The 69,990-nt window shown below is 54.7% G+C and overlaps 1 protein-coding gene and 1 long non-coding RNA gene across 2 annotated transcripts; one reads left to right on the top strand and one right to left on the bottom strand.

Moving 5' to 3' along the window:
• The first annotated feature begins 6,920 nt into the window (after window positions 1–6,920).
• Window positions 6,921–15,794, top strand: LOC135330665 (uncharacterized). Its single transcript, XR_010392631.1, has 3 exons — window positions 6,921–6,976; window positions 8,032–8,227; window positions 14,963–15,794. It is a non-coding gene; the product is annotated as an uncharacterized LOC135330665 (long non-coding RNA).
• Window positions 15,795–63,917: 48,123 nt separating this feature from the next.
• Window positions 63,918–68,440, bottom strand: LOC135330661 (maestro heat-like repeat-containing protein family member 7). Its single transcript, XM_064524887.1, has 12 exons — window positions 68,045–68,440; window positions 67,775–67,929; window positions 67,473–67,620; window positions 67,203–67,381; window positions 66,985–67,122; window positions 66,757–66,871; window positions 66,105–66,245; window positions 65,842–66,018; window positions 65,563–65,754; window positions 65,370–65,471; window positions 64,781–64,988; window positions 63,918–64,099 (listed from the first exon to the last, which is right to left on the bottom strand). The coding sequence occupies exons 1-12, from the start codon at window positions 68,438–68,440 to the stop codon at window positions 63,918–63,920; spliced, it is 2,133 nt and encodes a 710-aa protein (XP_064380957.1).
• Between the last annotated feature and the right edge of the window lie 1,550 nt (window positions 68,441–69,990).

Here is a 69,990-nt window from a genome sequence, read left to right as displayed (position 1 = left end):
TGCATGCATATTAGATCCGCTTTTGTGCTTATAAACAACTTTGGTTTCTTATGACTTTCTGCAGAGCTTTGAATTTTTTCTTTTTCTTTTTTTCTTTTGTTTTGCTTTGCTTCATATTTTTGTAGAGCGATGGATTTTACTATGCCTCCATCAACAAGCCCTGGCTGGCAAAGTTGTTATGTCCCAATGGAGACTCTTAGGCAAGACGGAGGAGTTCAGATCCGCAGCCTGCCAGAAGAACGCCACCCGGGAGGCGTTACTATATAGCTTGGAGCTATAGGCGCTGATGCGTACGGCTCGTTCTGTCAGACACGAAGAGGTTTTCTTTGGCTGCAGAAATTTTAGCTTGCCTTTACACCCTATAGCGGTACTATTTTTGTATTTATAAATTGTGTTACTCCTAGGCATTCAGAACATCGGGGAACGACTATATGCTGCCGTGAAGAACTGCAGGCTACCACCGCCCTCAGACCTTTGTCATTATCACATGTCGAGAGCATCCAGGAGAATCCAAATGCCGGTGGAAAGGTTCTCTGCCTGGTCCTGATGAGGAGCCTTTGGCCGCAGGAAGGTTGGCTGTGTCCTTACCGGACTTGTGAGTAATAAGCCGCAATTCATGGAATGGCAAAGGAGGGGGGCAATAGCGACTGGTAGCCCAGTCCCTATGGCATTGCTGTTGCTAGTAGGGCCACAAGGTCTGTGTGAAGCCTCACCTGCCTGTTTGGAGCTCTGTTTTGGTCTGTTTACCTAGAATAACCAGTGAGGCCTAAAATAGGAATTTGGCTATGATGGGTAAGCTGTGACCCCACCTGTCTTTGCCTTGCTTTGCTGCTTAATGTCATAACAGTGACTTGGGACCCCAGAATAAAAACTGCTACAGTGCTTAAGGGAGGATCTGCATTTGCCCAGGTTAGGGAACCATCATTAAAGCTTTGGGGGGGAAAAAACTCTAAAATGAGAATCTCCCAGTGACCTTGGTGGTTTGATTCACTTGCAGGATGCTGTTCTGAGGGCCAGCAACTCGAAGGGATGCAGCTCAGCCCATTTTGTTGATTTTGGTGGTACTGTTTTGAGGAAGCATGTGAGTACAGAAGGGGTCTGGGAAGGTTTTCAAACAAGACAGGAAAGAGCAAGCAAGATTTGAGAGCGTGGAAAAACTAGGTGCCACAGGTACTGAAATTGTTAAGGGCTGAGGGCATTTGGGGTTAAGCATCTGAAAGGGGCTAATGCACAAGGAATACTAAAATACCGTGACTGAACACAGGGTTCCCAGCCTGGGCCTGTGCATGCACCCTCATTCCTGCAGATGTAGACACTCTGGAGCTGTAGGGAAAGAGGCAAGCAAGCCCACAAGCGGACTTTGGGCACAGCGGTGTGCAGAGAGCTCTGCGTGCTCGGCAGGCAAGTGGGGCTGGAGCGTGGTGAGGGCTGTTCCAGGCTGTCTGGACCCATCCATTTCTGCTCCCTGTCCCTCTGTCCAGTGCTCCATCCTTCTTTTTCTTTCCCCATGGCTCTGTTTGTTTAACTATTCATTCCTCTGCCCAGCTCCCCATCCTTCTTGTACTCTTTCCATCCCTCTGTGAATATGTACATCCTTCTAACTGGCTCCCTATCACTCTATCCAGCTCTTCATCGTCCTCTTCCTCTCCCTATCCTGCTACCTGCCTGCTGTCCTTCTGTCCAGCTCCCCATCCGTTTGCCACTCTCATCTGCCTCTCTGTACTTCTCTTTGCCTTCCAGCCCTCTGTCCGCCTCTCCAGCCTTCTCTCTCTATTGCTGTCCCTCTGTTCAGCTCCTCATCCATCTATTTGCCTCCCTATCCCTCTTTTCCCCTGTTCTGTCCCATCTCTCTGTCTGACTTCCCCTCCCTCTTTTTCTCTCTGCACCTTTCTGGCCAGCTCTTCATCATTCTCATTCTCTTCCCATCGCTCCGACCGGCTCTCTGTCCCTCTCTTCCAGTCTCCATTCCTCTGTCCGGTTCTCCCCCCTTCTCTTTTGCTCCCTGTCCCTCTGGCCACCTCCCTTTCCCTCCTTGCTTCTCTTTATTCTTCTGCCCACCTCCCCTTCCCTCTTTTTCTCTCTTCTGCTCCCCGTCCTCTCTGCAGCCCTCCATCCATCTGTCTGCCCCCCATCCCTCTCTTTCTATTCCTTTGTCCAGCGCCCTAACCCTGGGGCCAGGTCTCTATCCTCCTCATTCTTTCTCCATCCATCTGCCAAGCTCTCTGCCCCTCTTTTCTTCTGTTCTGCTCCCTGTCCCTGTGTCCAGCTGAAGGTCTGTCTTTTCTGTGTGTTTTGGCTGGTGCAGCAGGTGCCAAGAGGCAGTTGGCACTTAGCAGAGATGATGATCAGCAGCACCCAGCAGGTGCCGTCAATCGGCCTGGTTCGGGTCACATCAGACACCTCTGCAGTGACTCTGCCTGCAGAGGCACAGGGCTGTGGGTGTGCAGTGGGGGAGTACTAATGGGCTAGAGATGCTGTGGGGTCTGTAGCAGACAGCGAAGAGGCTCCCGGGGAAGGTGTCGCAGAGGCAGAGAGCAGCAGAGGCTCCGAGTACTCGGGCGTTAGGACAGGTGCTCATGGTAGGGAGGTCTGGAGCTGCTACTGTTGTCTGTCCTACTCAGCGCAGTCTGCAGTTACTGCATCTTGTCCACCTGTGTGCAGGGCTGCCGTGTGGTGCAGCTTGAGTCGTGATCGCGACGCTGGCATCGAGTCCACTTTTCTGTCAGGTCTGCCTTTATGCAAACCGGTGTTTTCCCTACATCTACAGCTCAACCCATATTTAGTGCTTCCCGAGGGGCTATGCTGTGCTGTCAACACCTCCACCCCCTGCCTGCTGTCACTTCCTGACGAAGAATGCTTTGAGTTTATCTTAGCAAGTGCAATTGTTTACATAGCTTCTGGCTCGTTTCTTTCCTTGGAACTCCTTGCTCTTTGCTGTTCTGGTCCCCTCCAAACAATTTCTGCTTCTAGTATTATTAATGTATTCTAGTATTATTAATGTTGGGCCGTAAACCTTCCAGAGCTTCCTTCTTTGAAGTCCAGGGGTTCCAGTATTATTTGTGTTTTGAGAGTAAAGGTCTTTCACAACTGATGTCTTAAGTATGCAACTGTTACCTGGGATTTTTGCTTTTGCAACTTATGGTTTCTTTCAAGAGCCAGATAAAAAAAAGTTACTTCGCTATAGCAGAGAAATGGGGTTACATGTGTACAAGCAACAGTGCCGTAGTACACAGCAAAACCATAATCTACAGTACTGGTAGCACGAGTCAGTTTCCCATCAGCTCCGTCTCTCCAGAGTTTGGAGTTTTTGGAGGCCTTAGTTTTTATCCTGCCTTGGCTGGACAGTGCTTTCTGAGAGTGTCTGTCGGAGGCAGAGTTTCCCTGAGGAGGACCATCTACTGAAGGCTGGAGGTGGCTGGGTGCCTGAGTGAGCCTGACTGTCTGTGAGAGCTGCTGTGACAACTCTGTGATGAAATGGAGCCAGAGAAGGTGACTGAAGCAGCATAGAGGGTCAGTCATAATTATGGGAACAATCACAGGCCTTGGACTAAGGAGTAGTTCTAGGAGGGCTGTGCAGTTGCCTGGCCTCTTAGTAACTGTTCTGGCCTCTTTGCAGGTGCTGAAGCCTAGTCAGACAGTCGAAGGAGCGTTGTCACAGCTGGGAGCTCTGCAGAGATCTGTGGCTGGCCATGGAGGATGAGCTCTGACTTGCAGCGTGGACACAGCTAAGTCCTGGGCTGCATCATATGCGAGCAGCGCTGGGAGGTGCAAGGTGGTTGTCCCCTAGGTAGTTACTGGTGTCACTGGCTGTGGATGTTTGCCCATGGAGCTGAGGACCAAAAATATCAATCATCTGACACAGACATGAATTAGTGCTTGCAGTGTTTCAGGTAGGTTCAGTGGAAGTGCAGCTTAGTGCACTCCTGTGGAGTGATTCTTGCACATGCTCACATTTGAATGGTGGCTAAAACCAAGCCTATCAACAGCAACTGTAATGTGATTCTGGTGCGTGTCTTCCTGTTCTGCTGTGCTTCTAAATGAAGTGGAAACTTTTTAAGCTGTGGGCAAGACTCCGTGGCTTCTCTTTACCTGTTTTCATGCTCGTGAGTGCTTTGGTGTTTCTTGCTCAAAGCTGAGGTTTTGGAATTTTTCACTTAAGGTTTATTGGTTAGTTTGTTGTTGAGGGTCTCTCACCCAGGAGTTATGGTTTATTACTTTCTTTTGTGGGGCTCAGTCTTTATCAGTCAGCGTTTACAGTTTGCTCATTTAGCGATCAGGGCGCAGAATTTAAAATCCAACCTCATCTCTAAATTTTAAAGCCTTGGCAACCATTGGCGTTCCAAGACTTGCAGTTTGTCACTTAGCGTTCAGGGCTTATGACTTACTGATAAAGGAAAAGGGCTAAGTCTGTAGATAATAAACTGTAAGCCCTGAAGCCTAAGCAGCAGGCTGCGAACCCTTCTTTGGGCTTTGTAACCTTCCCCTGTACCCAGCATTCAGCTCTGTACACTGACCTGAGTTCTGCATTTGATACGGTGCAGGCCCATCACACGGAGACTGGCAATGTGACAGGTGAGCTGAGAGGCTCTAGTCTGGGCTAGGGCAGAACTGTAGACTGGTGAGATCAGGCATTTTTCTCTCAACTCTCAGAGCTGAATCCTATCCCTGAAGGAAAAAGCAGAGGGGGTAGGCCGTCAGCTACTCAGACACCTGCCACGTCAAGGGCAGCAGCAGGAGCTGACCCTTTCCCAATGGATGGATGGACACTGGTGGGGTGATGACTCTTCAGGTATCACAGGGTAAGGGGAAGCATGCTAGCACTGAGCTCCATGGCAGACTTGCTTCCAGGTGTTGTTTCTGCACAGTAAAAGAATAAACAGTTGCTTTATTCTTTGCACTCATCTCTGTGGTTCCTGCTGTCAGTTTGCCTGAAGATGATGCCCAGGGGAGGAGGTTACCCATTGTGTCCAGGGCTGGGAGCTGGTCCCCGAGTCCGTTGTACTGTGGAGTCCCTGTGGTTCCCAGGGAACCCAGTGCTGTTCACAGAGCTGCAGGGAATTTCCCTTGCGTTGCCTGGACCCTCGGGCTCTTGGGGGTGTTTCCCATCATTGTGGGGGCAGCCAGAGCCCCTCCAGGGCTGTATGAGGTCCCCAGACTGCTCCCAGACTTGCTTTCAGCACTCCCCAGTGTCCCTTGTGTGTCTGGAGCCAGGGCCTATGTGCCTGGAGCTGGGAGATAGAGTTTCCATGGGGATGGGAGGAGCCTGCAGGCACCATCCTGTCAGCTGCATTGAACCCTGTGACATGCCTTATGGCTCCTTTGGTGTGCACCAAGGCCCTTCATTTGTATTTTGGTTTGCCCCAGAGCCCTGCATTTGCCCTCTGATACCCTCAGGACCCCTCAATTCACATTTTGGGTTGCTCCCAAGCCCTCTGTGTGCCTTTTGGTGTGCCCTTCAGTGTGCCCTGGGGCCCTGTTTTTGTTTTGCAGCACACCACAAAATTCTCTGTTTAGCTTTCTCTCCTGTCCCAGAGTTTTCTGGGTGCCTCCTGGTGTGCCCCAGCACCCTTCTTTTGCCTTTTGGTGCCCCCAGAGTCACTCTGTTTGCTCTATCATTGCCTTTTTTCACTTTTGTTGCACCCAGAGCTCTCGATTTGTTCTCTTGTCCCCTGAATACTCCACTTTCCCCTCTCTACACCCCAGAGCTCTTCCCTCAGCTTTCAGCAAGCTGCTCTCAGGAGTGGGGGGGTACTTCTGCTGTCCTGGCAGTCCCAGCTGTCCCGGCAGTCCCAGCTGTCCCTGATGGGCCTGATGGCTGTTCACCCTCCCCAGCACCTGATGGGCTGCAGCTGTGGGCCCTGGGGCTGGGATGAATGCCAGGTGGAGCTGGGTGGCAGGAGAGGCCCCAGGTGGGGCCCTGTGGCTGGGACAAACCCCAGCTAGGGCTGAGGGGGTGGGATGAGCCCCAGGTGGGGCTGATGGCAGTGGTGGGCACGTGCTGGGGCCACATGTGGGGGAAGCTCGTGCTGGGGCCAGTCCTGGACAGTGGAGCTGCTGCTGAGCACCACCCGCTAGGACTGGCAGCATGGCTGCTCCGCAGAGGAGGTGAGCGGGGCTGGGGGATGCATGCTTGGGGCTGCGAGTCCCACATGCACTGGGGGTCCTGGCGGATGGGAGTGTCCCGGGCAACGCAGCACAACTGAGGCACGCCAGGGCTGGGAGAAACTGTACCAGGGCAGGGACGGTGGTGTGCCAGGGGCCGAGGACATGGTGGGGAAGAGCAGTGCACCGGGGCCATGAAGGTGGGGGGAGGAAGGGGGTGCCCCGGGGGCTGTCGGGGGGGGGAGTGTGCCCCGCGGCTGTGGGGGTGCGGGGGGGGGCGTGCCCCGCGGCTGTGGGGGGGGGAGGGTGTAAAAGGGATGCGCCAGGACTGGGGAGGGGGTGAAGGAAGGCGGTCCGCCGGGGCTGTGGTGCGGTTTATTGCGCGGTCGGAGTAGCGCGGGGGGGTGGGTGGTGTCCTGTGTCAGCTCGGGACCGTGTTGGGGAGGGGGAGGAGGGATCCCGGGGAAGCCCCAGGGAGGATCGCTGGGGGGCAGGGGCAGTGTCGGAGCTGACCCAGGGCCGGTCGCGGCAGCGTCGGGGGAGCCCCGGGCCGGTGCTGGGAATCACGAGGCCGGGCTCTGCCGCGGTTTCCGGGGAAGGGGAACGGGGACGGGCACGGGGGTGAGACGAAACGGAATCTCCACAGGGTCAAACCTCACCGAGAGCTGGGGGGGGGGGGGGGGGGGGCGCGGCATGCCGGGAGCAGTAGTCTTCCGTCACTGGGCTTCCGGGAGGCCATATTGTTTTGCGCGACATGCCGGGAGCAGTAGTCTTCCGTCACTGGACTTCCGGGTGGCCATTTTCGTTTGCAAGGCAGCCCGGGAGGTATAGTCTTCTGGCAACAGCTTTCCTGGCGGCCACTTTAATGTGCACGGTATGCCAGGAGATGCAGTCTTCTCAGACTGGGCTTCTGGGACCATGCTGCGCCTGTCGAGGTGGCGGGAGGGGCAGTTCTCTGTCAGCGGGGTTCCCACGAGCCAGCTGCATTTTGCTCTGTGGCAGGCCAGGAGCTGTAGTTCCAGGTGCCTAGGCCTTCTCGGCCCTGCAGCAGTGGCCTGCTGTGTCTGTTTCTTACTGGATGTGTGCTGCTCATGCAAGAGTCCCTGTAAGTCATGGGGAACAGTGGAATTTCCCTGGTTTTCCCTGGTACAGGACAGGAAGCATTTTCCATCTCTGATGTGACCAGGCAGGCTTGTCCCCACAGGCTGGGGCTCTCCCTCTTGGAAATGGGGAGGGCAGGGAGAGTAGGAGGGGTGCTGCAGGCTCCTGGGAGTCATAGCTTTCCTCAGGACTGGGGCCAGTTAGGCAGCAGCTGAGGCGTGGCGGTGCTGGGAGGGCACAGTGCAGAGCTGTCCTGTTATGCAGCACAAGGGAAAGTCCTCAAGGAAACGTGAACTGCACTGTTTCTGTCCAAGGACCCTAAAACAGCATCAGGGATACCATGCCACTGCTCCCAAGGGCACTGCGTTCAGCTATCTTTAACTGTGTGGAAAGAGCCTGCGGGAGACCTGGCCACAGGTACAGAGAATCCCCAGTTGCCTCTAAGCACCTGGAACTACATGCATTTTCTTTACAAAGATGTCATCTCTTTGATGCCTTGCTGCTGCTTCCATCTTGCTCGGTGCCCAAGCCTACTACATTCAGATCTACCTTTCTTGCTGCCTTCCACTCTGTCTGAGCTGCTCGCCAGATCAAAAGGCGTGTGCACCTACAGGAGGGCAAATCGGTGACAGGACAGGAAAGTACATGTGGATGAGAAACAGCTGCTTTAGAGGTCTAAGATGCAGGGGCAACTGAGAGGAGTGAAAGGAGCAGGGGAAAATGGTGATGAGGAAGGTGTGCTGTTAGAGGCAGTACAGTGCAGAAGAGAGGGGAAAAACTGCTCCTATGATGAAATAAAAACTGACCTTAAGAGAGAGTTGCTTTTAGCTCTTCAGGTTACGAATATGCATGACTTCCTGAGAACTGTTCTGAGCATGCAGTGTTGCAGATCATGACTGCCTGGGCAGCACTCCCCAGCTTGTCTGCGAAGACTACACAACACCTGGCAGCTGCCTGTGGAATGAAAGCAAAGGCCAACTTCTCAGAGGGAAGAGGCAGGCTCCAAGCAGGAAGATTATGGCAGGTGAACTAATACCCCAGGACCTTCAGTTTTCCCCCTTGTCCCTCCAGGACTCACCCACTTGCTCCCTAGTTCTCTCGGGACCAATCCATTTGCCTTTAGGTGTGCTCCAAGGCACTCTGTTTGTTCTCTTGTCCCTTCAAATTCTTTGCTGCTTTTTACTTCCCGTGAGATCACTCTGCCGTTTGGTGTCTGTGGACCCTCTGGTAGCATCAAGACTCCTATGTTTGTTCTCTTGTCCTGTTAAGTCCCCTCTCTTTTCCCTCTAGTCCCCTCAAAACCTCTCTGTTCACTACTGGTGCATCCCAGAGCCTTTGCTTTTCCCTCTAGTCCTCTCAGGATGCCTGTTTCCCCTCTGAGCCCCTTAGGGTCCATCTCACTGCCCTTTAGCCCCATCAGAACCCCTCTGATTGCCACACACTCCCCTCAGGACACCTGGGTTTGCCTTGGGGGGAACCCCAGAACCTGGTGCATTCATGGCACCCTTTCAGTGTGCCCTACAGCCCTTCTTTTCCATTGGTTGCACTGCAGAGTCCTCTCTATGCCCTATCCCTATCACCATTCTGTGTGCTCTCTATCCCATCAGGTCCCCTTTCCTTCCAGTCCCCTCAAGACTCCTCTCTCTTCCTTCATTGTACCTCACGTACCTCCATGTGTCCTCTAGTCTGCTCAAAATCAATCCGTGTTGAATGGAGTTGCCAAACTGCTGGTCTTCATTGTGCTCCAGCACCCCCTAAATGCTCTCAAATTCCACCTCGGCTCCTACTTGGGAGTTCTGTTTCTCTCATATCCCTTTGTCCCCTTTGTTTGCTTCTTAGTGCATACCCTATCCTTCCATTTCCTTTCAGTGTGCCTCACGCCCTCTCAGTTACCCTCTACTCCCTTCAGAACCCCTGTGTTTGTTTTTCTAAGCTCCCCAGAACCCTGTGTTCTGTTGTGCTCCAGGGCTCTGTTTGCACCCTAGTCCCATCAGCACCCATCCTTTTCCATTTTGGTGTGCCCCAGTGCCCATTGTATGCTGTCTCTCTTCCCCTCAGGACTCCCACATTTGCCCTCTAATCCCCACAGAATGCTTCCTGTGGCCCATGGGCTCCCTAACGACACCACCCTCCCTCCCCCCGTGAGCCTTTGGTGTGCACCACAGACATCCTTCTGACATGCTATCCTAGAACCCAATGTGTGCCCTCTAATCTTTTCAAGACTCTTCCATTTCACAATTTAGTCAACTTAAAACTGCCCCCAAAGTCTTCATTGTGCCCTAGAGGCCTCTGTTTGATGTCTAGTCCCCTTAGGACTGCTCCAGGCCCCTCAGAACCCCTCCATTGGACTTCATTGTGCACCAGAGGCTCAGTTGGGCATGTAGAGTCCTTAGGACCCCTCTAGCATCCTCAGGACTCCTCCTGAGGCCTTTGTAGTGCCCCCAGAGCCCTTATTTGGTCCACCAGCTCTCGTAGGACTTTTCTGATTCCTTCAATATCCCTCTTTTGGCCTTCATTGTGCAGGAGCCCTCTGTTGTCCTTCTAGCTCTCCAAGTACCCCTGTAGTCCCACCAGGACCCCTCCTTTTGCCTTCATTGTTCCATATAGCATTTTTTTCTTCCTTCTAGTCCCTTTACAACCCCCCCCCCCCCCCCCGAATACTCTAGGTGCCTCTTTTGGCCAAAATTGTGCCCCGGAGCCCTCTTTTGGCCCTCTAGAACCAGGACCCCTCTAGTCACCTCTGAATCCCTCTCGAGGCCTTTGTTGTGCCCCAGAGCTGTCTTCTGGCTCTCCTGACGACCCCTTTGGATCCCTCAGATTCCACCTAAGAACCTTTCTGGAGGCTGTCCTTGTTCCCCAGAGTCTTTTTTGGCCTTGTAGACCTGTTAGCACCCCTCTAGCGCACTCTCAAACACTCTCTGGGCCAAAATTGGGCCCCAGAGCTCTTTGGGCTCTCCAGACCCTAGAGAATAGAATCTCTCTTGTCCTCTCAGACCACCTCCTGAGCTCATCCTTGCTCCCCAGTTGATATTTTTTTTCAGCCATGTAGACCACTTAGGACTCCTCTAGTGCACTTTGGACTACTCTTTCAGTCTCCCTTCTGTCCCAGAGCTGTCTTCTGGCCCTCCAGCCCCTTTCGCACCCCTCTAGTCCCTTCAGAACCCCTCCGGAGGCTTTTGTGATGCCCCGGAGCCCTCCTTTGGCCCTCCAGCCCCCTCAGCAGCCCTCTCATCTGCTCTGGACCCCTCTTTTGGCCACAGTTGGGCCCCAGAGCTGTCTTCTGGCCTTCCAGCCCCCTTAGGGAACATCAGGTCTCCTCAGAACTCTTCCAGATTTCTTCCTGGTTTGCCAGCATCTTTTTTTGGCCATCTAGTCCCCTTAGGACTCCTCCGGTCTGCTCAGAAAACCCCTCCTGGGGTGCTTGTTGTGCCCCAGAGCTGTCTTCTGGCTCCCCAGCTCCCTTAGGAATCCTCTAGTCTCCTCAGAACCTCTCCAGATTTCTTCCTTGTTCCCCAGAGTCATTTTTTGGCCATGTAGACCCCTTAGCAGCCCTCTAAGTGTGCTCTGGACTACTCTTTCAGCCTTTTTTGTGCCCCAGAGCTGTGTTTTGGATATCTAGAGCCCTTTAGGACCCTGGTAGACTCCTCAGAATCCCTCTGTAGCCCTTCTTCATGCCCTGGAGCCTTCTTCTGGCCCTTTAGCAGCCCTCTGTTCTGCTTTGGCCTCATTTTTTGACCTTTTATTTCCCCCCCGCAGACCACTCCTGGCCCTCTAGAACCCTTAGCACCCTCTAGTCCCCTTAGCACCTTTCTAGAGGCCTTTGCTGTGCTCCAAAGCTGTCTTTTGGGTGTCAAGTTCCCTTAGGACACCTCTAGTGTGCTCAGAACCCTGCTGGAGGCCTTTGTGTCCTGGAGCCCTCTTTTGGCCATCCACATCCCATAGGAGCCCTCCTGTCCCCTCAGAGCACCTCCTGAGGTCGGTCATGTTACCCAGTTTTGATTTTTTTTTTTTCTTTTCTTTTTTCTTTTTTTTCTCCATTTAGTCCCCTTAGGAGCCCTCTGCTCTGCTCAGAACCCCTCCTGGGGTGGGGTGCTTGTTGTGCCCCAGAGCTGTCCTCTGGTTCCACAGCCCCCTTTGGAACCCTCTAGTCTCCTCAGAAGCCCTCCAGATTTCTTCCTTGTTCCCTAGAGTCATTCCTTGGCCATGCAGGCCCCTCAGCACCCCTCTAGTGCACTCTGGACCACTCCTTGGGTTTTTCTTGTTCCCTAGAGCCGTCTTTTGGCTCTCTAGCTCCTTTAGAACTTCTGCAGTGTTCTCAGAACTCTTCCTGAGCCCTCTCTTATGCCCTAGAGTGCTCTTTCATCGTTCAGCTGCCTGAGTACCCCTGTTTTCCTCTGAACCGCTTTGGAGGCTTTGCTTGTTCTCTTCTGGCTTCTTTTAGTTGCTCTCTAGTCTCCATAAGAGATGTCTGATCTGCTCTGGATTCCTCTTTGGAGCTTTTACCTCCAAAAGTGAGCAATAAAGGCTTAGATAACATTTGTTTGCCTTTTCCCATTACTCCTTGCATCACTATTTTATCTGATGACTTGCATCCTTTAGGCTCAAAATTTAAAAGGGAAAAGGTGGCTCCAGTATCCACTAGAAAAGGAATTTCTAAACCTTCTATATTTGCCATTACCTGCCCCTCAAATCCAAATTTATATCCCATAAATTTACCCCAATTTCCACAGTATTTTCTGAGTCTCCTGTCTCCTGTCATTGTGGACTGACTGGGAATTGCCTGGTCTCATTCTTAGTGTTTGATTGCCTCATGCTGGCCCCTCTATTCCCAAGTGCACAGGGCCTCACTGAGCATTCCTGCTTCCAGTGTCCTTGTTCCCCGCAATAATGACAAACATCATTAACTCTTGATTGTACAGCACGTTCACTTTGATTCCATCTATCTCCCCTGCTGCGCCCCCTCCCCTTGCCAGCCTGGCATACACTCTTTAAAATACTTTCGTGTATCAGGGGCTGCTTGATCTATAACAACACTAACTGTGAGAGCATCATTGAAGTTTTGGGGGGTCATTCCTCCATATTTTAGCAGGGCTTATTGCAAAAGTCCCCAAAAGTCGTGGGGGTGTTCATCTAATCACTGTCTGCATTCTTGCACTCTAGTCCAATTTACTCCTAACTCTCTGCATGCTCTGATTACTTCCGCTAAATTTCAAAGTCCTGTTTTGTGGAGGATTTTCTAGAGGAAAACGGACACGTAATGCAAAAGACTTTGAAACAGCACAGTAGAGATGGGGCCGCCCGTGAGTGCGGACTGCCCACAACCTCCCCCCCGCGACCCGGCCTTCTGGGAAGGATCCATTGCCCCAGGGCTGCTCAGCGGGGCGTGACTACACTGGCCGGGGACGCCCCCCGCCTGCCTCCTTCCCTCTCTCCTTTCCTTCCCGCCTTCCTTCCCCCTCCCACCCAGCCCTTCCTATCTCTGCCTGGGCTGCCTTCACCGGTCATGTTGCCGGAGCATTGGGATCTTTTAGTAATTGATTTAAAGGATTGTTTTTTCACAATTCCCTTGCATCCCGAGGATGCAGAAAAATTTGCTTTTACTGTTCCCTCTATTAATAAGTCAGAAGCTGCAAGAAGGTATCATTGGGTTGTATTACCGCAAGGCATGAAAAATTCTCCAACAATGTGTCAGATGTTTGTTGCATGGGCCTTGGAGCCAGTAAGGCAAATGTTTGACAAACTGTTAATTTACCATTACATGGATGATATATCAATTGCAGGGGACAGTATGAGCAAGGACGAGGTTTTGCAAAGAGTCACTAGCATGTTAGAGCTAAGGGGACTGAAAGTAGCGCCAGAGAAGGTTCAACAACATCCCCCATGGCATTATCTCGGATGGATAATTTCAGATAGTACAGTTAGGCCACAAAAAACAACGCTGACAACAGAAATCAAAACACTGAATGATGTACAGAAACTTGTAGGAGATATTCAATGGATCAGAAACATATGTGGAATCACCAATGATAATTTAGGGCCATTAATAAAACTATTGGAAACATCAACCCAAGCAAATGACTCACGTCAGCTGGGTGCTGAGCAAAAACTGAGTCTTGAAAAAATTTCACAAAAAATTGTTCAATGCCATGCAAATCGATTAGTGGTTGAATGTCCAATTATGCTTATGCTTATAAATTCAGGAAAACAACGTATGCATCGCTTTGTGTTGATTATGCAATGGATTGATCAACGCCCCAATCCATTGAGCATATTGGAGTGGGTGTTTCTGCCTTTTAGACCAAAGAAAACAGTATTAACAAAAGCAGAGGCTTTTAGTCAACTCATTATGAAGGGTAGAATTCGAATTGTTGAATTATCTGGTCAGGAACCGAGTACTATATTTGTACCATTGGCACAAGAGTATTTGGAATGGTTGTTGCATATTTCACCAGAAATGCAAATTGCAATTGCAGGATTTACAGGGGTAATTACTAACAAATACCTAGCACATAGAATAATCACTGTGTTGCATGATCAGACCCTTGAAAAGGGAAGTTATCACTCTGAAACGCTAGTAAAGGGCCCCACGATATTTACAGATGCTGGTAAAAAATCCAAAAAAGCGGCCGTAACCTGGCAAGAACCAGGGGTGTGGAAAGAACATGTTATGAACGGATGCCAGGAAGACTCTTTGCAAACGCTTGAACTGATTGCTGTTGTATGGGTCTTAACGAACTGGATAAATGTTCCTGTCAGTATAGTATCTGATTCTTTATATGTGGTGGGAATTGTCAAAAGAATAGAGAATTCGATGTTAAGGGAAGTAGCAAACAAGAGGCTGTATGAACTCCTGTCAATACTTTTAAGAATTGTAAATAATAGACAACAGTTACATTTTATCACTCACATTCGTAGTCATCAAGTTGTAGGTGGTCTCGCACAGGGCAACAATCGTGCGGATCAACTTGTTGCTCCAGCATGGACAGGACCACCAGTCAACACTTTTGAGCAAGCTCGGTTATCACATGACTTCCTCCATCAGAATGCAAAAATGTTGGCACGACAGTTTCACTTGATGCAGACTGATGCTCAAGGAATTGTAAAATCATGTCCTGCTTGTCAAAAAATAGGTTTTGGACTCAGGTTGGGACTAAATCCTCGTGGGTTGGGCACCATTACAAGTATGGCAAATGGATGTCACGCATTTTGCTGAATTTGGAAAACAAAAGTATGTCCATGTCACGGTGGATACCTTTTCGATGGTAATATGGGCAACTGCTCAAACTGGAGAAACTGCACAGCATGTGATGAAACATTTATACGCTTGCTTTGCTGTTTTAGGGGTACCACTGTCTATCAAGACAGGTAACAGTCTTGCTTATGTCTCTCGTTCGTTTCAACAACTTTGCCTACGATGGGGTATTAAGCATATTACAGGAATCCCACATTCTCCCACTGGACAAGCTATCGTGGAGCGCGTGCATCAGACTCTAAAAAAACCAGCTATTAAAACAAAAAACGGGGAAGAATGGTTTAGGGCCGAGCGAACGGCTAGCAAAGACACTATATGCACTGAATTTTCTGTGCTTAGCAGGAGGACAAGAAGAGCCTCCAATGATTGTACATAGCAGTGTATTAAAATCAGGGGTAGAGAAAAAGGAGAAAATTCTTGTTCAATATAAAGATTTAAAAATGGGACAATGGAAGGGACCTGTCGAGGTACAAATGACTGGTAGAGGATATATGTGCTTACTTACAGATGAAGGACTTCGTTGGATCCCAGCAAAATGGGTGAAACCATGGATAGAGTCAAACAAAGTGGGCCAGGACTCATTGTAATCGCTCGAGCTGTAATTACTGCACGCGTGTAACTAAAATTTAATTATTTAATTTGCTTTGATTTGGCTCTGAATTTTTCTGTGGGAACCTAGGGTCAGGCCCTGTTATGGTGGCCAACACTGTCGGGGCCTCTCATCTCCAAATGATCATTTGGCGCCATCGGGTGAGTTCACCTGGGATCTTTTGGCAATAAGAGGCACCGCAAAGATGAGTCTTAAATTCCTGCCTAAATTCTAAATTCTGGTCTGGTAACAGTGCACTGTAAGGGGTACGCAGGCTGGCCACCGTAAGGCGTACCAGGGGATGGATGTGAGTCCCATCCCCAGGGTTTGAGTGGGTTTTAAGTCCCTAATGATGTTAATGCCTGTAGTGCTATTCGTCATATTGATATGTGTTTTGTGGCGTTGTCTGATAACACTGGTGTCTCGATCAATCAAGAGTGTCTGGATTGCTCAAAGAAAAGAAGGGGGATTTGTGGAGGATTTTCTAGAGGAAAACGGACATGTGAGCAATCCAGCCCTAATGCTAATAGCAAGAGTGTGAAAGTAGGTTTTGCGGCCTACTGGTAAGGTTACTAGAGGGCATGCAATGTGGTGAGAAACTGTCCTTGGAACGAGAAAAACAACTCCCAGGAAAAACAACTCCCAGATGTTCAGTGAGAAACTTACGGGCTTAGGTAATTTCTTTGCCTCCTTGGAGACAATAAATGCTATCCAATCATATACTGTTTAGATGTGCGTGCTAAATGAACATGTACCAATCACTGTATAGTTGATTCATGGGATCACTTTTAAGGCATATAAAAGACGCTATTCAGGCTTAATAAAGTGTCAGCATTTAATCATATTGATTGGCGTGCTGTCCGTTTATCTCCCGCACTGTTTGACACACAGCTCTATCTCCTGCATTATTACAATCCCAGTTTGGGTCATTTGCTAGCCAGAGGTTTCTATTTCCCTGGCTTACTGCGCTACTTCCGCATCTTTGTTAATTATCTTATCCCCTTCATTTGGTTGAAATAATTCCCTCAGAAGAATCTGGGTATCACTCCAGTTTGGGTTGTGCCCGGTGCATATATTAGAAAATAACTGGACACATTGCTCTGCATCTTTTCTTAATCTCTGCATTTTACGCCCCCCACCCCCATAAGGCGAGATCACCAGGGTCCCAGGGTTGATTAGTAAGTACCCGCAGCACAGGAGGAGGGGGACTGGCCCCTCCCTTTCCCCCGGCTGAAAAGCAGCAGGGTTAGTCAGCACATTGGGGATCATAGGACAGAGTCTGGCAGCCGGTAGAGTAGAGGGAGAAGGAGGAGGAGAAGTAATGACAGATAGATCATCAGGCATATAAGGTGGAGCAGAAACTTTTGGAGCACAGTCCAGGGTACTAGTATCTGCTAACATGACTGTTACCTTCGGCAGGTTTCTTTCATTCCCTCCCTCCTGGCTCAAATGCTCCCACGTCCATGCCCCGTTATCCCAAACATACCAGTAATCCATTTGAGTTGGAAACCTGTCTTCTAGATGATTTCACAAGAAAGTTAGTTCTTGCTGATCAAAAGTCCCTCGCGGTGGCCACCGTTCTGCTGGGTTTCCCTCCTTTGTCAGGAATGGGCAAGCCTCCTGATGCAGTTGGATCAACCTTTTTTCCTTAGATTTTTTGGTACCATCAATCTTACTCCAATTTTCCAAAATTTCAGCTAAGGGCATCCCCTTTTCTATGCCGAAATTATTTCCTGTATTGAGTTTCTGAAAAGTGCATCTTACGCAAATAGGGCAGCGCACTTCCTTACCAGTAACACCAGCCCCTGTGGCTGGTGGGATCACACACTCTCTTTCTCTCACTCTCTGGGAACAGCACTCCCACCGCCCGAGTCTTTAACTGCTAGGACTGCTGTCCCTTCGCAGCGGGCGGCTTCCTCAGCCGACGGGCGCCCCGGTCGGTTCCCAGGCTATATGCACTCTCACACACACACAGTACTGTTCACGCTCACACCCGTCACAGTGACTCTAGACTTCTGTCTTACAGTCTTGCGGTGTGCCTTATGCTGATCAGGCTGTGCACCCCTTCTCCAGCCGGACCGAGCTGGGACTTAAAACCCACTCAAACCCTGGGGATGGGACTCGCACCCATCCCCTGGTATGCCTTAGGGTGGCCAGCCCGTGTACCCCCCTGCCTGGTATGCCTTACGGTGATCAGCCTGCATATCCCTTACAGTGCACTGTTACCAGACCAGAATTTAGAATTTAGGCGGGAATTCAAGACTCACCTTTTCGGTGCCTCTCGTTGCCAAAGATCCCAGGTGAACTCACCCGATGGTGCCAGATGATCGTTTGCAGATGAGAGGCCCCGACAGTGGTCACCTAGGGTCCCATCTGGGGTGCCAAACTGTTAGGGAAATTAGGCTTGTCAGCCACTGTAACAGGGCCCAACCCTAGGTTCCCGCAGAAAAGTTCAGAACCAAATCAAAGCAAATTAAATAATTAAATTTTCATGACGTGCGTGCAGTAATTACAGCTCGAGCTGGGTGCCTCCAAAGAGGGACCCCAAACAAAGAAATCCTGGGCAATTATAGCTTTTTCAACTTAAGTTTCCCACCCCTCACGTGGTAGTTCAGATCAATAGTAATTTTTAGGTCTGGGGTCTCCTGCTCCTTATTGGGTCTCATCGTTGTTCCTAGGCAGGCTGTTTTTCTCCCTTATCTTTACTGTTGCGGTTTCTGCTGACGGTTGTACCTTCGTTTCTTGTTGGGTCTTACTGTTGTCTCTCAAGGTCCTGAGGAGGTGATTCCAAATCATAACAATTAACACTGCCCCAGCAGTGAGGGGAGGCTTTGTTCCCCAAGGTCCTGACGCTCTGCACTGGTCTTATTTCAGAGCCTTGACACCCTCCCTTTCGGAGTGAGAGACGCAGGAATGCAGACTGCTTGTAACTTCCTTATCTTCCTAGCTTGAACCTGCTCTGAGGCCCTTTTCTTACTGGACTAGGTAAAAGTTCATTATTTTATCTAAGCGCAGCCTAAGGCTTCAGCAAATTTAGCTCCTCATGCTAAGCAAGTTTTATATAAGTTGTGCTAAGCGGCTACCTCTAGACAGTTTCAGTTCACCATTCCTTAACAAAGGCTACAGCCCAAGTAGTAGTAAAAGTCTTATTGAAAGATATCATACCACGCTTTGGGGTACCAGAGGAAATAGATTCTGGTAAAAGAGCTCATTTTACTGCTGAAATGCTGAAAGCAATATATGAAACATCAGGAATTCAAAGGAGACTACGCACACCTTATCATCCTCAATCTTCAGAGCAAGTAGAAAGAATGAATCGTACACTAAAAATGAAGTTAGCTAAAATCTGTAGGGAGACTCAATTAAAGTGGACAGAAGCACTGCCATTAGCATTATGGGAATTAAGACAATGCCCAGGCCCAAGCCATGGGTCGACCTTTTTGAAATTTTGTTCAGCAGACCAGATAGGATCCCAGGGACTTTTGTCCCAGCATATACAGGCCTTTTGGCAGGAGGTGAAGCTGTTGCCCAATACATTATGTATCTACAGAATGTTTTAAAAAATAAGAGCTATAAAGCTGTAATTAGCCAACCTCTGCCTTTAGGAGATGACCTTCATCTGTATCGACCGGAAGATTGTTATGATAAAAATTCATAAAACCAAAAATATGCTGCAGCCAAAATGGGAGGGCCCTGTACAATGCACTTATTCTGCTCATAAGATTGCAGGTAAATAAACCTGGATTCAGGTTTGTACTGCCCCCAGCACTGCAACGTCCTCAGAGGACACTCCAGCTCCTTGAGCATCTGTTGCAGAAGAGAGAATACCTGTGTAAGAGCAGGGAAACTGCCTCAAAGGAAACTGTGTTTATCCATTACACTCTGTAATTATTTTGTACTATGTATTTAAATGTGATTTCTGGGTCACTTCTGTCTTTTATAACTATTACAAATCGAACTCTGGTCTGGGAAAATAATTGCATTGTACAATTTATGACTAAGGTCTCACAAGTGGGGAATGTGTCAGAATGTTGGTGCTGCCTACAGCACCCTCAATGCCTGGACACTGATTTTGGCTGGCTAGCAGAACCTGTTTCTGGTTTGGCCTGGTATCAGTCGAATTTGACATGTTTACACCCTAGGGTGCCAGATTTTCAGCAGCAACCCTTTAAGGCACATTCACGTGATAAAGCTCCATGGTGTGTCAATATGCCTCAGGGAAACCTTATGATTTGGGTAGGAAAAACAGCTAACTGTAACTACATGCTACAGTATAATTATACACAAGCCAGGTTTCAATTGGACTGTTCAAGGGCCATTCTGATGTTTGACATTCTGATGTCAAAACTGCATGGACTTGTAAGAATAACTCGAAAATTTTAAATAATGCTGAGCTAAAGAAACTGCCCGCTTGGAACCTTACTTGGAGCATAAATGGTACCCATGGTCAAAGCTATTATATTTCTTCTTCACATGGCACCTATATCTTGGGGAGTAATGGTTGACTTAGCCCTGATGATCGCAATTGGACCATGTGCATTTGGATCTAGAGTAGCTAGTGTACAGGCACAACCCCTTTTCAAATGATCTATCTAGGCAAATGGGAACTATCAAAATGTAAAAATACCACTGAGAGTGATGTTATTTCCTGCCCTACTGAGCACAGAAACAAGACCATCCTAGTAGGGAAACCTACTATTCTGAAATCCAGGTTGTTCTGTTTATGTGGAACTAATGCCTACAGGCGTTCACCACCATGATGGGCCAGCACCTGTACCATTGGACGCCTCACCCCTTATGCCTATCAAATAAAGAAATTAACACTAGGCTTTTTGCACAGTCACTATTCAATCACTAACCCCCTAGTGAAAAGACCTAAAAGATTCCATCAATTCGTGTGTGCACTGTTTCCAGGTCTGAGTGTGGCTGAGTTAGAAAAAGCTGTTGTCAATATCTCTGCCACCCTTGAAATCATTCAAAATGCTACTGCAGATGCCTTAAAAAAATCAATAAATAGAAGCAAACTCTCTCTCTCAATTAGCTATTCAAAATCAATGGGCTTTAGACTACCTATTGGCCACACAGGGAGGAGTGTGTGTGCTGGTAAACACCACCTGCTATTTTATGCAAACAAATCAAAACAAATTGAATATGATGTAAATGTCATTCAAGGAGATGTTCATACCTTCCATCGATTAGCCAAAGAGCAGTCCCTGTCTAATAGCCTCGCAACAGACTGGTCATGGTTATGGTCATGGCTACCAGATCTGGGAGGGTGGACCAGATGTGTTTTAATATTTTTAATCGTCATTCTGGCAGCAGGGACTGTGCTTTTCTGTTTTGTCTTGTGGATGGGTCAAATATGTTCCCCTTGCCTCTCATGTGTAAGGGGATATAAGTGTAGACCAGCATAACACTGAAAGTAGGTATGCATGAAATAAAAGGAGGGAATGTTACGGAGATTTCCACTATACTCTAGTTTTGCAGAGAAAGAACATGCGAGGTCCCGGTGCCCTGCAAGCACATCTTATCTGACCTTGGCTAACTCCTGTTTTTCCTACAAAGTTGAAGAAGTGCAAAGAAGCCAGTTTAATCCAGCCAGCAGTGCAAAAGTTGTTCAAAGGTAACACCAGAAGAGGTGCAAAATCAGCTAATGAGTACTTATAAGATGGACCATATAAGGCTGGCACGGCACTATCTCGCACTGCAACCTGGCAAGGGGATTGGTAGAACTAAGAATCGTGGGTAGATCTGGTTGGTTATGTAAACTAAAGTATTGAAGATGTAACAAATTACTGTCACTTAAAAGTTGTAACAAAAAGCTGCTCGGAGTCCCTTCTTGTGCTCCCAGCCAAGGGGCACCCTATTGCTAGCAATAAAACTTTAAAAACTTAGAAATCTGACTCTTGCTGCTCATTACCAGTGCCCACAAATGAACAAGAGAGAACAGATGTTTTTAACAAAATCACAACATTGCTTTTGGACCCTGAAAATCATCAACTGATGCTCAAGCACTTTCCTGTAAGTCATCAAGAAATACTTGAAGGGTCACAGTTGAGAATCAGCTTGCAAAGTTAGAGTGGTTTCATGCAATTAATTCTGCGAGACTCCTCAGTATTACAGTCCTCACCTTTCCACATGGTCCTCTCTTCTCTAAGGGAGTCATTTCTAACCTGACATTTCAGGTGTCCTCTCAGCTGAGCACATTTTGCAACGTGTCATTAGGTTGGTTGGGGAGTGCGGTTCCTGAAATTCTTGCCAGGTTCTCCAGCCAGGATGCTAACTGAAATCCCGCTTTCAGCCGATACAAGGAACCTCACAATCAGCGTCCAAGGCGTGTGCTTGCTGTTGGTCTATCAGCTGCTAAGGCAGGAGTGACCTCACATGCACATGCCCCATCCATGAGCCTGCTGCTAGCCTATCAGAGGCTGAGACAGAAGTGACTTCACAAACGAGAACACAAACCTTGTCCATCAGAGAAGCTGAAAGGCCATCAGCAGGCATGTGTACTTGGTAGGTGATTGTAAAGTTGCCTCTATCTGAGCAGCTGATAGGCCGGCAGTTGGCTAATGCTTGGAGCAATTGTTTGTGAGGTCACTTTTGCCTGAGGATCTGATAGGCCACCAAGTGGCACAGGGCTAGGATGTCAATTGTGAGGTCATTCAGAACTGCATAGCTGATAGGCCAGAAACATGGGCTTGGATACTGACTGTGAGATCACTTCTATTTCAGCCTCTGATAGGCCAGCAGCAGGCACATGGCTCAAGTGATGATTATGTGGTCATTGCTGCATGAATACCTGACTGGATGAAAGCCAAAAACATGCTAAGGTGATTTCCATAAGGAAAAGTGAAAGACCAGCAGCAGGCCCATTGGCCTGATAGGTGATTATGAGATCAGTTGTGTCTGATCAGCTGGTAGGCCAGAAGGAAGCTGATGGTTGGGGACATTTTTATGAGATAAATTTTGTCTCAGAAGCTCCTTGGATAGTAGCAGTCCCATGACCATAATGGTGAGAGTAGGGTCACTTCTGTTTCTGCAGGTGATGGACCAGGAGCAGGCACATGGGTGGGAAAGTGGCTGTGAGGTGACTTCTATGGATGAAGCTGATAGGCCAGCACTTGACTCCTGTCTGGGGCAAGAGGTTGTGACGTCCTGTCTGCCTGAGTACCTGATAGACCACCAACACGCACAGGGCTAGGATGTGGGTTTCATGGTCACTGCTGTCTCTGCTGAGTGCAACTCGTTCTGTACAGCACGTGAAGAGTGGCATGGGCAGCCCTGGGCAGCAAGTGGTTTTGGGCCACTGGGCTCTGTGTGAGACACAAATATATTTTTCTAGTGGTGCAGGCCTGATAATAATGGAGATATTTAGAAAATGTCAATAAAAAATGAAATAAGAAAGAAATTAAGAAAATTATCTAAAGCAAAGAAATGTTTTGTTACACTTTCCAGCTTTTATGTCTTTTGTGTTCTTATTGTCTTTCTTTGCTTTGTTGTCTTTTTTTCTTTAATATACTGTCTTTTTGTTACTGTTGTTTTGGTTTTTTTTGAAAAGGAATGCCATTTTCAGAACTGGGGAAGGATGCCGTCACAGGGTCATGGATGTCTGGTGCCACTGTAGGTGCCCTGGTCCCCTCCGCCCAGCCTCCATCTGCAGCCCCAAGGGGCTCCAGTCTTCTGAAGGTCCTCTGTGAGAGTTGCCAGGCCCAGGTGGGTACCTCAGATACACCAGGGCCTCTACAAGTGCCCCTGGATGCTTGTGGTTAGACACCTGGGCTCTGCCTGGAAAGGTGAAGAACTATTTTCAACATTTAAAAAATATGAACACACTTTCATCAGCTAAAATGAATGACTAATTTTAATGTCCACTTTTCTTGTGATAAAATAGTGGAAATGCTCAGGGATGGGGTATTAATCTCAGGAGAAGAAATATTGATATGCCCCTCAACTTGTTTTTCTGCTGCTCTATTATGCTGTGGATATGGTCTCAGTAACTTCTCACATATTTTCACATGTCCTGATTAAACCGATCATTTCTAAAGGCATCTTTGCATCAGACTATCTGGACATATGCACTTTCCATTTCTTTCCAGTTTTCTTCCTCCTCTTACTCTTTATCCATCAGATACCTCTCAACTCTCTAGTTGCTGCTCTGAGCTTCAAGGGTTCGAAGCCTGCCTCATCTTTCAGGAGTCTAATTGTTTCTTTAGCCAACTGCTTAGTTACGTTCCTATCGATCCGTTCCTACCTATCTGTCAAAAGCATTTCAAGGAGGGTTTTTCCTTGTGGAAAGTGTATCTCACTGGAGGTAGCTTGGACTTAACGTACAGTAGAGGAGTGTATTTGACTTCTTATTAAACTGTATCATATTTAATTTTTGTTTGCTTGCAATTAAGAAAAATCTTCCTGTTTCTGCAACTAGTTCTCTAAGGAAAACTGGTGGGAACTGGTGCATAGGAGCTGTAACATTCAGCTACAGACTCAAGTGGAAAAAGATGAGGTTTTAACAGGAGTGATACGAGTCCCCTGTGGCTGATGAGAGAAATGGCAGGCTTGGGGAGGTGAGGAGGAAGGTTGTCCATACATGTCTCATATTGAAAATACTGCATTTCCTACATGTCTGGACTTCATTAGGAGACATTCTGGGTCAGTAGAAATTGGAGAATATGGATATCACTTATTCTGTAACCTAAAGAGTAAAGAAAGCTTAAAGAGCAGAAATCCTTTCTTTTTCAGGTGCTCATTGAAATCTTGCTCTTGTAAATACACTCCTGAAACCTCTGCAATTAGCCACACAAGAATTGAAGAATTGAAGAAAATTATGGGCAGTGCCATTGCTTGTTAGGGCTTTTGGCATTTTAATGACCTCTCGGGTGTATTTGGTGCTGAGTCCGTTAACCACAGATACTGAGAGGAGACTGACCAAACCTCTCAAGAAGTTAAAGTCAGAAGTAAATCCCAAAGGTTCTTGGAGTGTTAATAGGTCCCACTGAGGGCCATTACTGACAAAGCCTTCCTGGAGGCTGATTAGAGCAGAAAGTTGGAGGCATTGATTGCAAGTAGGCAAAACAATGTGCAGGTGGCTCTGATGCCAAGTAAACCTGGATGAGTTTTGTCAAGCAAAATGGCCAGGCACTGGCACCCAGCCCCGGGGTAGGGTGATCCCTTCCCTCATGCTTTGTTGAAGGCTTTTCCTGGAGGCAGTGTGAAGGTGGGGGTGTGCAATGCCAAGTGCAGAACAACAGTATGGCACCTCCTGAGTCCCTGGGGACGAGAAGGCAGCAAGACCACAGTGCTTTAAGGAAGCATCATCTTCTCGTGGGCCTTCGTGGCAGACACAACAGCCATAGCCAAGAGGACAAAGACCTCGGTTTTGTTGGCAGCTTTCAGCCTTGGCAGTGCCCATGGCTCTCTCCACCACAGGCTGTCCTACACTGTCCCATGCCTGTGCCTGTTTCCCTGCAGACTGTAGACACCCAACCTGCTTCCCCACCTTGCTCTTTCCCCAGGATCTCCCCACCTCTACCGATGTCTCTCTGTCCTCACTTGGTTTTCCTTCAAGCACAAAGCCAGGGGATGATCACAGACTCCCTCTGGGTGATCTGTAGCACCATAGCACTACCCTTCAAGTGATGTTTCCTTTTCCTGAAGTCACATCTGAACCCCACAAGGTGCTGTTTGTGGCTGTATGCCCTTCTTATGCTGTTTCCCACTACCAAGAAAGGCTCCACCATCTCTGAAACTACCCTTCAAGCACTCACAGGCTACTACTCTCCTGCCCTTCGCCTCCACTTCAGCAGGATAAAGAAGCCCAGGGCCCTCAGCCTCTCTTCATGGACACAGTTATCCCCCCCAGTCGCAGGACTTGACACTTCTCTTGTAAATCTTCATGAGGTGTCTGTTGTCCACATCACCCAAGTTTCTCAAGGTCCTTCAGGACTGAAGTTCATTTGTGTCAAAAACAAACAAACAAAAAAAATCACAGCACAGCACCAATGGAGAAAGGGTAAGCAGGGGTGGACTGACTGTATGGGAGGGGATAAGGATGGTAGAAGACACAAACTTAGAAGGGGGAAAAGAAAAAAAAAAAAGCAAAAAAGGAAATTAAAAGTGAAGCAAAGGATTGATCAGGACTGTTTGGGGATTCCTGCCTAGAAACCCTGCATCTGAACCATTCTGACTAGAGGAGGACAAGAAAGCTGACCCACTTCCACTGTCACGGGGAACCCAATGTCAGCTCTAGGGTCAGCCATGTTGCTCTGGGCTTGATCCAACCCGGTCTTGGAAACCTCCAAGGGTGGAGACTGCAAAGCCTCTCTGGGCAACCAGTTCCAATGCTTGACCATCCTTTTAGTGGAAAAGCTTCTCCTTACCTCTTGCACGAACATCTCTTCTTTCAGCTTATGCCCACTATGCACTACAGTGAAGATCCTGGCTCCACCTTCTTGGTGACCTCCTTGTAGCCATTGGAAGGCTGTTATGAGGTCCATCCAAAGCCATCTGTTCTGCAGGTTGAACAAGTCCTGTAACTTCACAAAGTGCTCCAGCTCCCCAGCTATCTTGAGGACCCTCTGCCAAACTCGCTCCCAGTTACCAACCTCTTTCTTTTTGGGGGGCCCAAACTGGATGCAATGTTCTAGATGTGGTCTAATGAATATTGACTAGAAGGGGATCATCATTTCCCTCCGCCTCCTGGTTGTACACCTGGTCCTACAGCCCACAGTGCTTTTTGTCCTTCTTTGCTGCCAGGGAACACTGCTGGCTCATATTTTGCCTCCTGTCCACCAAGACCTTCATGTCCTTTTCCACAGAGCTGCTCCCCAGGCACTCAGGCCCCAGGCTGTAATACTGCAGAGTGTTGATTTATCTGAGGTGCAAGACCTGGTATTTGCCCCTGCTGAATTTCATGAGGTTCCTGACAACCCATTCCTCCCGCCTGCCTAGGTCCCTCTGAATGGCAGCCCTCAAGCATATGACTGGTCTCCCCCTTCCAGTTTAGGGCAATCTACAAGCATGGTGAGTGTTGCTCCCTCCGTGTCACTAAGCAAGATGATAAACAGGACAGGTTCCTGGAGAGACCCTGTGGTGCTCCACTGCTCTCTGGCCTCCAGGAAGAGTACTACCGACTCACCATTGCCCTCTGAGCCTGATCATCCAAGCAGCTTTTTACCCATCCAGTTGTCTATCCCTTTAGGGTAAGTACTGCCCTTTAGGCAGTAATGTTCTAACTTGCATGCACTAATATTCTGGAAGACAGTGTCAAACACCTTGCTAAAGTCCAGCTAAAAGACATTTACTCTTCTCCATCCACAAATACAGTTATTTAATTATAGAAGGCAATCATGTTGGTGAGGCATAATTTACTCTGGGTAAATCCATGCTGACTGTTCTCTGTCACCTTTCTTCTCCCTCATGTGCCCAGAAATGTGATGTGAGAGGATTCACTCCATGATATGCTCCTCACCAAAGCAAGGCTGAACTGCCTGCAGCTTCCCAGGTTGTCCTGTTGGCCTTTTTTGAAGATGGATGTAACATTTGCCCTTCTCCAGTCATTGGGACGTCACCCAGTCTCCACAACTTTTCAAAGATGATAGCGAGTGGCCTTGCTATGACAGCAGTCAGCTCTCACAGCATCCTCATATGCAGCTTATCCAAGCTCATTGACTTGTATAGTTTGAGCGCTCACAAGTAATGCCTCACTAACCCTCATCCACTGATGGTTGCTTTTCTCCTCAGGAGTCCTGACTCAAGGCACAACAGCCTGGGAGACCTTGTTTGTGAAAACTGAAGCTAACAAGGCATTGATTTCTTCAGACCTATCTGCATCTGCTGTTACTAGAGTCCCTGCCCCATTCAGCAGTGAGCCCATCTTTTCCTTTTTATTCTTACTGAAGCAGTAGCAGCTCATCTTCATGCCCTTGACATCCCCTGCAAGTGTCAATCCTAGGGGTGCTTTGGCTTCACGACACCTATGTTGCCATACAATATTTCTAAATTCCTCCTTTGCAGCCTTTCTCTCCTCCCCCCTCCCATATGCTGCCTTATTGCCCTAGAGCTCAGGCACGGGTTCCCTGTTTAGTCAAGCTGGTCCCCTGACATGTCTACTAGTCTTACTGAGTATTGCTATGAACCATTCCTATGCTTGGCAGGTGCTGTCCTTGAAGGCCTCCTGCCTGTCCAGAGCTCCTGGGCCCCTTAGAGCTGCCTCCCATGGGACCACCCACCAGTCCCCTGGAGAGGCCCAAGTCTGCTCCTCTGAAGTCCAGGGTCTGTACTCTGCTACAGTTCTTCCTCACTGCTTTCAGGATCTGGAACGCCACTTTTTCATGGTCACTGTAGGCAAGGCGGACACTGGCTATCCCATCTCTGCTCAGTTCCTCCTTTTTGCAATTTCCACATCCAGGAAAGCATTGCCCTTATTGGCCCATCTGGCAGATGTGCTAAGTTGTCCCTAACACGATCCAGAAACCTTCTGGACTCCTTAAGCACTTTGCTGTTTGGCCTTCCAGTGAATGTCAGGGAGATGAAGGTCCCCCGATAAAAACCAGAGCCTGTGATGCACAGACTTCCTCAGGTTGCTTAAGGGAGACTGTGTCCACTTCTTCACCCTGAGCAGGTGGTCACAATGTCACCCTTCCTCTCATGCTCCATCACAAGCTCTCACCCAACCCCTGACCATCCCATGGAAGAGCTCCATACCTCTGAGCTGGCCCATCACACAAAGGGCATCCTCACTCCTCATCTTCACTCACAGTCTCTCCTGAAGATCTGGTACCCTGCTTTTACAGCCCTGCAGTTCTGTGAGTGATCCCACCACATCTCAGTTATTCCAACAGCGCTGTAGTCCTGTGACAGCTTGTGCATCTCCATCTGCTCCTGTCTGTGCCCCAGGCTGCATGCACTTGTGTATCTTTGGGCTGCAGAGTCTCAGCTGAGACACAGAGCACAGATTGGTTGTGGTGAAACGTTGCCAAGAGCAAAGGACACCATGTGTGCTATGGCTCCACTTCAGAGCAGAGGCAGTGAGGGGAGGCTTTGTCCCTCAAGGTCCTGATGTCCTGCACCGGTCTTATTACAAAGTCTTCACATTCTCCCCTTCAGAGTGTGAGACACAGGAATGCAGACTGCTTGTAGCTTCCTTATCTTCCCAGCTTGAACCAGCTCTGAGGCCTTTTTCTTACTGAACTAGGTAAAAGTTCATTATTTTATCTAAGTGCGGCCTAAGGCTTCAGCAAATTTAGCTCCTCATGCTAAGCAAGTTTTATATAAGTTGTGCTAAGCGGCTACCTCTAGACAGTTTCAGTTCAATATTCTTTAACAGTCCCTCCTTTGTTTCTATTAAGCATCCCTGCTAATACTTTAAACAGAGTTCTCGAAGTCTTTCGAGGCGTACTATCGCTTTCCATAATCTTATGTATAATATGATTGTAAATGATATACATGAGACAGTTAAACTTAACACAACTACTACTGGGTGCAACACATGATTATAAATCGCTCTTGTAGTTGGTGACCATCCTAGAAGAGTTTCCCAGCCATAATGCTCTCCGTCCCTCTTTACCCTTTCCAAGATGCCGCGTATCTCTTCCGCATCATGATGAATGATGATTAGAGTTTTTTGTCCATTGTTTCGGCTGCGTTCTAGCACTCAACGCAGGTTATCATGTTCTAGTAGTTTCTTTACTAGTGTAAGATTCATTCTAATAGGGGTAGGTAGTAAATTTTGAATTAATGTATAATTAGATTGTAACAATTGATAAGACGTAATTGGAGCTGAATAATTAAAATCACATCTCATGATTCTGGTAAAGTTACAAATACAAATATTTGAGTGATTACTTGTATCTACAACAATGTTATCTATGAATATAAGACTAAAAAAGGTTCTCACACATACACATCCTTTTCCAATATATACAAGTACAGTTCAACTTTAACAGCAAAATAAGAACACAGTATGACAGTATATGGCCTGTTCCATTTAGGTTTTAACTTGGATTTTTGTAAAAATACTTTAACTAAAACTTCATCCCCAGGCTGTATATCAGGCACTTGTATTTCAGGTGGTGTGGATTGATATCATTGAGCATTTATTTATTTATTTATTTATTTTAAAGATTTTCAAACCTTTTTTGCATACTTAGAATATACTGGGTTAGTCGTTCATCTCCGTCTAACAGGCTGGTCTTAGCTGGAATAAGAAGTCCCTAGTATAGCTAAATGTCTCCCAAAGAGAATTTCTGCTGGTGTTAGTCCTATGGGTTGCCTATGGTGGGGCATTTCGAACATCCCATAGAGCTAAGTTTAATGCTTCTGGCAATTTTAGGCTAGCATGTGTGCATGGTTTTGCTATTTTTTCTTTGAATGTTCTATTCATTCTTTCTACTTGTCCTGAAGATTGTGGGTGATAAGGGGTATGTAGGTTTCTTTTTATTCCTAATGATTTACATAATTGAGTGATTATGCTTGCCGTAAAATGGGAGCCCCTGTCTGAATCAATGGCTTCTGGGACCCCATAGCTGGGTATGATTTCCTTCAGGAAGGCTTTTACCACTCCCCCTGCGTCGGCCTTTCTTGTTGGGAAAGCTTCTACCCAGCCTGATAACTGATCTACTATCACTAACAAGTGTTTGTACCCATTGGCGGATGGCATATCCGCGTACTCTGTTTGTAGCCTTTGGAAAGGGAAGTAGGCCCATGGTCATCCCCCTAACTCTGAGCTTGGTTTGCTACTTGAAAACTTCTGGCAGGTCAGGCAGCTATTCGTTATTCTTTTTGCAGCTGTGTAAATTCCTGGAGCAGCCCATACTTTCTGTACCTGGTTAGCTATCGCCTCTGCTCCTGCATGAGCTTTATTGTGAAACCACCTAGTTATAGTAATAACAACTATAAAAAGTTGTGCTAAGCAGCTAGCTCTAGACAGTTTCAGTTCACTATTCTTTAACAAGGAGAACATGATTTTTACACAGATATCATAACAGCGATATTAACCCTATTCCTAACAAGCAAATTAAAGCATTTTTTCCCTGAATACAATCTAAATTTAAAACTGATTCACTTTTAATAGAACTCATATATCTTTATATGTTTTTAACTTTAAAGGTTGAACTTGTTCAGCTTTCCACATCTCTCGAGGTACTGCTTTCACTCAGGTGTAGTGGATCAAGGAATCAATTCCCTGCAGTTTTACAACAGTATTTGTTGTTAGTAGTACAAGATACGGTCCTCTCCATTTTTCTGTCAACAGTTCATCCTTCCAGGTTCGAAGATATACTTGATCTCCCAGCTGGAATGAATGTACAGGTGAATCTAAAAGTACGGGAGATCTTAACTGGATGTACCTATGGAGAAGTAAGAACCTTTGCCATAGACAAGAGATAATCACTTAAAATTTGATCACCCTTAATGTGCATCTGAATTTCATTTCCAGTTAGATTTACAGTATAAGGTTTACCATACAGAATCTCGAATGGACTAACTTTCTCTCTACCCCTTGGGGTTATTCTGATTCTTAATCATGCCAGAGGTAAAACATCAGTCCATTTCATCTGAGTCTCCTGACACAATTTCCCTCTCTGTCTCTTAATTGTTTGATTCATTCTTTCCACTTTTCCACTGGATTGTGGTCTCCAGGGGGTATGTAAATCCCGTTTAATTTGTAGTATTTTTGAGATTTCCTGTACTATTTCTGCTATAAAATGAGGTCCCCTATCCGAACAAAATCCTTCTGGTATCCCAAATCTTGGTATGATTTCTTTTAATAACATTTTCACTACCTCCCTTGCTTTATTGGTACAGCACAGGAAAGCCTCAGGCCATCCTGAAAAGATGTCAACAATTACCAACAAATATTTATATCCATTACAGCTTGATAATTCAGAAAAATCAATTTGCCAGTAATCTCCAGGCATGAAGCTCCTTTTTACTTCCCCTTGGGGGGGCGGCTTCTTCTGAATCTTGGGATTATTTCTGAGACAGATTTCACTTTTTTTGCAATTATTAACATGCTAATTCCCACAGCAAATCTTTTAACTGTTTCAACCAATGCCTCGGCTCCCATGTGGGTACTATCATGTATTTGCTTCATCAACGTCTTCATTATCGGCAAAGTTACCACGGAAGTCTTTATGCATGTCAGTATTTCTGCTAATTTATTTTCTTTTTCAGTGTATACCGGAATTTCCATTTTTAACGTTCTCTCTGAAACTAAGGCTGCCACTGACACGGATAATGCTACCCTTTTTGCAGCCTCATCGGCCCTTTTGTTCCCTTTAACTATGTCGGTCTGTCCAGATTGGTGTGCTTTGCAATGCATTACTGCTGTCTCTTTGGGTTTATTAACTGTTTCAAGTAGTTCCATAATCTCCTTACTGTATTTTATAGGATTCCCTTGAGAAGATAGCAATCCTCCTTCCTTCCAAACTGTGCCATGGGCATGTATAACCCCAAAGGCATATTTTGAATTTGTAAACACATTGGTCCGTTTTCCTTCTGATAATTCCAGAGCCCGGGTTAAAGCAATCAGTTCTGCTTTCTGGGCAGATGTATTTGCTGGTAGCGATCTTGCTTCAATTTCTTCTTCCAAAGATCCAGCCCTTCTTTCTCCCTTTATGATAAAACTGCTCCCATCGGTAAATAATTTCCAGTCTGGATTCTGCAATGGAATCTCTCAGATCCAGACGGCTGGAATATACTCAGCCAACAGTCTGCAGGCAGTTGTGAGCCAACTTTCCCTCTTCACGAAGTGGTAATAAAGATGCCGGATTAAGGGTATTAGACACTTTCATGGTTACATCTTCTTGCTCAAGTATTACTGCTTGGTATTGCACCGTCCTACTCAGGGATAACCAGTGATGCCCCTTCTGTTCTAAAACTGCTGCAACAGCATGTGGCACATTAACAACACAGCAGCTGCAACTGCTCTCAGGCATCCTGGCCACCCTGCACTCATTTTATCCAATTGTTTTGAAAAGTAAGCCACAGGTCTTTTCCAATTTCCTAAAGTCTGGACAAGCACTCCCGAAGCCTGGTGCCCTCTCTCATGTACATAAAGCTCAAATGGCTTTGTTAGGTTTGGAAGGCCTAATGCAGGAGCACTCATGAGAGCAATCTCAATTTCATCAGATCCTTTTCGGCACTCTGGAGTCCACTCCAGCAAGTCTCCTGGCCCCTTTACAGCTTCATATAAAGGCTTTGCCATTAATCCAAAATTAGGTATCCACAGGCAACACCACCCAGGCATTCCTAAAAATCTCCTAAGTTCTCTTTTTGATTTTTTTGGGGGAGAGGGCGATCTGACAAATTGCTTCTTTCCTTTTGATTCCTAATTTTCTTTCCCCCTGGGATATTTCAAATCCTAGATAGATTACGCTTTCCTTCATGATCTGTACTTTTTTCTGAGACACCCTATATCCCGCTGTTCCCCAAAAATTTAATAAACTGATGGTTGTTTCTCTATGTTCTTCAATCATGTCTGCTCCCCATAAGATATCGTCCACATACTGTAATAAGGTAGTGGTATCTTTCTTACCTTGCCATAATTCTAATTCTTTTGCGAGTACATTACTAAAAATTGTAGGGCTGTCCTTGAGTCTTTGAGGGAGTACTGTCCAGCACAACTGCATTTTGCGTCTCGTTGTAGGACTTTCCCACTCAAAGGCAAACAGTTGTTGACTTTGTTCCTCCAAAGGGATACAGAAGAAAGCATCTTTTAAGTCCAATACTGTAAAATAGCATTTGAATCATTTATCATCATTAACAAAGTGTATGGATTGGGTACCACTGGGTGCACATCAATCACTATCTGGTTAATAGCTGGCAAATCCTGTACTAGACAGTATCCTTGTGAATGTGTTTTTTTAACAGGCAGGACTGGAGTATTGTACTCGGATTGACATTCTTGCAACAGTCCATACTTAAAAAAATTATTAATTATAGGCTCCAGTCCAACACGGGCCTCTAACTTCATGGGATACTGTTTTTGCCTTACCGATTTAGCTCCTTGTTTTAATTCCACCTTTACCGGTTCTACACATCTGGCTCTTCCAGGTTTCTCCATTGCCCACACAAAAGGCACTACTGCGTCTATTACTTCGGAGGGAATTTCGCTTGGTCCGCTCTCCATCTGTTCAGAATCTAGTGCTTTCTGCAACATATATGCTTGTGCCTTCCAGGCATTATTTTGTGGAATGTGCACCTGAACTTTGTTTTTATCAAAGGTTATCTGCGCCCCCAGTTTATTCAGTAAATCTCTCCCCATTAGGGGTAATGGGCATTCTGGCATATATAAGAATTCATGTGTTAACACTCTATTTCCTATTTTACATTTAATTGGTTGAAAGAAAGGTTTGACCTCTCACTTTCCTGCGGCCCCAATTACTGGCATAGAGAATTTACTCATTGGTCCCTTACAGCTATTTAATACTGAGTATGTTGCTCCAGTGTCTACTAAAAATTTAACTGTTTCGTTCCCCAGCTTTACTGGAACCAGGGGTTTGGCTGGGGAATCCAATTTCTCAACCCCCGCTCCCCGTCAGTCTGAATCTTCTGCACCAATCATGAGCAAATCTGCCTCCGGAACAGATACAGACTGAGGCTTCCAATGATCTGATTGTTTCTTCAGACACTCATTTTTCCAGTGCCCCTTTTCCCTACAAATCGCACATTGATCTCTCCTCAGTGAAATTCTATTTCCCAAATTCCCTCCTGCTCTATGTCCTCTTCCACGTCCTTGTCCTTTCGGAAAATCTCTTCCCCGAGAGGAATTTTGTGCCTGGGCAAATGCAGCTGCCAAAATTGCAGCATTTTGCCTCTTATCTTTCAGTTTCTCCTTTTGTTTTTCCTTTCTCTCTACTTCTTCCCTGTTATTGCACACCTTATATGCAATTTCTATTAACTGTGATATTGACATCCCCGACATACCACCTACTTTCTGAAGCTTTCTCCTTATATCTGCTGCTGATTGTCCTACAAATAATGTAGTAAAAGTCATCTTGTTCACTTCGTCCTCGGGATCCAAGTCTGTCCATTTTTGTGTGCTTTCACATAACTGCTCATAAAATGCAGAGGGATCCTCATTCTTACCCTATGCGACTTGATACAGTTTTGCAATATTTTGGGGCCTAGGCACTCCATGCTTTACCCCATATAATATTAACTGTTGGTACTTGTCGCAGCCCAAAAGGAGTCATTTAGGATGACCTCCCTCCCCTTGGGACCAACGACCAAGTTCGTGATGCTCTTGGACTGAATTAAGGTGAAATGACACCAGCCAACCAGTTTTATGATTTATTAATACAAAAGACAAGGCATGTGGCTAATATGATAACTCGATGGTGATCTGCCTAGTTTAAACAGCATGAACGTTCTTTCTAAAGTTCCAGGGTTGTCTTGTAACAATGCCACTGGCCTATCAGGCACTGAGGCTGCTGTGACCTCAGAAGCACGGCGAGTAGTCAACAGCCTACCACTAGCCCATGAGGCTCTGAGGCTAAAGTGACCTCACAAGCAGAGCGAGCAACCATGTGCCTGCAACTGGCCTATCAGGCACTGAGGCAGAAGGGACCTTACAAGCAGAGCCAGCAGCCATGGGTCTGCAACTGGCCTATGAGTCATGGAGGCAGACAGGATCTCACAAGTACAGCCAGCAGCCGTGGGCCTGCCACTGGCCTATCAGCCACCAAGGCTGATGTGACCTCATAAGCAAGGCAGCAGCCATTTGTCTGCCACTGCCCTATCAGGCACGGAGGCTGATGTGACCTCACAAGCAAGGCAGTAGCCATGGGCCTGTCCTTGGCCTATGAGGCACTGAGTCAGAAGTGACATCACAGGCAGAGCCAGGAGGCATGGGCCTGCCACTGTCCCATCAGGCAGTGAGGTAGAAGTGACCTCAGAAGTACAGCCAATGAAGCAGATGTGACTTCAGAAGCATCGCCAGGAGCCATGGGCCTGCCACTGGCCTATCAGGCACTGAGGCTGCTGTGACCTCACTAACACAGCCAGCAGCCATGCGCCCTGCCACTGGCCAATCAGTCACTGAAGCAGATTTGACCCCAGAAGCACAGCCATCATTCAAGGGCCTGTCCCTGGCCTATCAGGCACAGAGGCAGAAGTGACCTCACAAGCAAGGCCAGCTGCCATGGGCCTGCCACTGGGAAATCAGTTCCTTTACGAGAAGTGACATCACAATAACAGCCAGCAGCCATGCGCCTCCAATGGCATACCAGACATGGAGGCAGAAGTGCCTTCACAGGCAGACAGCAGCCATGCGCCTGCCACTGGACTATCAGGCACTGAGGGAGAAGTGACCTCACAAGCACAGCCAGCAGCTATGGGTCTGCCACTGGGATATGAGGCAAGGAGGAAAAGGGGCCTCAGAAGTAAGGCCAGATGCCATGGGCCTGCCACTGGACTATCAGGCACTGAGGCAGAAGTGACCTCAGAAGCACAGCCAATGAAGCAGATGTGACTTCAGAAGCATCGCCAGGAGCCATGGGCCTGCCACTGGCCAGTAAGGCACTGAGGCAGAAGTGACCTTACAAGCACAGCCAGGTGCCAAGGCCTTGCCCCTGGCATAAAAGGCACTGAGGAAGAAGAGACCTCACAAGTACAGTCAGCAGCCATTCGCCTCCCAGTCGCCTAGCAGTCATGGAGATAGAAGTGCCGTCACAAGCAAAGTGAGCAGCCAAGGGCCTTCCACTAGCTTATCTGGCACTGAGGCAGAAGTGACCTCACAAGCACAGCAGGCAGCCATGGGCCTCCCGCTGGCATTTCGGGGACTGAGGCAGAAGTGACCTCACAAGCACAGCAGGCAGCCATGGGCCTCCCGCTGGCATTTCGGGGACTGAGGCAGAAGTGACATCACAAGCACAGTCAGCAGACATGGGTGTGCCAGTGGCCTAAAGGCCACTGAAGCAGAAGTCACCCCACAGGAATCACCAGCAGCCATGGCCCTTCCACTGGCCAAGCCAACACTGAGGCAGAAGTAACCTCACAAGCACAGCCAGCAGTCATGAGACTACCCCTAGCCAAGCAGTCAATGAAGCAGAAATAACCTGAGGAGCACAGCCGACAGCCATAGGCCTGCCACTTTCCTATGAGGCCCTGAGGCGGAAGTGACCTCCAAGAACAGCTAGCAGCCATGGGCCTGCCACTGGCCTATGAGGCACAGAGGCAGCAGTGACCTCACAGGCTCAGGCCCACTTATAGTAAATGAACTTGTGATACTCTGTATCTGAGACTCTGCTTTGGCAACCCTAGTGTCAGAGACCTTCTTTAACAGGGGAGACCTATAGTGGACACTCATGCTATCCTACACTTATTGTGCCTTAAAGGCATTCAGTTCAGCATGGTAGCAAGAGCCTGTGTACCTGATCAGATCATTGCTTTGTGACTACTCTGGGACCCAAGTATCACCACCCTTGGTATCTGCACTGAAAGATGGGAAAGTGTTAGGAGAAAAACCACAAGTCAGCTTTCAAGAACCATTACAAGTATGGGGTTGTCAGTTTAAGGGGGATAATGCCGGTAACTTCCTGATACCGATTGGCTGAGCAGGACATCCAAGCTCCAGCTAACAGGCCTTTCAAACATCATGTGAAAGTTTCTGAGAACTGAAGCACAGCTGCTGCTAGGGGTTTCATTCTGAGACTCTACACTACACCAAATTAGTTATTCTGCAAGAACAGATGCTGCTCCTGCCTCGCAAGCAGAACTTCTCATTTTGCATCACAAAGCAAGCTTTCCCCAAATAAATATAATATAAACAATGGAACCTGGCTCATCCACAACAGGTGCAATTTACTTACTTGGTTTGGAAGCCCTGCTGGAAAAAAAAAAAAAAAAGAAAGAAAGAAAAAGAAAAAAGAACCAAAAGAACAGTTAAAAAGGAATTATTTTAGAGTCTTCTCTAAACTCATCATTAAGTAAAGTAAAAGGCGCCTACAGGTGCACAAGGAACTTATCATCCACCATGTATGGAGTAATGTGGAAGAATGTCAAGGAGATAGGCGATGGGAACTAGCCAGACTGCCCCAGGAGGGAAAAGAAACAGTGTAAACTGTCCTGCATATCTTATCTGTTACAACCCCTAGCTTGGCATGCTTTAGTGGCTGTAATATCACACGACCATTTCACGAACATAACGGAATTCTGCTTATTGCGCATGCGCCTGTTGCATAAAAAACTATTAGTTCTCCCTCCCCAGGTTCCTCGCCATGGACCAATGCTCAGCGGTGCCAGGGATTCTCCTGTCTTCTTATTGCCTAGATTGGGATAACACTGGGGAACCCCTGCATAGACACAGAGGTAATACACGCTTTTTAACGATCCTTGTGTGCGTTGTATTTGTGTATCTGTCCCTGCCTGGGGTCAGGGCGGTGCCCCCACCTTGCACTTACACACCATTACTACAAACAGCCAGACACTACCAAGGTCACCCCTATGAGAACACAGTTAAGTCCACACCTAAAAAAGTCTCTGGCACACTAAAGGTGCTCTCATTCACTTTTAGCATCCATTTCCCTTTCACAAAAACCTTACAAAGCCACTGCAGCCAATAACTAGCTATGAGGGTGTTTTCTTTCCTGCTCTTTTCTTTCCTTTTTTTTATTTCTTTCTTTCCAGAAAGAGCTTGTTTCATTCTATAGCTTCCAACAGAAGCTATATTAGCACAAATGCCTGGCTCATTTAGACTTCCTCGACCAAAAGATTTTAGACTTTAGCTGCGATGATCTCTCTCTCTGCTGCCCCTGGGTAGAGGCACACGACCAGAAAACAATGCCTGGAGTCCGGGTCACTCTGCTCATGTGGAATCTCTCCTGCTGGCACTAAAAACACTGTATCCTCTCCATTCACTCAGCACAGATAATGTCATACCAACAACCAGCCCCTGCGATACCCAACCAGCCCCCAGCTCCTGCGCCCCTTCTCGTAGCGGCCCCACGGCTCGGTGCTGGTTGCGGTGGCAGTTTCTCAGCGCTGCGAGGGGAGAGTGCCGGTCTAGCGTTGCTTGTCGTGACTCCCAGCTGGATGGAGGAGGGAGCCAGCTCCCCTGTGCCCCTGCCGACAGCCCTGCTTTCCCCAAGGCAGATCCCCAGCTCCTCTCTGTGCTCAGCCTGGCTGTGGGCACCGTGATGAGAGGGATGTGCGAAGGCTTCAGATGGACATGGCAGGACCCGGGCTGTCGGCTATCGCAGCAAAGCGGCTGTGGGAGAGCTGTGCCCTTCTGGAGGGGTGCTCACAGTCCTGCAGAGCACCTCCGCAGAGGCAGCCAAGTGTCTTAAGGTGACGTCTCTGAAGGGGAGCCTTGTCCCATTTCCCAGCCACGCTGACAGCATTGCAGAGCCTGAAAACTGAGAAGAGGGCTTGGGTGCCTTGTTCCCATGAAACCCACTCCAGGGCAAGGCCCCTCAGGATCAGCGTCAGCACAGGAGCTTACCCCCCTCACCCCCATCCCGCTGCTCCCCCATCACCACCACTATCCCCAGGGAGCCCCAGAGCAAGCCCAAGAGCAGCACACAGAGGTGGAAAAATGAGGGGAAATGCTGTGATCCTGCTGCTGAGGCAAGTGCAGGGAGCAGAGACAGCCAGGTGCTCAGGAAAGCCTTGCTCTCCCCCCAGCACTGCCCGCCAGCTCCCCAAGGGAGCCATCACAGGGCCGTAGCTCTTAACCCCTTTGTGGACCCTCGGGGAAGCCCAGCACTCCCACCTGCAGCTGATACCTCCAAGTTCAACTTTCCCATGGGACACCATGCCTTGGTGTGCTCTGCAAACTGCTCTTCCATTTGAGGAGTTGGTGCAGAAGAGAGCCACGCATGAGGACAATGCTTGGTTATTGCGAATTTTAAATTGTGCCTAGAGCTGTAGGTAATGGAGGGGCTGACCTATTTCATTGAATCAATGTTTTTTCAGCTGGTGGGAAAAGTCACCTCAAGTAGATGGTAAAAAGTCTGGCAACCTGTGCCAAGACTTCCTTTCATTTTCAAGCCAGAAGTTCTAACCTTTCTATTTTAATTTCTCATAAACATCCCCAAAACAATCCCTTTGACTGTGTCAACAGAGGAATTGTAGGCCTATGAGATCAGTAGATGAATCCAAGGATCTCTTCCCCTTGTGTGGAATTATTGCCCCCAAAGAGACTTTGTTAGGTCACCAGCACATGCCGGCAAGCCCCCTTTTCCATGATGTGAATGGGATAGAACATGACAAAGCCAATAGCACAAGAAATGTTGCACAGTACAAACTGAAAGTTGGACAGGAGCCAGTGCCTGGAAGGGCCAAAGAGCACCCAGGGAGCAAGGCTTGAAAGGAATCATCTTGAGGCTTCACAGTTTTACCACAGGCTTGAGCAGATCTGCATCTCATTGCTGTTCCAAAAGTCTCCGCAATACTGTCCTGAAGTGTTTTCTTGTCTCTTGCTTACAGGAAATCTTGGCAAGCACCTCTTCTTGAGAGAGAGGCATCCTCCAGCCAAAATAACTGCTGTCAACATGGAGGAAAGAAAGGGGGAGAAAGCCAAGGGCAAAGAGCCTGATGGCAGGTGAGAGACCCTTGGAGAAATGGATGAGGGTGACCCTGTACTCCTGTGCTTGTTTGAGTGAGATGTTTCCTTTGGCCACAGCATTTATAGCAGCTCTGAGTGCCTTTGATCGTGTCACAATGACTTGTGATCCCTGCTGCATGGCCAGCACATAGCAAGCCCTTAGGAGACCCTCCTGTTGGGCTCATGTTTCTCCTGCCTCTTCTGGGTTACAGACATTTTTGTTAACTCAATGCAAGTCCAGCTTCTGGTAGATGAAGACCCTTTTCTCATACCCCTTAGATTTAACTAAACAGAATGATTTCTTTTTTTATTTGACAACAGTGCTGGGAGACTATAGACATTTTCTGATGATGAGGAAAGGTGTAGATGGTCTTGCAATGCCTTCTAAACAGGAGAGGTGTTTTTCTGAGTTTTGTCCCACACACTGGGCTGTTTCTGGAGGCCAGGAAGCCCTCAGTGAGACAGGATTGAACATGGAGGAACTCTTTCTTTGAATGGAAAGGATGTTGCTTTGCAAGGGAATCGAAATTCAAGTCGACCTGCTAGCGAGGATAAAGAGTAAAGCCTGTTCTAACAAGCCTGGTTTAATTTAGTGACACTGAAGCCTTTTCATTCATATGAAAACTTGTCTTGTGGCTAGCACAAGAGACTGCCAGGGATAAGTAAATGGCAAGAGTGCTTTACACCCTTGATCGTTTTCTCCTTCTTTGACACTGGGTCCCCACTAAAGAAACATTTTCCATCCCTAAATACGGAGAGTTGGGAGCACCGAGCAGTGGCACAGGCAGGTGTGAACAGGAAAGTCAGTGACACCAGCCCCATGGGCAATGACCCTCTTCTGTCACAGCAGCCCTGGTTCAGGAGACAGGTCCTTTCCTGAGCAATTGTCCAGCCTGAGTCAGAGCCACAGGATTACCACACATTTTTCTGCACTAGCTCATGGTGACTGAGCAAAACTCAAGGTTCTGGGCAACACAATTCCCCAGGCACCCTGACAAGAGGACACCATCCCCGTGTGGGCTCCAACCACCAACCTTTTGGTTAACAGCCAAACGCGCTCCCCTGCTGTGCCACAGAGGCCCCCACCTGGGGCTGTCCTGGGACAGCTCTGGCATCAGGACAGTCCCTGGTGCTGGAGGAACGGCAGTGTCCCTGAGCCCAGCCATGACTCCAGCACCAGGGAAGGGGATGCCGCCCTTCGCCCCCCATCAGGTGCTGGTGGGCAGAGCAATGCAGGGGGAGGCTCCACGCTTGGGTGAGGGACCGTGGGCAGCTCCCTGCCCCACATCAGCTCTGCCTCCTCCTGTGGCCCCTCCATGACACTGCACACCCTGGAGTGCAACCAGAGCTGTGGGCACCTCACCCTGGGGAGGATATTTCCCTCACCCTGTTCCCTCCTCCTGCTGGTGTTGGGGACAGATGTGACACACACAGGAGTGCTGCACAGGATGGCAGAGGTGACTCAGGGAAGGGATTTGCTCCTCTCCATCGACCCTCCCTGGGAGGGCCAGAGCATGGGAGCAGCACCTGCAGCAAGTCTCCTGCCCCCATCAACAGAAGAGACATTGAAGGGATCATGATCCATGGCGTGGCCCTGGTCCAGGACCAGTCGCAGCTGAGGGGCAATCCCAACTTCCCACATCCCAGCCTGAGGCCCAGGAGGAAGGTTTGAATGCTGCTTTCTGCTGAGGCTCTGAGGGCAATGGCGGGGACAACAGGGCTGTGCTTGTCAGGGGCACACCATGGGACGAGAGCCTCCCAGCCCTCAGCAACCTGAAAGGGGATGTAGCTCAGTGAAGAGTGCCTGCTTTGCATGCATGAGCTTCTGGGTTCAATCTCCAGCATCTCCAAGGGTGCTTTTGCCCTGAATCTCCAGCCCCTTACAGGGGTGAAAGCTGGGAACTGGAGGAATTGCTCCTCTCCGGAAACTGTGCTGAGCTCTGAGCTCAGGTCACTGGGTTTCCAGCCCAGAGCACTGCCCTGCACCACAGGCCCACTACCCTGCTGCACCCATCGCCCAAGGATCCCTGCTCTGCTGCAAAACCTCTGTGAGAAGAGCAGGGGGGGACCATCAGCAAGGTGAAATAAATCAGCAGCACACCAGAAGGCTGGGAAATCCTTCCTGGCCACACTGGGACAGCTACTCTGACCAGGTCCAGGTGTCAGACCTGTTTTGAAGGTGCTTGTGAGCCTGGGTAAAACCCAGATGTCCCTCGAGATGGACATGCTGCCCTCATGGCTTTCCAGTGAGTGCATGTGTGAGATTGACCTGTATCTTGGTGAAGATCTCAAAATACATGGGAAGCACCCAGCTGTGCCCAGCCAGCAGATCAGAAAACTTGCCCAGACAAAATGCCATCACTGGACAAGGGGAGAGGGAGAGGGAGGTAAAACCAACACTGTTGGGTCATGGATTTTTATGTCACTACTATGGCAACGACCTGATTGGCCAACAGTAGGCAAACAGACAGGAGCTGTGAGGTCATCAAGTGCCTCAAAACACCTCTCAGGAGAGAGCACAACCCTGTGGGACAGGAGGGGTGGCATGTATAAAGGCAACAGGACTGGATGCTGGCTGAGAGGTTTTTCTAGCTGCGGCAGCAGGATTGCCCTGGGCAGGCAGGCGCTATGAGGGCATCAGGCACATCAGATGCACCTGGCCTTGGGAGGTGAGAACTCAGCAGAGGGGAGGCAGGTGGAGGTGACTGCTGGGACATCACTGGTGAATTGCTCCTGTGCCAGTAGTGCCTGGCCAGCAGCAGGTGAGCAGGCACAGGGGTCACCACAGGCGGTGGGAGCCGATTCAGCATCTGGAGTGGTGGGAGCAGGAGAGGGAGAGGCAGGTGAAAGCTCAAAGGCTGGTGTATTTGTTGTGATGTCCCTTTCATTACACTTACCTGATTGGCTAGCAGTGGGCAGGCATTATGAGGTCATCAACAGCCTCACAGAGATTGCCCAGCAGCAAGGAGAGCTTGGGAGGAGGTGAGAAGGAGGGACGGGTGAAGGTAACATTGGTGGGGTTGATTGTGAGGTTTCTCCTTTCACAGGAGCTGATTGGCCAGCAGCAGGTGGGCAGGCATGTGAGGTCATCAAGAACATGACAAAGCCCATGAGGTAGACATGAGAGCCTGGAGGGAAGAATGAAGGAGAGGCAGGTAACAGTGACATCACTGACACAGTGATTGTGAGATCACCTCCATGACTGCAGCTTGACTGGCCAGCAGCAGGCAGGCATGCAGGTGGGCACTGTGAGGTCATCAAGGGCAAGAGAAAGCTCTCAGGAGAGATGAGAGCTCCTGAAGAGAGGAGAGGCAGAGGCAGGTCAAGGTGACATGGCTGGGAGCTTGTTTGTGAGGTCACTTCTGTTGCAGCAATCTGACTGGGCAGCAGGCAGGCAGGCACTGTGAGATCATGAAGCAGACCAGAAAACCTTCCCCATGGAAATGAGAGCTCAGGGGGAGGGCAGAGGGAGAGGCAGGTTAGAGCAACATGTCTGGGATGTCAACTGTGAGGTCAATTTCTTACATCAGCCAGACTGGTCATTAGCACATAGGCCAGCTGGGAGGCCTTGTGAAGTCATCAAGAGCATAAGAGAACTCCCACCAGCAGAAATGAGAGCTCAGAGGGAAGGGAGAGGGACAAGCAGGTAAAGGGGGCACCACTGGGTTCACGATGTCACTTCTTTTGCACTGTGGCAAGGTCTTTGGAATTGAAGTTATAACTGTAATAGAAGGATGACGTTCAAATTTGCCCAATCTAGTCGTATATCAACAGGAATGGATCGTGCATGGTCTGGAGTGGTCACACAGGAGCACAGGCCAGCTGGATATTAAGGATTCACTGAACAGTCCCATTCAGGGACTCTCACCCAATCCAGGTGAAGATGCTGTTGCAAGGAGCCCTGTAGTGAAGACTACCATTGAAAGCCAGACAGCAGCTTACTCAACTGTTCAAGAGGTTTGGATTCCCCACAGGAGCATTACCTAAGCAAAAGATCCCAATAAATTAGATTTTTTTTTCCTGACAAGCACTCTGTCCATGAATGTCTGTGAAGCAAACAGATCATTTTGATCCATCACCTTTGGTTATGGACCCAGGCACTCACACTGTGCCCCTCTGCTGCTGCTGTGGGCTCTGCATGGAGCTTCAGAGCAGGCACGATGTTTCCTAAAGGCAAGAGATTCAGCTGTGGGTCTGGTCTTGGGCCTGGTAAACATCTCCCGGGGATCCCAAAGACATCATCCTCATGATGGAGCAGGGGTATGTCTTTATTTTGTCCCTCTTTGTGCATCTCCGGCCCATATCCAGGTGCATGAGTGTGGGAGCAGAACCTGTTAAAGGGGATGGCCCCACAGCTCCCCGGAACATATCTTGCTGTAGGTTCTGTGGATGGTCTGGCACGGCTGGGTGGAGTGGATGGTGCCAGCAGTGAGATGCCCACCCCAGAAGCCCTGCCAGCTGGGTGCATACCACCTCCAGCCTGCCCAGGCAGCTGCAGTCCCCTGCTGCTCAGAACAGCCTGTGACGGGGGTCATGCTGGCCACAGCCCTGCTGCTGGGCTCTGACCCACCCTGGAGCGGTGGAGAAGACTAAAGTGCCTGTGCTGTGCCCCCTCCCTGCCAGCTCTGCCCTCCAGACCAACTGCCCTGAGGATCAATCACATGTAGGTGGGGTCAGGGGTTGTGCCGAAGGGAGCCCCTTTCTCAGGCCCCAGCCTGTTTTCTCCAGTACTGCAGTCATCCAACCGCACCTGCTGCATACTAAGCCATGCTCTACCCTGTACTGTTTCTTGGATAGCAAGGTCTGGGCTGAGTCCAGATTTTGGCTAGGGATGCTCAAAGCCTTCCCTGACCTTGTCCAGGATCCCCCAGCAGTGCACAGGATCCTTCCTGGGAAACTTGAACAGGCACAGCCCCCATCTCTGCCCATCCTGTCGCAATGGCTGGGGCCAGCTTTCAGGGTGCTGTTGTCACTGGGTGTTATCACACCCACTATTTAATAGAATACAGTTTCTAAATTACTCTACTAATACAACTAAGCTGCCATTATTAATACCAGATAGCTACCCACACTACACATTGCGTAGGCTGCAGCTTTGGCACAGGATTTGGGAGCCCAGGGGCAGGGTATAGAGGAATATGGGGGGTCCTGGGGCAGCGTCTAGGGTGTTATGGGAGCCTGGGGCAGGGTTTATGGAGAGGGCAGGTTTCTGGGGCTGTCTCAGGGGTGAGGGGGAGGGACTGCTCGCTAGCTAATTACACAAGTGTGACCCACGAAGGGCCACCACTGAGCTGGGGTTCCCCGTGTGGGTCCAAAGTAGGGAGGTTGGTGGGGGGGTCCCCATGCCCAGGGGCAGCCAGGGGCCTGAGGCACCTGAGGGCGGCTGGTGCAGGGGCTGCCATGGGGCAAATGGGGCTAGGTGGCGGGGGCTGGCAGTTTGGGGGGCTTGGGAGCTACCTCAGATCGGGAACACGTGCAGGGTGAGGAAGAGCACGGAGCTGCCGGCCGCCCCACGGTGCTGTAGGGTGGGGACGGAGATGGGGTCCTGGTTTTCCCAGACAAAAGGTTCACACACACACATCCCCTGCCATCGCTCTCCAGGCATTTCTACTTGTTTCCCGTGGAAATGGCTGTGCCTTTCCTTCCTCTCACCACGCTCGGCCACGCCTTTGCACACGGAAAAGCCCGCGAGCGACCCCGCGCTCCGAACGCCCCCGCGGCGGCAGCTCTCGCGGCAAGGCCCAAGGGCCCCCGAGCCCTGCAGGGAGGGCCCCGCCCCCCTGTGCCGATGGGCCAATCAGCTAGCGAGGTGGAGGCGGTGATCCAGGCGGCGTCTGGGAGGGGTGGGATGTGTGCTGAGCGACACGCGGACAGCCAATGGCATGGCGCCCCGTGCAGGGCAGGTGAGCACGCGCCCAGGTCGGTGCCGCCGCTTGGGAGGAGGCGGGAGGCGAGAGGCCTGGGGGTGCCCGTAGGGCAGCTGTCCCCGAGCTGGCCAGGGGAGTGGGGCGAGACGTGCCTGGAGCGGGGTGCCGGCCACCTGCCCGGCGCTCCCGCAGCTCCCGAGAGGCATTTGTGTGTCCCAGGAAACCCGCGCGGGAGCCTTGGGACGGGCGCGTGACTCTGACAAAGGGGCCACATTGAGAGGTGTGCTTGGAGGAGAGAGCTTGGCAGCACGCTGTGTGCGCGGTGGGTTGAGGAGAATGGGGGAGAGCAGAAGAGCAGTTAGGCCTGGCGATGGCTTCGCTGAGAGAGGGAGACCTGTATCTCCTTTATCTCGCTGCCATTCCCTGGAAGGGCAGACAGGCGAGTGCTTAAGGAGTCCGGAGGGTGTCGGGGACAACAACTTGGCACTGCTGCCAGATGGGCCGATAAGGGTGATGCTTTCCTGCATCTGGAAGTGGCAAACAAGGAGGAACTGATCGGGAATGGTTTAGTCAGTGCCAGCCTCGCTTCCAGTGACCATGGAATAGTGGAGTCCCGGATCCTGAAGGGACTGAGGAAGGACAGTAGCAGAGTACAGAGCCTGGACTTTAGAGGAGCAGACTTTGGCCTCTGCAGGGGACCCATGGTGGGTGGGGTCCCATGGGAGGCAGCTCTGAAGAGCCCAGGAGCTCAGGAGAGCCGGCAGGTCTTTAAGGACAGCACCTGCCAAGCACACAAATGATTCGTCCCAATACTCAGTAAAACTAGCAGTCACCTTGGCATTTTTCTTCTAAATGAGCGCTGTTGAATTCATGCATGGAGGTGCGCTGGGGCAGGGTCTGGGGTGTTGTGGGAGCCTGGGGCAGGGTTTGAGGGTGATCCGGGGCCCTGGGGCAGGGCTCGGGGCCCGGGGTGGGGTGGGGGTCGGGTCAGCGGGGTCACTGCAGTCCTGTTGTGGGCAGCAAGGAGGATCCCAGCGTGGCGTGAGGCCATCAGGAGCCAGGCTGGCCTCCATCCGTGCTGGTTTCAGAGCCAAGCAGGGTGCAGGGCTGCCGGCTGGGCCCTGCTGTTTCCCCTAGGTGATGCTGGTGACATCTGTGTTAGTTGAGAAGAAAGTGCATTCAAGGGCTAGCTTGCTGCTGTTGAGGCAGGGTTCGGGGGTGGTTTTGGGGGGGCTTGGGGCTTTGGGATAGGGTTCTGGGTTTGGTGAGGGTGTTGGGGCAGAGGCTGGGGGCATTTGGAGGCTAAGTGGGGTGTTGGGGCAGGGTCTGGGGGTCGTTAAGGGCTTTGGAGCAGGATTTGTAGCTGGTTTAGGGGCCTTGGGGCTGGTTTGGGTGGGAGGGGGGCATCTGCAGGGCCCTCAGCAGGGGAGGGTCTTTTTGGGGTGGACAGAGGGGGAGGGCCATCCCCCAGATGTGCTGCAAGCATATAGGCGGCAGTGCTGCACGTGGCTCTGGGCATGGCAGGAGCAGCTATGGGGCACCCGAGAGGAGGAGGCACCAAGGAACTCATGGGGGACCCCAGAGGAAGCATCGTGGACCTTGCCAAGGCCCTCATGCTGCAGAAGAGCTGTGGAGGACCCCCACATCCCAAGGGAGGAGGAGGGGGCACCAGTCTGCTGCAATGCTACTGGAGATATCCAGAGCCCTGCGTGGTGCGTGGGTGTCTGGGGAGATGCCGGAGGTGACATGGGACCCAGCACCACGTGCAGGACTAGGGAGCCCTGTGGCTCAGGGGCAGCTGCACAGGGGGAGCAGGGCTTGCGGAGGCTCCGTGGGCCTTTGGGCAGGCTGTCCTCGGGGTACTGAGGAGCACCGAGAGGTGCACAGAGGAGGCTGAGATGCACCGAGAGGTGCACGGAGGAGCCCGAGATGCACTGAAATGTGCACGGAGGGGCCTGGGATGCACTCAAAGATACAGGAGGGCACCGGGGTGCACCGAAAGGCCCATGGGGGGGCCTGGGGCATGCAGAAAGGCACACAGAGAGCCCTGGGTGCACTGAGAGGCACATGCGCGTGTCCTGATGGGACTGCAGGGCACTTCACATGCCTTCAGATGCCCCAGAGGTGGCTGTGAGGGCACTGGCTTGCTTGCTTTGCCCTTCAGGTTTGCCGCAGGGCCCCAGAAAGCACCCACCCTCCCATGCCCTCTGTCACCTCCTGCTCTCCAGCTGCATCTGCCTCCTCTCCACGGCCAAACGCGGGCGTCCGCGCTCCTCCTCCCGCGCTTGCCCTGCAGCCCCCACCGGCCCCATCTGCCCCAGCCTTCCCGGTGAGCACAAGAAAAAGCCTTTTTTACTATGGGCGTGGGCAAACACAGCAACAGGTCTGCCCAGGCAGGTTGTAGCATCTCCATCCTTGTGCAAGCCCAAGGGCACAGGGCCCGGAGCCCCCTGCTTTGCTGAATGTGCTCTGCGCGGGGGGCAGACTGGCGATCGGAGGATGCCGAATTCGGGGATGCTCAGGCCGCACCGGTGCCTGGGCCTGGGCGCCACAGCTGCCGGGCTCTCCGCAGGCAGGCACGCAGGGCTTGGAAGGAGAAGCCTGATGGGGATGCTTTCCTGGGTGCTCGGAGGATGAAGATGGTCTGCATGCCCAGGCAGCGGACCGTGGGGCTGCTGTCTTTTTCCAAGCGCTGAAGGACTGAGATGGGAGGAAAGAGAGCGGCGATCAAGCCCTGTATCAGCAGAGATCCCAGGCTGCTGCTCAAGGGAGAGGGCCAGGGGGGCGCAGGGCACAAGGGGACCTGTCCCTGCTCAGCAATACCCCAAATGCCCCAAAAATTCCCTCCAGGAAGGCATGTAAGAGGCCTCCAGCCTGGCGCAGGGCACGGGCGCTCTCTGCCTGGCCCAAAACACCAGCCCTCAAATGCCCCGGAAATTCCCTCCGTCCCCAGGCCCGGCCTCCTCCCGCCAGCCCCGGCCAACCACGGGCATCCTACGCACGGCTGCACATCTCCTCCAGCTTCTCCCCGCGCCAGTCCAGGAGCCGCCCAGCGAGCCCTAGGCACACACAGCCCGTCACAAGGCGAGACCCGGGCCAGGGGAGAGGGATTTGGGGCTGCGGAGAGGGACCCGGGCACTGGGGAGAGGGACCTGGGCTTTGGGACAGGGACCTGGCACAGGGGAGAGGGACCGTGGGGCTGGGGAGAGGGAGTCGGGGGCTGGGGAGAAGGACCTAGGTGTTACAGAGGACCACCTAGGGACTTGGAGGAGGGTCCCAGGTGTTGGGGAGAGGGACCCAGGCGTTGAGGAGTGGGGCCCAGAGGCTGGAGAGGTGGACCCAGGGGGTGGAGAGGGGGACCCAGGGGCTGGGGAGGGGGTCACGGTCATTGAGGAGAAGGACAAGGGCACTTGGGAGAGTGACGTGGGGGTTGCGGAGAAGAACCTGGGGGCTGGGGAGAGGGTCGCGGGCGTCCGGGAGGGTCTCACCGATGAAGCGCACGGCCTGCTTGCGCAGGGGGGCCCGAGGATGCTCCAGGTAACAGCAGCTGCGCCTCACATACTCGCTGGCTACCGGCCCGGCCTCCCGCAGCTGCAGGGACCCCCGGTACAGGTGTTGGCAGCACTGGGCCCGTCCCCCTCCCAGGGACACCCGTCCCCCTCTCTAGCACAGGCGTTGGCAACCTCCATGGGACAGGCACGGGCACAACCGGCACCCGTGCTGTCACTGCTGGAAAAGGTGCTGGCACAGAACGGACAGGGGCTGGCACCACTGGGACAGGGGCTGGTCCACCAGGAGAGGCGCAGGCACCTCTGGGACAGGAGCTGGCACCTATGGGATAGGGGCTGGCCCTTCCAGGAAAGATGCTGGCACTGCTGGGACAGGGGCTGGCTCTGCCAGGAGAGGTGCTGGCACTACCAGGACAGGGGCCAGCACCACCAGGACGGGTCTGACACGGCCAGGCCTCCTTACCAGGCACTCGCCAATGTGCCACGTCTGCGCCGTCTCGGCCAGCTTCCGGAGCTGCTTCCAGCTGAGGAGCTTTGCAGCGTCCACGAGGGCTGCCTGGGCGGCCTGGGAAGGAGCAGGGAGATGGGCGATGGCACTGCGGCCAGGCCAGGACACCCCCCCCGCCGCCTCCCCCACAGCTGCCTGGGCTGCCTACCGGAGCGGCCGCATGGCCCGCCACCGTGCCCTGTACCTGTGCCGCACCAGGGTGTGGGTCCCCAAAATGGAGGAAGAGGGGCAGCAGCCCCTGGCGCGCCAGCTGCTTCATATGCTGCCTCTCACCGCCTACCGCCCGGCCCAGCAGCTCCCCAAAGAGTCGCATGGCCATTTCCCGCACCACGCCGACCTCCTGCCGGGGCAAGCATGGCAACCTCAGCGATGGCGGTGGGGGGCAACCAGAAAGGGCCCCCTACCAGTTCCCTGCCACCATCCTCACGCTGGGGAAGAGGGACAGGAGGTCGCGGGCCAGCTGCACAGCCATGTGGCTGGCCTGCCGCGGGTTGGCGTGGCGCAGCACGTTGCGCAGCACCGCCAGCGCCTTGGCATCCATCTCCCCATCGGCGTCCTGCAGCCGCTGCACCACGTCTGGGATGAACTCCTGCATCTTCCTTGCCTGCAGGGGGACGTGCAGGGTTTTCCTTATACTGCTGGTGGTGGAAATGCCCCAGACGCAGGCGCCGGCAGCGCGTGCTCACTCACCGTGGCAGGTTTCTCAGAGAGCGCGAGGAAGCCGCGGAGCGCCAGCCAGCGCATGACCTGGCGCTCGTTGTCCAGCCGCGCCTGGCAGAGGCTCAGCGCTGCCTCGTCGGCTGCCGCACACAGGTCGGGGCACTGCAGCAGCTGCAACGGCACAGGGCCGGGCTGGCACGGGGACTGGTGGCCACCCCCAGGACCGAGACCCCGGCATGTGGCATGGCATTCCCGCTGCCACCTCCCACTCGGCCCCGGCTCCAGCCCCAGCCCCATCGGCAGCCCCTTGGCTCCGGCCCCAGCCCCTACCCCTTGTCCTCCTCCTCCTCCCCCGGCCCTGGCCCCGGCCCCGCATCCCCAGCCCAGGCTGCAGCCCCTCATCTCCGGCCCCATCTGAATCCCCTCATCCTTGTCCCCTCATCCACGACCCCTCCACCCCATCCCTGTCCACTCATCGCCACCCTCGTGTCCCCATCCCCTCAGCCGGGCCCCATCTGCAGCCCTCTGGCCTCTCTTCAAGGGACATGGAGTGCGCAGGGCCAGCACGGAGGCTGCTTGAAACACAGGTGGCAGCTGGGGACTAACGGAGGCACCGGCAGAGCCCTAGCTCTGCCGCCAACAGCCGCCCCCTTCCCACTCATGCCAGCACCCCGCAGCCTACCTCGATGAAGAAGGCCATAGAGGGGATCTCCTGGCACTTGTCCTTGCCCCTCAGGGCCAGGCTCAGGTTCAGGAAGATCTCGGCACGCTCCTCCGGGGGGTTCCCCCGCATCTGCCTGGCCATGGGCGGGAGGGGCACCGTGGCAGCCAAGGCGGATGGGCAAACCGCACAGGGACCCCGTGGGGCTCCCAGGGTGGGATGGGGAGCCAAGGACTGGAGGGGGCTTACCTGGCCAGCAAGGCAACCCCCGTGAGGTGGGTCTCGGGCCGGCTGATCATCTCCCAGCCACCCTGCTGCTGCATGGCAGTGACCTGCTCCCCGTAGCCAGTGCAGCACAGCAGCGCCTGCATGGCTTGTACCGCTGTCCTGCCCGGGGAGAAGAGCACTGGTTTGTCCCTCCATGCTCCGGCATGGGCAGCAGGGGACGGACCGGGGAGACACGGTACCTGACAGGCCTGGGAGACATGAGTTTGCCCTCACGGCTGAAGGCGGGGATGTCCTCTGGCGCGTGGACGAGGGTAAAGGACACCTGGAAGAGCAGGGCCAGGTAGAGGCGGGGGAAGAGCGCCTTCACCTCCTGCTTGCAAGTGTGCTGCAGAAGGATGATGTTCAGCGCCCGGGTCGCCTGCAAAGATGCCAAGGACAGCCCTCGCTAGTGCCACAGCTGCCTGCACAGGGAGGCCTCCCTCGCCCAGCCAGCCTGTGGGGCAACTCACGGTCAGGGGGAGCATGCAGGTGAGGTCCTTGATGGTGGTGCCCGGCTTGCAGAGGGGCCGCTCTTGCAGCACACAGAGCAGCTCCTGCAGCACCTTCTCAGCTGTCAACGACTGGGAGACCGTCACCTCCCACATGGCCACGGCAACGCTGTGAACCCGAGCCAGAAAGGGTCGGGCCAGCGTCCTGGCATCCCGCTGACCCTTGCCAGGGCTGGCCGACCCGGTGGCTCTGTGGCGCCTGGAGGGAGCACAGCTCCAGCCCTGGGGCTGCTGCACTCAGGCTGGCAATGCAGGAGGTGTACCTGTCACAGGTCGGGGAGCAGTTCAGGAGGCCGGTGACCACCTCGCTGGGGTAGTGGCATGTCAGGAGGAGAAGGAAGCTCTTGAGGATGCCCTGGGCTGTGGCCTCCCTGATGCCTGGCAATTTCTCATAGATATATGCCACAATCTGCTGCAGCTGGAAGGGACACGGGTTGGCACCAGTGTGCTGCCCCAGGGAACCCCCTGCCAGGCTCAAACTGTGCTGGAGAGCCCTGGCTTTGGGGACCATCACCAGTGGGATGGAGGCTTACATGCTCTGGCTTGGCAGCGCAGTATCCCATCATATCCTCCAGCATGTGCGTTGCTGCTGAGGTGTCGCAGGCGCTCATGTCCTTCATGCCCTCAATGGCCACGGGGATCACATCTGTTTGCACAGCCTCCTCGCAGGCCTCCATGGAGCAGCTGGCGGGTCCATCCTCCTCCTTGAGCCAGGGCCCCATGGAGAAGCCGGGAGGTTCGTCCCACTCCTCCACCCAGGCCCCTATGGGGTGGCCAGGGGCTTCGTCCTCCTCCTTGACCCAGGTCCTCATGGAGAAGCCGGGACATCTGTCCTCCTCCTCGACCCAGGCCTCCGTGGGGCGACTGGGAGGACGGTCCTCTTCTTCGCCCCACGTGGCCGCGGGGTGGCTGGGGCATCTCTCCGCCATGCCGGGGGCCGGGGCCCAGGTGGGATACAAAGGAACGATGGGGAATGGGGGGGTCCTTCACGGGGCCGTGGGGCCACGTCGTGGGGTGGCTGAGGGAGCTCCCTGGGGAGATCCCAGCCGCTCTGCTCCCCACGCACTGAGGGGCCGTGGGGCGCCAGGCGACACCGGGGGGGGCACCATGGGGGTCACAATTGGTGGGGGGAGACGTGTCACAAAGGGCCCCGACATCACCCCTGGCCGGTCTCTGCTGCAGCTCGCTGCAGTGACATGTCCATGGGGCTGTCTGGGGGGCAAGAGGGGGGCTGCTCGTTAGCTAATTACACAAGTGTGACCCACGAAGGGCCACCACTGAGCTGGGGTTCCCCGTGTGGGTCCAAAGTAGGGAGGTTGGTGGGGGGGTCCCCATGCCCAGGGGCAGCCAGGGGCCTGAGGCACCTGAGGGCGGCTGGTGCAGGGGCTGCCATGGGGCAAATGGGGCTAGGTGGCGGGGGCTGGCAGTTTGGGGGGCTTGGGAGCTACCTCAGATCGGGAACACGTGCAGGGTGAGGAAGAGCACGGAGCTGCCGGCCGCCCCACGGTGCTGTAGGGTGGGGACGGAGATGGGGTCCTGGTTTTCCCAGACAAAAGGTTCACACACACACATCCCCTGCCATCGCTCTCCAGGCATTTCTACTTGTTTCCCGTGGAAATGGCTGTGCCTTTCCTTCCTCTCACCACGCTCGGCCACGCCTTTGCACACGGAAAAGCCCGCGAGCGACCCCGCGCTCCGAACGCCCCCGCGGCGGCAGCTCTCGCGGCAAGGCCCAAGGGCCCCCGAGCCCTGCAGGGAGGGCCCCGCCCCCCTGTGCCGATGGGCCAATCAGCTAGCGAGGTGGAGGCGGTGATCCAGGCGGCGTCTGGGAGGGGTGGGATGTGTGCTGAGCGACACGCGGACAGCCAATGGCATGGCGCCCCGTGCAGGGCAGGTGAGCACGCGCCCAGGTCGGTGCCGCCGCTTGGGAGGAGGCGGGAGGCGAGAGGCCTGGGGGTGCCCGTAGGGCAGCTGTCCCCGAGCTGGCCAGGGGAGTGGGGCGAGACGTGCCTGGAGCGGGGTGCCGGCCACCTGCCCGGCGCTCCCGCAGCTCCCGAGAGGCATTTGTGTGTCCCAGGAAACCCGCGCGGGAGCCTTGGGACGGGCGCGTGACTCTGACAAAGGGGCCACATTGAGAGGTGTGCTTGGAGGAGAGAGCTTGGCAGCACGCTGTGTGCGCGGTGGGTTGAGGAGAATGGGGGAGAGCAGAAGAGCAGTTAGGCCTGGCGATGGCTTCGCTGAGAGAGGGAGACCTGTATCTCCTTTATCTCGCTGCCATTCCCTGGAAGGGCAGACAGGCGAGTGCTTAAGGAGTCCGGAGGGTGTCGGGGACAACAACTTGGCACTGCTGCCAGATGGGCCGATAAGGGTGATGCTTTCCTGCATCTGGAAGTGGCAAACAAGGAGGAACTGATCGGGAATGGTTTAGTCAGTGCCAGCCTCGCTTCCAGTGACCATGGAATAGTGGAGTCCCGGATCCTGAAGGGACTGAGGAAGGACAGTAGCAGAGTACAGAGCCTGGACTTTAGAGGAGCAGACTTTGGCCTCTGCAGGGGACCCATGGTGGGTGGGGTCCCATGGGAGGCAGCTCTGAAGAGCCCAGGAGCTCAGGAGAGCCGGCAGGTCTTTAAGGACAGCACCTGCCAAGCACACAAATGATTCGTCCCAATACTCAGTAAAACTAGCAGTCACCTTGGCATTTTTCTTCTAAATGAGCGCTGTTGAATTCATGCATGGAGGTGCGCTGGGGCAGGGTCTGGGGTGTTGTGGGAGCCTGGGGCAGGGTTTGAGGGTGATCCGGGGCCCTGGGGCAGGGCTCGGGGCCCGGGGTGGGGTGGGGGTCGGGTCAGCGGGGTCACTGCAGTCCTGTTGTGGGCAGCAAGGAGGATCCCAGCGTGGCGTGAGGCCATCAGGAGCCAGGCTGGCCTCCATCCGTGCTGGTTTCAGAGCCAAGCAGGGTGCAGGGCTGCCGGCTGGGCCCTGCTGTTTCCCCTAGGTGATGCTGGTGACATCTGTGTTAGTTGAGAAGAAAGTGCATTCAAGGGCTAGCTTGCTGCTGTTGAGGCAGGGTTCGGGGGTGGTTTTGGGGGGGCTTGGGGCTTTGGGATAGGGTTCTGGGTTTGGTGAGGGTGTTGGGGCAGAGGCTGGGGGCATTTGGAGGCTAAGTGGGGTGTTGGGGCAGGGTCTGGGGGTCGTTAAGGGCTTTGGAGCAGGATTTGTAGCTGGTTTAGGGGCCTTGGGGCTGGTTTGGGTGGGAGGGGGGCATCTGCAGGGCCCTCAGCAGGGGAGGGTCTTTTTGGGGTGGACAGAGGGGGAGGGCCATCCCCCAGATGTGCTGCAAGCATATAGGCGGCAGTGCTGCACGTGGCTCTGGGCATGGCAGGAGCAGCTATGGGGCACCCGAGAGGAGGAGGCACCAAGGAACTCATGGGGGACCCCAGAGGAAGCATCGTGGACCTTGCCAAGGCCCTCATGCTGCAGAAGAGCTGTGGAGGACCCCCACATCCCAAGGGAGGAGGAGGGGGCACCAGTCTGCTGCAATGCTACTGGAGATATCCAGAGCCCTGCGTGGTGCGTGGGTGTCTGGGGAGATGCCGGAGGTGACATGGGACCCAGCACCACGTGCAGGACTAGGGAGCCCTGTGGCTCAGGGGCAGCTGCACAGGGGGAGCAGGGCTTGCGGAGGCTCCGTGGGCCTTTGGGCAGGCTGTCCTCGGGGTACTGAGGAGCACCGAGAGGTGCACAGAGGAGGCTGAGATGCACCGAGAGGTGCACGGAGGAGCCCGAGATGCACTGAAATGTGCACGGAGGGGCCTGGGATGCACTCAAAGATACAGGAGGGCACCGGGGTGCACCGAAAGGCCCATGGGGGGGCCTGGGGCATGCAGAAAGGCACACAGAGAGCCCTGGGTGCACTGAGAGGCACATGCGCGTGTCCTGATGGGACTGCAGGGCACTTCACATGCCTTCAGATGCCCCAGAGGTGGCTGTGAGGGCACTGGCTTGCTTGCTTTGCCCTTCAGGTTTGCCGCAGGGCCCCAGAAAGCACCCACCCTCCCATGCCCTCTGTCACCTCCTGCTCTCCAGCTGCATCTGCCTCCTCTCCACGGCCAAACGCGGGCGTCCGCGCTCCTCCTCCCGCGCTTGCCCTGCAGCCCCCACCGGCCCCATCTGCCCCAGCCTTTCCGGTGAGCACAAGAAAAAGCCTTTTTTACTATGGGCGTGGGCAAACACAGCAACAGGTCTGCCCAGGCAGGTTGTAGCATCTCCATCCTTGTGCAAGCCCAAGGGCACAGGGCCCGGAGCCCCCTGCTTTGCTGAATGTGCTCTGCGCGGGGGGCAGACTGGCGATCGGAGGATGCCGAATTCGGGGATGCTCAGGCCGCACCGGTGCCTGGGCCTGGGCGCCACAGCTGCCGGGCTCTCCGCAGGCAGGCACGCAGGGCTTGGAAGGAGAAGCCTGATGGGGATGCTTTCCTGGGTGCTCGGAGGATGAAGATGGTCTGCATGCCCAGGCAGCGGACCGTGGGGCTGCTGTCTTTTTCCAAGCGCTGAAGGACTGAGATGGGAGGAAAGAGAGCGGCGATCAAGCCCTGTATCAGCAGAGATCCCAGGCTGCTGCTCAAGGGAGAGGGCCAGGGGGGCGCAGGGCACAAGGGGACCTGTCCCTGCTCAGCAATACCCCAAATGCCCCAAAAATTCCCTCCAGGAAGGCATGTAAGAGGCCTCCAGCCTGGCGCAGGGCACGGGCGCTCTCTGCCTGGCCCAAAACACCAGCCCTCAAATGCCCCGGAAATTCCCTCCGTCCCCAGGCCCGGCCTCCTCCCGCCAGCCCCGGCCAACCACGGGCATCCTACGCACGGCTGCACATCTCCTCCAGCTTCTCCCCGCGCCAGTCCAGGAGCCGCCCAGCGAGCCCTAGGCACACACAGCCCGTCACAAGGCGAGACCCGGGCCAGGGGAGAGGGATTTGGGGCTGCGGAGAGGGACCCGGGCACTGGGGAGAGGGACCTGGGCTTTGGGACAGGGACCTGGCACAGGGGAGAGGGACCGTGGGGCTGGGGAGAGGGAGTCGGGGGCTGGGGAGAAGGACCTAGGTGTTACAGAGGACCACCTAGGGACTTGGAGGAGGGTCCCAGGTGTTGGGGAGAGGGACCCAGGCGTTGAGGAGTGGGGCCCAGAGGCTGGAGAGGGGGACCCAGGGGGTGGAGAGGGGGACCCAGGGGCTGGGGAGGGGGTCACGGTCATTGAGGAGAAGGACAAGGGCACTTGGGAGAGTGACGTGGGGGTTGCGGAGAAGAACCTGGGGGCTGGGGAGAGGGTCGCGGGCGTCCGGGAGGGTCTCACCGATGAAGCGCACGGCCTGCTCGCGCAGGGGGGCCCGAGGATGCTCCAGGTAACAGCAGCTGCGCCTCACATACTCGCTGGCTACCGGCCCGGCCTCCCGCAGCTGCAGGGACCCCCGGTACAGGTGTTGGCAGCACTGGGCCCGTCCCCCTCCCAGGGACACCCGTCCCCCTCTCTAGCACAGGCGTTGGCAACCTCCATGGGACAGGCACGGGCACAACCGGCACCCGTGCTGTCACTGCTGGAAAAGGTGCTGGCACAGAACGGACAGGGGCTGGCACCACTGGGACAGGGGCTGGTCCACCAGGAGAGGCGCAGGCACCTCTGGGACAGGAGCTGGCACCTATGGGATAGGGGCTGGCCCTTCCAGGAAAGATGCTGGCACTGCTGGGACAGGGGCTGGCTCTGCCAGGAGAGGTGCTGGCACTACCAGGACAGGGGCCAGCACCACCAGGACGGGTCTGACACGGCCAGGCCTCCTTACCAGGCACTCGCCAATGTGCCACGTCTGCGCCGTCTCGGCCAGCTTCCGGAGCTGCTTCCAGCTGAGGAGCTTTGCAGCGTCCACGAGGGCTGCCTGGGCGGCCTGGGAAGGAGCAGGGAGATGGGCGATGGCACTGCGGCCAGGCCAGGACACCCCCCCCGCCGCCTCCCCCACAGCTGCCTGGGCTGCCTACCGGAGCGGCCGCATGGCCCGCCACCGTGCCCTGTACCTGTGCCGCACCAGGGTGTGGGTCCCCAAAATGGAGGAAGAGGGGCAGCAGCCCCTGGCGCGCCAGCTGCTTCATATGCTGCCTCTCACCGCCTACCGCCCGGCCCAGCAGCTCCCCAAAGAGTCGCATGGCCATTTCCCGCACCACGCCGACCTCCTGCCGGGGCAAGCATGGCAACCTCAGCGATGGCGGTGGGGGGCAACCAGAAAGGGCCCCCTACCAGTTCCCTGCCACCATCCTCACGCTGGGGAAGAGGGACAGGAGGTCGCGGGCCAGCTGCACAGCCATGTGGCTGGCCTGCCGCGGGTTGGCGTGGCGCAGCACGTTGCGCAGCACCGCCAGCGCCTTGGCATCCATCTCCCCATCGGCGTCCTGCAGCCGCTGCACCACGTCTGGGATGAACTCCTGCATCTTCCTTGCCTGCAGGGGGACGTGCAGGGTTTTCCTTATACTGCTGGTGGTGGAAATGCCCCAGACGCAGGCGCCGGCAGCGCGTGCTCACTCACCGTGGCAGGTTTCTCAGAGAGCGCGAGGAAGCCGCGGAGCGCCAGCCAGCGCATGACCTGGCGCTCGTTGTCCAGCCGCGCCTGGCAGAGGCTCAGCGCTGCCTCGTCGGCTGCCGCACACAGGTCGGGGCACTGCAGCAGCTGCAACGGCACAGGGCCGGGCTGGCACGGGGACTGGTGGCCACCCCCAGGACCGAGACCCCGGCATGTGGCATGGCATTCCCGCTGCCACCTCCCACTCGGCCCCGGCTCCAGCCCCAGCCCCATCGGCAGCCCCTTGGCTCCGGCCCCAGCCCCTACCCCTTGTCCTCCTCCTCCTCCCCCGGCCCTGGCCCCGGCCCCGCATCCCCAGCCCAGGCTGCAGCCCCTCATCTCCGGCCCCATCTGAATCCCCTCATCCTTGTCCCCTCATCCACGACCCCTCCACCCCATCCCTGTCCACTCATCGCCACCCTCGTGTCCCCATCCCCTCAGCCGGGCCCCATCTGCAGCCCTCTGGCCTCTCTTCAAGGGACATGGAGTGCGCAGGGCCAGCACGGAGGCTGCTTGAAACACAGGTGGCAGCTGGGGACTAACGGAGGCACCGGCAGAGCCCTAGCTCTGCCGCCAACAGCCGCCCCCTTCCCACTCATGCCAGCACCCCGCAGCCTACCTCGATGAAGAAGGCCATAGAGGGGATCTCCTGGCACTTGTCCTTGCCCCTCAGGGCCAGGCTCAGGTTCAGGAAGATCTCGGCACGCTCCTCCGGGGGGTTCCCCCGCATCTGCCTGGCCATGGGCGGGAGGGGCACCGTGGCAGCCAAGGCGGATGGGCAAACCGCACAGGGACCCCGTGGGGCTCCCAGGGTGGGATGGGGAGCCAAGGACTGGAGGGGGCTTACCTGGCCAGCAAGGCAACCCCCGTGAGGTGGGTCTCGGGCCGGCTGATCATCTCCCAGCCACCCTGCTGCTGCATGGCAGTGACCTGCTCCCCGTAGCCAGTGCAGCACAGCAGCGCCTGCATGGCTTGTACCGCTGTCCTGCCCGGGGAGAAGAGCACTGGTTTGTCCCTCCATGCTCCGGCATGGGCAGCAGGGGACGGACCGGGGAGACACGGTACCTGACAGGCCTGGGAGACATGAGTTTGCCCTCACGGCTGAAGGCGGGGATGTCCTCTGGCGCGTGGACGAGGGTAAAGGACACCTGGAAGAGCAGGGCCAGGTAGAGGCGGGGGAAGAGCGCCTTCACCTCCTGCTTGCAAGTGTGCTGCAGAAGGATGATGTTCAGCGCCCGGGTCGCCTGCAAAGATGCCAAGGACAGCCCTCGCTAGTGCCACAGCTGCCTGCACAGGGAGGCCTCCCTCGCCCAGCCAGCCTGTGGGGCAACTCACGGTCAGGGGGAGCATGCAGGTGAGGTCCTTGATGGTGGTGCCCGGCTTGCAGAGGGGCCGCTCTTGCAGCACACAGAGCAGCTCCTGCAGCACCTTCTCAGCTGTCAACGACTGGGAGACCGTCACCTCCCACATGGCCACGGCAACGCTGTGAACCCGAGCCAGAAAGGGTCGGGCCAGCGTCCTGGCATCCCGCTGACCCTTGCCAGGGCTGGCCGACCCGGTGGCTCTGTGGCGCCTGGAGGGAGCACAGCTCCAGCCCTGGGGCTGCTGCACTCAGGCTGGCAATGCAGGAGGTGTACCTGTCACAGGTCGGGGAGCAGTTCAGGAGGCCGGTGACCACCTCGCTGGGGTAGTGGCATGTCAGGAGGAGAAGGAAGCTCTTGAGGATGCCCTGGGCTGTGGCCTCCCTGATGCCTGGCAATTTCTCATAGATATATGCCACAATCTGCTGCAGCTGGAAGGGACACGGGTTGGCACCAGTGTGCTGCCCCAGGGAACCCCCTGCCAGGCTCAAACTGTGCTGGAGAGCCCTGGCTTTGGGGACCATCACCAGTGGGATGGAGGCTTACATGCTCTGGCTTGGCAGCACAGTATCCCATCATATCCTCCAGCATGTGCGTTGCTGCTGAGGTGTCGCAGGCGCTCATGTCCTTCATGCCCTCAATGGCCACGGGGATCACATCTGTTTGCACAGCCTCCTCGCAGGCCTCCATGGAGCAGCTGGCGGGTCCATCCTCCTCCTTGAGCCAGGGCCCCATGGAGAAGCCGGGAGGTTCGTCCCACTCCTCCACCCAGGCCCCTATGGGGTGGCCAGGGGCTTCGTCCTCCTCCTTGACCCAGGTCCTCATGGAGAAGCCGGGACATCTGTCCTCCTCCTCGACCCAGGCCTCCGTGGGGCGACTGGGAGGACGGTCCTCTTCTTCGCCCCACGTGGCCGCGGGGTGGCTGGGGCATCTCTCCGCCATGCCGGGGGCCGGGGCCCAGGTGGGATACAAAGGAACGATGGGGAATGGGGGGGTCCTTCACGGGGCCGTGGGGCCACGTCGTGGGGTGGCTGAGGGAGCTCCCTGGGGAGATCCCAGCCGCTCTGCTCCCCACGCACTGAGGGGCCGTGGGGCGCCAGGCGACACCGGGAGGGGCACCATGGGGGTCACAGTTGGTGGGGGGAGACGTGTCACAAAGGGCCCCGACATCACCCCTGGCCGGTCTCTGCTGCAGCTCGCTGCAGTGACATGTCCATGGGGCTGTCTGGGGGGCAAGAGGGGGGCTGCTCGTTAGCTAATTACACAAGTGTGACCCACGAAGGGCCACCACTGAGCTGGGGTTCCCCGTGTGGGTCCAAAGTAGGGAGGTTGGTGGGGGGGTCCCCATGCCCAGGGGCAGCCAGGGGCCTGAGGCACCTGAGGGCGGCTGGTGCAGGGGCTGCCATGGGGCAAATGGGGCTAGGTGGCGGGGGCTGGCAGTTTGGGGGGCTTGGGAGCTACCTCAGATCGGGAACACGTGCAGGGTGAGGAAGAGCACGGAGCTGCCGGCCGCCCCACGGTGCTGTAGGGTGGGGACGGAGATGGGGTCCTGGTTTTCCCAGACAAAAGGTTCACACACACACATCCCCTGCCATCGCTCTCCAGGCATTTCTACTTGTTTCCCGTGGAAATGGCTGTGCCTTTCCTTCCTCTCACCACGCTCGGCCACGCCTTTGCACACGGAAAAGCCCGCGAGCGACCCCGCGCTCCGAACGCCCCCGCGGCGGCAGCTCTCGCGGCAAGGCCCAAGGGCCCCCGAGCCCTGCAGGGAGGGCCCCGCCCCCCTGTGCCGATGGGCCAATCAGCTAGCGAGGTGGAGGCGGTGATCCAGGCGGCGTCTGGGAGGGGTGGGATGTGTGCTGAGCGACACGCGGACAGCCAATGGCATGGCGCCCCGTGCAGGGCAGGTGAGCACGCGCCCAGGTCGGTGCCGCCGCTTGGGAGGAGGCGGGAGGCGAGAGGCCTGGGGGTGCCCGTAGGGCAGCTGTCCCCGAGCTGGCCAGGGGAGTGGGGCGAGACGTGCCTGGAGCGGGGTGCCGGCCACCTGCCCGGCGCTCCCGCAGCTCCCGAGAGGCATTTGTGTGTCCCAGGAAACCCGCGCGGGAGCCTTGGGACGGGCGCGTGACTCTGACAAAGGGGCCACATTGAGAGGTGTGCTTGGAGGAGAGAGCTTGGCAGCACGCTGTGTGCGCGGTGGGTTGAGGAGAATGGGGGAGAGCAGAAGAGCAGTTAGGCCTGGCGATGGCTTCGCTGAGAGAGGGAGACCTGTATCTCCTTTATCTCGCTGCCATTCCCTGGAAGGGCAGACAGGCGAGTGCTTAAGGAGTCCGGAGGGTGTCGGGGACAACAACTTGGCACTGCTGCCAGATGGGCCGATAAGGGTGATGCTTTCCTGCATCTGGAAGTGGCAAACAAGGAGGAACTGATCGGGAATGGTTTAGTCAGTGCCAGCCTCGCTTCCAGTGACCATGGAATAGTGGAGTCCCGGATCCTGAAGGGACTGAGGAAGGACAGTAGCAGAGTACAGAGCCTGGACTTTAGAGGAGCAGACTTTGGCCTCTGCAGGGGACCCATGGTGGGTGGGGTCCCATGGGAGGCAGCTCTGAAGAGCCCAGGAGCTCAGGAGAGCCGGCAGGTCTTTAAGGACAGCACCTGCCAAGCACACAAATGATTCGTCCCAATACTCAGTAAAACTAGCAGTCACCTTGGCATTTTTCTTCTAAATGAGCGCTGTTGAATTCATGCATGGAGGTGCGCTGGGGCAGGGTCTGGGGTGTTGTGGGAGCCTGGGGCAGGGTTTGAGGGTGATCCGGGGCCCTGGGGCAGGGCTCGGGGCCCGGGGTGGGGTGGGGGTCGGGTCAGCGGGGTCACTGCAGTCCTGTTGTGGGCAGCAAGGAGGATCCCAGCGTGGCGTGAGGCCATCAGGAGCCAGGCTGGCCTCCATCCGTGCTGGTTTCAGAGCCAAGCAGGGTGCAGGGCTGCCAGCTGGGCCCTGCTGTTTCCCCTAGGTGATGCTGGTGACATCTGTGTTAGTTGAGAAGAAAGTGTATTCAAGGGCTAGCTTGCTGCTGTTGAGGCAGGGTTCGGGGGTGGTTTTGGGGGGGCTTGGGGCTTTGGGATAGGGTTCTGGGTTTGGTGAGGGTGTTGGGGCAGAGGTTGGGGGCATTTGGAGGCTAAGTGGGGTGTTGGGGCAGGGTCTGGGGGTCGTTAAGGGCTTTGGAGCAGGATTTGTAGCTGGTTTAGGGGCCTTGGGGCTGGTTTGGGTGGGAGGGGGGCATCTGCAGGGCCCTCAGCAGGGGAGGGTCTTTTTGGGGTGGACAGAGGGGGAGGGCCATCCCCCAGATGTGCTGCAAGCATATAGGCGGCAGTGCTGCACGTGGCTCTGGGCATGGCAGGAGCAGCTATGGGGCACCCGAGAGGAGGAGGCACCAAGGAACTCATGGGGGACCCCAGAGGAAGCATCGTGGACCTTGCCAAGGCCCTCATGCTGCAGAAGAGCTGTGGAGGACCCCCACATCCCAAGGGAGGAGGAGGGGGCACCAGTCTGCTGCAATGCTACTGGAGATATCCAGAGCCCTGCGTGGTGCGTGGGTGTCTGGGGAGATGCCGGAGGTGACATGGGACCCAGCACCACGTGCAGGACTAGGGAGCCCTGTGGCTCAGGGGCAGCTGCACAGGGGGAGCAGGGCTTGCGGAGGCTCCGTGGGCCTTTGGGCAGGCTGTCCTCGGGGTACTGAGGAGCACCGAGAGGTGCACAGAGGAGGCTGAGATGCACCGAGAGGTGCACGGAGGAGCCCGAGATGCACTGAAATGTGCACGGAGGGGCCTGGGATGCACTCAAAGATACAGGAGGGCACCGGGGTGCACTGAAAGGCCCATGGGGGGGCCTGGGGCATGCAGAAAGGCACACAGAGAGCCCTGGGTGCACTGAGAGGCACATGCGCGTGTCCTGATGGGACTGCAGGGCAATTCACATGCCTTCAGATGCCCCAGAGGTGGCTGTGAGGGCACTGGCTTGCTTGCTTTGCCCTTCAGGTTTGCCGCAGGGCCCCAGAAAGCACCCACCCTCCCATGCCCTCTGTCACCTCCTGCTCTCCAGCTGCATCTGCCTCCTCTCCACGGCCAAACGCGGGCGTCCGCGCTCCTCCTCCCGCGCTTGCCCTGCAGCCCCCACCGGCCCCATCTGCCCCAGCCTTTCCGGTGAGCACAAGAAAAAGCCTTTTTTACTATGGGCGTGGGCAAACACAGCAACAGGTCTGCCCAGGCAGGTTGTAGCATCTCCATCCTTGTGCAAGCCCAAGGGCACAGGGCCCGGAGCCCCCTGCTTTGCTGAATGTGCTCTGCGCGGGGGGCAGACTGGCGATCGGAGGATGCCGAATTCGGGGATGCTCAGGCCGCACCGGTGCCTGGGCCTGGGCGCCACAGCTGCCGGGCTCTCCGCAGGCAGGCGTGCAGGGCTTGGAAGGAGAAGCCTGATGGGGATGCTTTCCTGGGTGCTCGGAGGATGAAGATGGTCTGCATGCCCAGGCAGCGGACCGTGGGGCTGCTGTCTTTTTCCAAGCGCTGAAGGACTGAGATGGGAGGAAAGAGAGCGGCGATCAAGCCCTGTATCAGCAGAGATCCCAGGCTGCTGCTCAAGGGAGAGGGCCAGGGGGGCGCAGGGCACAAGGGGACCTGTCCCTGCTCAGCAATACCCCAAATGCCCCAAAAATTCCCTCCAGGAAGGCATGTAAGAGGCCTCCAGCCTGGCGCAGGGCACGGGCGCTCTCTGCCTGGCCCAAAACACCAGCCCTCAAATGCCCCGGAAATTCCCTCCGTCCCCAGGCCCGGCCTCCTCCCGCCAGCCCCGGCCAACCACGGGCATCCTACGCACGGCTGCACATCTCCTCCAGCTTCTCCCCGCGCCAGTCCAGGAGCCGCCCAGCGAGCCCTAGGCACACACAGCCCGTCACAAGGCGAGACCCGGGCCAGGGGAGAGGGATTTGGGGCTGCGGAGAGGGACCCGGGCACTGGGGAGAGGGACCTGGGCTTTGGGACAGGGACCTGGCACAGGGGAGAGGGACCGTGGGGCTGGGGAGAGGGAGTCGGGGGCTGGGGAGAAGGACCTAGGTGTTACAGAGGACCACCTAGGGACTTGGAGGAGGGTCCCAGGTGTTGGGGAGAGGGACCCAGGCATTGAGGAGTGGGGCCCAGAGGCTGGGGGGGGGACCAGGGGCTGGAGAGGGGGACCCAGGGGCTGGGGAGGGGGTCACGGTCATTGAGGAGAAGGACACGGGCACTTGGGACAGTGACGTGGGGGTTGCGGAGAAGAACCTGGGGGCTGGGGAGAGGGTCGCGGGCGTCCGGGAGGGTCTCACCGATGAAGCGCACGGCCTGCTCGCGCAGGGGGGCCCGAGGATGCTCCAGGTAACAGCAGCTGCGCCTCACATACTCGCTGGCTACCGGCCCGGCCTCCCGCAGCTGCAGGGACCCCCGGTACAGGTGTTGGCAGCACAGGGCCCGTCCCCCTCCCAGGGACACCCGTCCCCCTCTCTAGCACAGGCGTTGGCAACCTCCATGGGACAGGCACGGGCACAACCGGCACCCGTGCTGTCACTGCTGGAAAAGGTGCTGGCACAGAACGGACAGGGGCTGGCACCACTGGGACAGGGGCTGGTCCACCAGGAGAGGCGCAGGCACCTCTGGGACAGGAGCTGGCACCTATGGGATAGGGGCTGGCCCTTCCAGGAAAGATGCTGGCACTGCTGGGACAGGGGCTGGCTCTGCCAGGAGAGGTGCTGGCACTACCAGGACAGGGGCCAGCACCACCAGGACGGGTCTGACACGGCCAGGCCTCCTTACCAGGCACTCGCCAATGTGCCACGTCTGCGCCGTCTCGGCCAGCTTCCGGAGCTGCTTCCAGCTGAGGAGCTTTGCAGCGTCCACGAGGGCTGCCTGGGCGGCCTGGGAAGGAGCAGGGAGATGGGCGATGGCACTGCGGCCAGGCCAGGACACCCCCCCCGCCGCCTCCCCCACAGCTGCCTGGGCTGCCTACCGGAGCGGCCGCATGGCCCGCCACCGTGCCCTGTACCTGTGCCGCACCAGGGTGTGGGTCCCCAAAATGGAGGAAGAGGGGCAGCAGCCCCTGGCGCGCCAGCTGCTTCATATGCTGCCTCTCACCACCTACCGCCCGGCCCAGCAGCTCCCCAAAGAGTCGCATGGCCATTTCCCGCACCACGCCGACCTCCTGCCGGGGCAAGCATGGCAACCTCAGCGATGGCGGTGGGGGGCAACCAGAAAGGGCCCCCTACCAGTTCCCTGCCACCATCCTCACGCTGGGGAAGAGGGACAGGAGGTCGCGGGCCAGCTGCACAGCCATGTGGCTGGCCTGCCGCGGGTTGGCGTGGCGCAGCACGTTGCGCAGCACCGCCAGCGCCTTGGCATCCATCTCCCCATCGGCGTCCTGCAGCCGCTGCACCACGTCTGGGATGAACTCCTGCATCTTCCTTGCCTGCAGGGGGACGTGCAGGGTTTTCCTTATACTGCTGGTGGTGGAAATGCCCCAGACGCAGGCGCCGGCAGCGCGTGCTCACTCACCGTGGCAGGTTTCTCAGAGAGCGCGAGGAAGCCGCGGAGCGCCAGCCAGCGCATGACCTGGTGCTCGTTGTCCAGCCGCGCCTGGCAGAGGCTCAGCGCTGCCTCGTCGGCTGCCGCACACAGGTCGGGGCACTGCAGCAGCTGCAACGGCACAGGGCCGGGCTGGCACGGGGACTGGTGGCCACCCCCAGGACCGAGACCCCGGCATGTGGCATGGCATTCCCGCTGCCACCTCCCACTCGGCCCCGGCTCCAGCCCCAGCCCCATCGGCAGCCCCTTGGCTCCGGCCCCAGCCCCTACCCCTTGTCCTCCTCCTCCTCCCCCGGCCCTGGCCCCGGCCCCGCATCCCCAGCCCAGGCTGCAGCCCCTCATCTCCGGCCCCATCTGAATCCCCTCATCCTTGTCCCCTCATCCACGACCCCTCCACCCCATCCCTGTCCACTCATCGCCACCCTCGTGTCCCCATCCCCTCAGCCGGGCCCCATCTGCAGCCCTCTGGCCTCTCTTCAAGGGACATGGAGTGCGCAGGGCCAGCACGGAGGCTGCTTGAAACACAGGTGGCAGCTGGGGACTAACGGAGGCACCGGCAGAGCCCTAGCTCTGCCGCCAACAGCCGCCCCCTTCCCACTCATGCCAGCACCCCGCAGCCTACCTCGATGAAGAAGGCCATAGAGGGGATCTCCTGGCACTTGTCCTTGCCCCTCAGGGCCAGGCTCAGGTTCAGGAAGATCTCGGCACGCTCCTCCGGGGGGTTCCCCCGCATCTGCCTGGCCATGGGCGGGAGGGGCACCGTGGCAGCCAAGGCGGATGGGCAAACCGCACAGGGACCCCGTGGGGCTCCCAGGGTGGGATGGGGAGCCAAGGACTGGAGGGGGCTTACCTGGCCAGCAAGGCAACCCCCGTGAGGTGGGTCTCGGGCCGGCTGATCATCTCCCAGCCACCCTGCTGCTGCATGGCAGTGACCTGCTCCCCGTAGCCAGTGCAGCACAGCAGCGCCTGCATGGCTTGTACCGCTGTCCTGCCCGGGGAGAAGAGCACTGGTTTGTCCCTCCATGCTCCGGCATGGGCAGCAGGGGACGGACCGGGGAGACACGGTACCTGACAGGCCTGGGAGACATGAGTTTGCCCTCACGGCTGAAGGCGGGGATGTCCTCTGGCGCGTGGACGAGGGTAAAGGACACCTGGAAGAGCAGGGCCAGGTAGAGGCGGGGGAAGAGCGCCTTCACCTCCTGCTTGCAAGTGTGCTGCCGAAGGATGATGTTCAGCGCCCGGGTCGCCTGCAAAGATGCCAAGGACAGCCCTCGCTAGTGCCACAGCTGCCTGCACAGGGAGGCCTCCCTCGCCCAGCCAGCCTGTGGGGCAACTCACGGTCAGGGGGAGCATGCAGGTGAGGTCCTTGATGGTGGTGCCCGGCTTGCAGAGGGGCCGCTCTTGCAGCACACAGAGCAGCTCCTGCAGCACCTTCTCAGCTGTCAACGACTGGGAGACCGTCACCTCCCACATGGCCACGGCAACGCTGTGAACCCGAGCCAGAAAGGGTCGGGCCAGCGTCCTGGCATCCCGCTGACCCTTGCCAGGGCTGGCCGACCCGGTGGCTCTGTGGCGCCTGGAGGGAGCACAGCTCCAGCCCTGGGGCTGCTGCACTCAGGCTGGCAATGCAGGAGGTGTACCTGTCACAGGTCGGGGAGCAGTTCAGGAGGCCGGTGACCACCTCGCTGGGGTAGTGGCATGTCAGGAGGAGAAGGAAGCTCTTGAGGATGCCCTGGGCTGTGGCCTCCCTGATGCCTGGCAATTTCTCATAGATATATGCCACAATCTGCTGCAGCTGGAAGGGACACGGGTTGGCACCAGTGTGCTGCCCCAGGGAACCCCCTGCCAGGCTCAAACTGTGCTGGAGAGCCCTGGCTTTGGGGACCATCACCAGTGGGATGGAGGCTTACATGCTCTGGCTTGGCAGCGCAGTATCCCATCATATCCTCCAGCATGTGCGTTGCTGCTGAGGTGTCGCAGGCGCTCATGTCCTTCATGCCCTCAATGGCCACGGGGATCACATCTGTTTGCACAGCCTCCTCGCAGGCCTCCATGGAGCAGCTGGCGGGTCCATCCTCCTCCTTGAGCCAGGGCCCCATGGAGAAGCTGGGAGGTTCGTCCCACTCCTCCACCCAGGCCCCTATGGGGTGGCCAGGGGCTTCGTCCTCCTCCTTGACCCAGGTCCTCATGGAGAAGCCGGGACATCTGTCCTCCTCCTCGACCCAGGCCTCTGTGGGGCGACTGGGAGGACGGTCCTCTTCTTTGCCCCACGTGGCCGCGGGGTGGCTGGGGCATCTCTCCGCCATGCCGGGGGCCGGGGCCCAGGTGGGATACAAAGGAACGATGGGGAATGGGGGGGTCCTTCACGGGGCCGTGGGGCCACGTCGTGGGGTGGCTGAGGGAGCTCCCTGGGGAGATCCCAGCCGCTCTGCTCCCCACGCACTGAGGGGCCGTGGGGCGCCAGGCGACACCGGGGGGGGCACCATGGGGGTCACAATTGGTGGGGGGAGACGTGTCACAAAGGGCCCCGACATCACCCTTGGCCGGTCTCTGCTGCAGCTCGCTGCAGTGACATGTCCATGGGGCTGTCTGGGGGGCAAGAGGGGGGCTGCTCGTTAGCTAATTACACAAGTGTGACCCACGAAGGGCCACCACTGAGCTGGGGTTCCCCGTGTGGGTCCAAAGTAGGGAGGTTGGTGGGGGGGTCCCCATGCCCAGGGGCAGCCAGGGGCCTGAGGCACCTGAGGGCGGCTGGTGCAGGGGCTGCCATGGGGCAAATGGGGCTAGGTGGCGGGGGCTGGCAGTTTGGGGGGCTTGGGAGCTACCTCAGATCGGGAACACGTGCAGGGTGAGGAAGAGCACGGAGCTGCCGGCCGCCCCACGGTGCTGTAGGGTGGGGACGGAGATGGGGTCCTGGTTTTCCCAGACAAAAGGTTCACACACACACATCCCCTGCCATCGCTCTCCAGGCATTTCTACTTGTTTCCCGTGGAAATGGCTGTGCCTTTCCTTCCTCTCACCACGCTCGGCCACGCCTTTGCACACGGAAAAGCCCGCGAGCGACCCCGCGCTCCGAACGCCCCCGCGGCGGCAGCTCTCGCGGCAAGGCCCAAGGGCCCCCGAGCCCTGCAGGGAGGGCCCCGCCCCCCTGTGCCGATGGGCCAATCAGCTAGCGAGGTGGAGGCGGTGATCCAGGCGGCGTCTGGGAGGGGTGGGATGTGTGCTGAGCGACACGCGGACAGCCAATGGCATGGCGCCCCGTGCAGGGCAGGTGAGCACGCGCCCAGGTCGGTGCCGCCGCTTGGGAGGAGGCGGGAGGCGAGAGGCCTGGGGGTGCCCGTAGGGCAGCTGTCCCCGAGCTGGCCAGGGGAGTGGGGCGAGACGTGCCTGGAGCGGGGTGCCGGCCACCTGCCCGGCGCTCCCGCAGCTCCCGAGAGGCATTTGTGTGTCCCAGGAAACCCGCGCGGGAGCCTTGGGACGGGCGCGTGACTCTGACAAAGGGGCCACATTGAGAGGTGTGCTTGGAGGAGAGAGCTTGGCAGCACGCTGTGTGCGCGGTGGGTTGAGGAGAATGGGGGAGAGCAGAAGAGCAGTTAGGCCTGGCGATGGCTTCGCTGAGAGAGGGAGACCTGTATCTCCTTTATCTCGCTGCCATTCCCTGGAAGGGCAGACAGGCGAGTGCTTAAGGAGTCCGGAGGGTGTCGGGGACAACAACTTGGCACTGCTGCCAGATGGGCCGATAAGGGTGATGCTTTCCTGCATCTGGAAGTGGCAAACAAGGAGGAACTGATCGGGAATGGTTTAGTCAGTGCCAGCCTCGCTTCCAGTGACCATGGAATAGTGGAGTCCCGGATCC

The sequence above is a fragment of the Dromaius novaehollandiae genome, chromosome 23, assembly GCF_036370855.1.
Source record: "Dromaius novaehollandiae isolate bDroNov1 chromosome 23, bDroNov1.hap1, whole genome shotgun sequence".
Taxonomy (NCBI): Eukaryota; Metazoa; Chordata; class Aves; order Casuariiformes; family Dromaiidae; genus Dromaius; species Dromaius novaehollandiae.
This window is presented reverse-complemented; position numbering and strand designations above follow the sequence as displayed.

Coding starts and splice junctions, on each gene's coding strand:
- LOC135330661 (XM_064524887.1), bottom strand. CDS start 68,440: ATGGCGGAGAGATGCCCCAGCCACCCCGCGGCCACGTGGGGCAAAGAA. Junction 67,382..67,472: donor CCTGCATGCTCCCCCTGACC/GTGAGTTGCCCC, acceptor GCATCTTTGCAG/GCGACCCGGGCGCTGAACAT. Junction 64,100..64,780: donor TGTCCTTCTCCTCAATGACC/GTGACCCCCTCC, acceptor CTCCCATCTCAG/TCCTTCAGCGCTTGGAAAAA.